The following is a 60,948-nucleotide window of genomic DNA, read 5'->3' as shown; positions in this document are numbered from 1 at the left end:
GAATCTTGCCCTCAGATATCTCACATCTTATTTGAATGTTCATCTTTTTTAACTGTCCTGATCTCTATAATCTGACAGACAGGGATTGCATTTTCATCTCAAAGTTGAAGCTACAACCAGCGCTGATGCCACCTTGGAGCCAAGAGGTAAGTGTAATACAACTTCTTCAACAAGATGTTCATTTGTTGTACTCTTGTTTTCTATTCTTCACCAGTAATCTCTTAGTTTTTTTAAAATAAGGTGTTATTTTCCGCTATATATATATATTTTTTACCCCAATTCAAACATGATTAAAATGATATAAATGGAAATTCCAACGTAATGATGGCATGTTCATTGTAAATCCCTTTACAACAATATAATGCTTGTGGTTCAAGATTCATGGGATGTATTTAACTTAAAAGATATATATACTACAAAACCTGCAGCAATTGAATTTCTAGTCTGTTTTTCTTTGTAACCTTTTTATTTAGATACGAGTTCTAATTACTCGTTTTTTCTTATGCGTGTACCAGAGCATGATGTTCTAAAGGAAACCATGGGCATTCAGTGTGCTTTAATTTTTTAAGCCAGCATCTGTCAGCTATACACAGCAGTGCATTAAACCCTTTAAAGCAATCCCAGCCCTCCCTCCACCTACTTACTCGTTCATTCTTTCTCCTATCTCTTATCAGTACCAACTGTTTTCCAAAGTGCTTTATATAATCTGCCCTGCTCCATCGTATTCAACATCTGACACAGTCAATGTTCTCACTGTTCTCTTGCGGGTTCATTATCTTAATCCTTATCTGTGTGTTTGATCTTGTAAGCAGCATAATCACTCTTTACAACTAATCTTTACATCTGCAAGGTTCCATTCACTTGACTTCAGAGATGAACTATGACTTGCACCAAGAACACTAATTGTACTCTGAATATTCAGAATATAAAGTTTGGTTTAGTTTGGTAGGCTGTTCCTAACTCCTGTAACTTCTCTCACCATTCACTTTTACCCCTTTACTGTACGTGAAATAATGTCTCACTCTAAAGAATCATGACCAACTTCTGCGTGTTTCTTTTGAACTTAATTCATTAATTTAGTTTCCTTATCAGAACACAGTTTTGAATTCCCTTGACTTGTCGTCATTGTATCAACCAAATTGTCAATGTCAATATTGTTCCTTCTTCTGTACAGCAGTGAGAGGGAGTGAGGCAGTTTGAGATGAAAGTGGGAAAAAATGGGAGATTTACAAAGGTTTACCATTGCAGGATAAACATTAGAAATTCATCATTTAGCATTATTACCCTGACCACCTTGTTTAGTGGTGGTCAGGGTTCTGACCAATCATACTCCAAGTCGGTCTTGATCCCAACATCGGTCTTGATGCCACTATTTGAAAGTCTCTGAATCAACAACATTTTGATTCAGTCTTGTCTCAGTCTATTTATTGAAGTTCTTACTGTGATAGAACACCCATCTCTAAAATAACGAATAACTTTAATTGAAGTAGTTTGATTATTACCTCCCAGGCGATTCGAGAGTCTATTGGGGCAAGGCAAAAATTAATCAAGGGGGCCCTACAACCACTGTTATCTAGCTGTGTCCCAGTGATCTTTATCTTTTATTTTTTCACTCCCAGGCAGATATCTCCTCTTCATTTTCCTTCAGTAATTTTCACTGACAAACTTTGGTTTTTATTGGAGAAATACATGCTAAGCAGGGCAATGAAAGTGACTGCTGTCGAATGGGGGCCCATAGGGGAGATTTCCTACTGTCTTTGCGAAATTTACACTTTTGAGCTACTGCTGTGGTTTAAAGTTTGGCATCCCTCAGGGGGCCCTAAGTAGGCTGGGGCCCCAAGCAGTTGCCTGCATTGCCTGTTGACAAGCAGCGCGCCCTGGCCACAACCTTCCTGGTGTCACTTAGACAGTGAGTGACCCGCCTGCTGCACAGTCTTGGTTCTGTCACGGTCTCTAAGCGCTCTGGTTTCTGGTCTCGGTTAGTGTGGTCTTGAATACAAAACAGCTGACAAAAATTATCTTTTAATCTTGGGGTAACAATAATTTTTAGGGCACGGTCACACTGGCAATCTGACCCTGCCGTAGTCAAGCTCATGCCTCACGGTCATACTCAATCAGGACTAAACATGCCTAAGCACGATTACCAAAGTAATACCGCCCATACAAAGTTTTATGTTATTATGAAGCATACTCAGTTTACAAACAGGCGGACTCAAGAGTTTTTTTTTTTAGAGGGATGCATCTGCACATCAGAAAACTCACACCTCTTTGTGGCCTATTTAGAGTAATTTTAGTCAGATATAGCCATAAAACTCTGGATTTCTGTACTCATGCATGAACTGTACTGTGCCAAAGCACACATCTTAAAATAAATAGATTATGAGATTAAGTTCTAACTCTACATCCACAATGATATCAAAATGTATTTATGTTATAATAAAATGCATTTGTATGTATTCAGTACATTATCTGCAGTACAATTATCTAATGCATGGGGCTTAGAAAACACAAGGAAAAACTCAAATTTCTCTAAAATGATTTTTTTGCTTTTTTTCTACGAAATGTGCACAATGATTCAAACACAACCATGCCAGGAAAAGAAAGGCATAATGATTGTTAAATGCTTTCTTTGATTTTTCTGGTCTTTACACAGCATCTATCCCAGTACAAAGCACACCTTAAAAGACTTTTTTGAAGCCAGGGGGGCAATTTATTGCAGTGTAGGCTTTTTGTGTCTGAATTGTTTCGGAAGGCCTGAAGGTGTCATCAGATGTAGCATGCATAACTGAGTTCTGGTGAATTAAAATGTTGCTTTTAAAAAAAATTGAAGTCAAAGGAAGGCATGGGAGGCCCCATTTTATTTCCAGAGGGTTAGTTGGATATAACTAATAGATAGGAACATTAAACTAAATGTACATACTTTATATGCTGCTCAAAAAAATATGAAGACCAAAAAATGCACAGACATGTTCAGTCCGATAAAAAACAATTTAATGCTTTTACATATTCTTGTTTTGCAATGAAGAAGCTATGGGTCAAACATTTCAATAAAGTTAAACCCTGGGCTACTTTTCTTGACTCTTTTCTCTGCTCCCATGTCTTTGAGATCTTGACTTTACTGTAATCGTTTAATGGGAAAAAAAAATACAGTTTTGCCAAAACAAAAACAGAGAATATGGACGTAGAGGAAGTGAAAATGAGACAAGTCCCAAAGGGAGGGAGAGAGAGAGAGAGAGATAATCTCCTGTAACTGGATGGCTGAGAAGTAGGAGCTTTATATGTCAGTCTGACCTGTGTTCTTTAATCCTGCTTTGCCTTTATGAATCTTCACTCTGCAATATTATCTTCAAATTACAACAACCTCCATGGTAATCCCCCCTGCTGTGCCCTATATTACACCTCAGCCTGTGTCTGTCAGACTGATTGAGAGTGATGGAACAAAATTATACTGATGGCTGTGAGACAGTCAAAATGTATATGAAACACAATCTCTCAGAAAGGTGGTTGTACAACAAGTGTTCTTGGATTACAGGACCTGAAACACACAATCCCATTTTATCATCGTCTCTGTTGTTTATTTAATCAGCGCTATAGGACTCTCTAGTGGCCAAACATAGACACTGCATGAACCCACATTTAAAAACCAAGCGTGTTAGTAGTGCAGTCATTGTTTACTATTATTTATTCATGTCATGTCTGCTAGGTCTTGTCAATACACCTTCTGTGTTCCTTGATAAATCAGACTCCATTTATTGTTTTAAAATATCCATTGAACTTGAAAAAGCTGAGAAATTAAAGGGACAAGGAAATCAAAGGACTTCAGTTCAGTTTTTTTGGGGAATCCTTTTAACTGACAACAAATTGACACAAAATAAGCCAACCATATGGTTGGAAGTCATACCTAAACTTTTCTATTTCATACCAAAGCATTACAGAAAAATACAAAATAATTCTCATAATAATAATTCTAATTTATGACACTGAATGGATCCAGCATTGTGCATTAAATTTTTTTAAACATTCAAACACAATGAAAAGGTTGGATCTTGGAAAGAATCTGTAACATGCAATGAATGAAAAAATGAAAAAACACAAGAAGTCTACAGTCTTGCCTTAAGATAACTGCTGGTATGAGCTCATATAGTTTAAAGGTAGGGTGGGTAATTTTCTCCAGATACACTTTTTAAATTTTTGGATAAAATTGTCTTTAGTTCCTGACTGAAATTAATAATTGATGTGCTCTGAAAAAGAAACAAAGAAAATCTGTCATCTTTAGCAGTTAAAACTTTGTAAAATCTTCGACCTATGTCTGCACTCAGATTTTTATTTACAAATCATGCCTCCCTGTCATCCCTGCTCGTTCTCTACCCCATGCATGCACAAGCCCACGCTCAAAGCAAGAGTTGAAATCCACTTCTGGACCAAGCTTGTGCATTTTAGTGAAGGCTCAGAATTGGAGGGAGCACAGAGGGGAGGGGGTAGGTGAAGATGGAGCACGGAAAGAATGTGACTGTAAACATCATGCTGGTTTTCGAAAATTACCAATCCTGACTTTAAATGGCAAAATTCATCTCAGACAAAGTAATTTTAGTTTGAAACCTTTGTCCATAAATTATAGTTTAAATCATCAACAAAATAGAAAATGGCAAAACATTGAATTTTCTGCTTGGAACAACAAGTCTTCAACTACTTTCCCGGCAATCCATCCAATAATAGTTTAAATACTTCAGTTGGCCAAAGTGGCGTGTGAAACCACCTTCATACCCAGTGCTGTTAGCGTGGCAGAAAACAGTGTCAATATATGCTTCTATTTCCACATGATTTCAGTCTCATTACTCTTGAAGTCAAACATATCATATTAAACATATCTATCATGATAAAGGAACATTTGCTTTACACTTAAGCAACACAAAGGCAAAAAGCAAAGAGTCTCAGCAACCTTAAGAGTGCCATCGTGTTTTTTTTTTCTTATTTAATTGATTTAATGTTCCACCTCATTGTACGACCCTTGTCTGGATTTCTCCTTGAGGCCAATAGAGGGAGAAGTTGGCGGGTAGGAGGGTTGAAAGTCCGAAGGACAGGGTGAACATGAATCCTTTGGCATACCGAGATTCACATCTCGACTGCTCTTCCGTCTGATATGAGCTCTTAAACTTCTCCCTGGCACCATCAGTATGCCCGCTCTTTCTTCCACCAGGCCGTCAAACACTGCCCCCAGACTCTGTCGTATTCGCACACAAAAGTTTGGGCAGCTGAAGGCGTACAGAACTGGGTTCAACACTGGATTCAAGAAAGCAAAGGTTGTGGCCAAGGGAAGCCCCACCTCCACCAGGTAAAGATTATTGTGCCAATACAGGGCTGTCACTTCAATCATGCAGAAGATGTGATAGGGAGCCCAGCACAATGCAAATGCTGCTATTACAAATGTCACCATCTTGGTGAAGCTCTGGGACAACTGGCTGGGATTAGTTGATGGGGACAAGGCAGTCGGTGTCAGGGTTGAGGATGGAGGCGTGAGAAATATATTGTTTTTTAATGTTGTAGGTGTGTTTGGTGTTCCAGATTCCCCATTGTTGATTGAAACAATCATTGCCTCTGTGAGCCTGCTGGCACTCTGCTTCCTCCTCCTTCTCCTCATCCTCAGGCTGAGACACATTTGGATGTAGCTCCCAGCAATCACCACCAGAGGGAAGAGGAAGGCCACCAGAATCTTGGAGATAGCAGTTGCTGCCTGTCTCACGTTGCAGTCTCTCTCCAGAGTTACACCAGGGGATGAATACAATGCAAAATTATGATAGCACAGTTTTCTCCCATCCTGTTTCTCTGTCACAGAGCGGAACATGAGGTACGGAAATGTATTAACAGCTGCCCACAACCAGCCCAATGCACACACCTTCCATGCTCCTGCCACTGACCGATGATTCTGGCTCCACACTGGCTTGGCCACGATAAGGCAGCGATCAAGTGAAATTGCCGCTAACAGGAATGCTGACACAAACATGTTTAAGAAAAAGATGGACGCCTGTGTTTTGCAAAGTGGGCCACCAAGCTCCCAGCTATGTGAGGAGCTAAGGTAGAAGGTGAATAAGGGCAGGGTCAGAGTTGCCAAGAAGTCAGACATGGCCAAGTTAAGCACCCAAACAGACGCCACAGTGCGGCGCCGAAGACGGAAGCCCACCACCCAGAGGATGAGGGCATTCTCCAAAATCCCCAGGCATGAAACCAGGCCGTGGATGCAAATCACCACAATATTCGCCTTTGCGTTATTGTTAAGGTTGTGTTCCTTCATGGCCTGTAGCAGAGGGCAGAACAGCTGTCCGCCTGACGCATCTGAGACGGAGGTCACATTTGACATTGTGCTCTGAAAAAACAAAAATAAAAAGTTCAGTGATTGTTGCCACTGGTTGGACTAAAATAGCCTCAAGTTTGATATTTAGCCATGACTATTTTGTGTCACCCAGGACAGCTTAAACCTGCGCTTAATCATTGCTGGGCCTGTGCTTGTTGACTTTTCCCCTTAGGTATATCACCTTTACTGGAAATAAAATCATTTTGCGCAAAATAAACATAGTGTTTTAATCAAGAGCGTAAATTAACTGTCTCAAGATAACACTTGCAATGAATAAAGATTGATTCTCGATTGATGCAGCTAACAGGGCAGCAGTCAAGTAGGGACTTGGGTTGGGGATCGGAGGGTCAAAGGTTCAAGTCCCGGTGCGGAACAAATCTGAGGACTGAAGCACCCCCTACTCGCTGGGCAGCTCCCTCACCTTGACATCACTCAGTTAGTACATATCCATAGTATCCTAGTTGTACATGTGCATGTAGACTGTAGAGCTTGTTTAACAGAGTGTAAAATTGCTTTTCTCCTAGCGGGATTGATAAATGATTTTCTTGTTCTGACCTTGAAAATCTTTTTAAGGATTTTTGTGCATGTGTCAAGCACCAAAAGATGCTACATTCACTTCCCATTTAGTGTCTGCTGAGGTGTTGCACACATTCTTATTATTGTGTAAAAGCGTCAGATGTTGTATGCGTCACTCTCTGCAGTGGCTGATATTTTGTAGTCATGTTTGTAGTTGTCTGGTGGAAATGATTTCCGAGTACAGAGATGGTGCTGATGATAGTGAAGAGGATGATTTTATGACCAACAGACTTGCCGTTGCTTGCAGATGGCTGATACAGTAAATGACTCCCTTTCCTCGTATACAGTGACTAAAGGAAATGAGAACTAATTGTCTGGCTTGTCATCTTTTAGCATCATGATTTAACCTTATACAACTTAATTGACTTGATAATGATAAGAATTAAATCAACATGCCTGACATGATTACTGGTGCTCTTCCTGGACTGCACATTTCATGGGCAATAAAACATGTGTATGTTTTCCTTTTTATTTGTTGTGACAGTCTTGTAGAGTTTTTGAAAATAAATTAACAAAATCAACAAAGACATGGTGCCAGCCAGGCCATTTAATATATAAGTAGTTTACCTTCAGCTTTGCAAGTCTTTAACTTATAAAATGACACATTGATGTGATGACAGGCGTTAGGCGGTGCAAACAGTTAAAGGGGAATCGCTCCACTTACTGTAACTGCTGGATTAGTTGACAAATTAGTTTACACTTCATCCAATTATATCATGTACTTTCACTACATGTACTGTCTTTATTCTGCATTTTCTAGAAAACCCAAAATGACACAACAATTCTCTACATTGTTTCTGATTCAAACATGTCAAAGCCTGTTCATGTGGTCTAACCACATACCAACTCTTTGGCAACTACACATGTTTAGTGAAGCAATGCAGTCTGGGAATGTGTGAGAAGCCTGGAAGATGAGAGCGTGTGGTGTTTAGGAGTAGTTTTATCTTTGTGCCCATCAATCTATCAATCTCTTTTCCTTTGAGATTATCCCGTTGTTCTATTTATTTCAAATGGATGTGCCAGATCATAAACGTTCACAGAAAGGGAAAGTTTTAAAACAAATTCTTTACAAATGTGCTTTAAACCTCTCTTTTTATTCTCTCTCTTTTTTTTCTTCTATTTTAGGCTTTATTTTCATTTAGATAGGAGAGTAGATATAGAAGGAGAGAGAGCAGGAATGACATGCCACAATGGAGCCACAGATCTGATTTGAACCTGGGCCGCCCACTCTGTGGACTGCAGCCTCAGTACGTTGGGCAGGATCTGAGCGCCGGGTCATCAGCTGCCCCGCATCACATCAATGCATGTTTACAATATTTTTTTCCATGTGCCAATTAGAGCTAAATGTGTTTGGTTCTTGGCATTCATATATTGGTACATTAAAAGCTAATCTTCAAAGTCTCTTTGAATGAACTGTTCCCAGCGACTGTTACATACAGCCATGGTGAAACACTTAGTCACACACCTCATCACACCATGTCAGATTAGGCAAACACAGCACCTTGTCTGCACATGAATACAGACATGAGCAAAGTCTATGACATAAGGCTGATACTGAATAAGTGTAAAGTTCATATATGGGCACAAATCTGATGAGATTGTTGCTTCATTCATTTGTTTTTGCAGAGCACATCCTTATGGGAGACCTGCCTTTATTTTATTCTTTGACAACTTAAAAAAATGCAAACTTTGAGGCAGGTGCTTATTTGAAATGATGGGCATGCAGGACAGTTTGTACAAAATAAACACAATGTTTTAAATAATTAGAACACAAATTAATTCAGACCATGATTATTTAGAGAATAAACTTTGAGGTTGTGTCATTTAAATAGTTTTTATATAAGTCAAACATTTTTTTAAAAAAACCAGTGAAGATGCGCCCTGTTAGCCACAATAAAAATGAAAGCGTTTTAGCACTGGCTTTACTTTTAAAACAAAGGTATTTTCGTATATGTGAATTTGAGGCAGATGCTTCTTTGAAATGTTATAGGCATGCTAGACAGTTAAAGATCAAAGCGATATGATTATATTTTTTCCCAGGTATAGGATTTATTGCTGTGCTATGTTAACTATTTGACTGAGTCACAATAACTGAGCATGGAAATCTAAAAACATATGCACTAGATATTTGACCAACTTGTTATTCATTGTTTTGAATAACAAGTTGAATATGATCAAAGCTGTCGGCTGTGCAGGTCAAGAGTAATAGTGATGAGAGATATTTCTTGTCAGTATGAAAACATTCTTTGTAACTGTTGTCAAGGATAGACCTGTAAATTGGTATATGCAACTAGAACTGCCTTCAGTGACGATATGAAACTGATCCATGAATTTACTAAACCTAGAGGAAGTATTACAGCTGCATTTAAAAAGAAACTGTTGCATGAAAAACAACAACATATTGAGACATTAGGATGGACAAAGAATAGACGTTACTGTTTGGAAAAGTACAATAAGAACACCTGAAAAAATGTTATATAAAGGCATGAAATAGATGGTAGAGTTGGATGTAAACATCTGTGGGCCTAAACTAAGGGAGTGAAAATTGCAGACAATCATTATACTGTTCAAAAGAAGAAGTTAATTCAGAACAACTTTGAACACTTACCAAGATGTTAGGTCACATCTGTGAACAATAAAAAAAAAGTCCCAGTCTTTTCTTTAAAAAGAAAACTCTCCGGTCTTCCACTCGGTCTTTCTGTAACAACTTATCATCCCTCCTGTTCTGTCACTTTGGGCAGCTCTCCTGACAGGGAAACGCCCACTGTATTCGTGCAATGCAACACACACACACACACACACACACACACACACACACACACACACACACACACACACACACACACACACGCACCTACACCTACACACAACCTTGCCTGTCTTTCCTGCTGACAAATGGTCTGATGGTAATGATTAATTTTGACAGCAGTGTCATTCTTAATAAATTATCGATCAAATATATAAGATTAAATTAAAACAGAAAGCAAGCTAGCAGAGACTTAGAAATAATCTCAGTCACATGTTGTTGTCTGCCCTATGTGACTGATCATCAAGCCTGCTGGACTTGTAAGGACTAGTTTCACTGACGCTTCATTCTGTGCTATCATTTCCGTGAAGATGCATTACATCGATAAAAAAAACATATTCACATGTTGACACAGCTTTACATTACCTGAAAGAAACACGTTTTATTTTTTTATTTCCATCTGTTGTCTCTAGGCAGGTAACAGAGAAAGACAAATTACAAATAAAATACAATTACAAAGGCACAAGTGACATTACAACAAATATTTTAGCTTCATTTGAAATTTATGCTCAAGAAAAATGGGCAGAATTAGGCCACTTTTTATTTGTAAGGGTTTCTATAAATGCAAAATGAAAGTGCTTTGTGGTTACAAACGTCTCTGCCACCATCTGGTGGTACACACCAGTTAAAACAAGACATTTTCATACCACTGTATTTGTAAAGCTGTCAATCATTTGTTAACTGAAGTTTCTCTCTTAAACTCAAAGGTTTTGTAATCTTACATCCATACACACAGACCCTCCTCAGGTCATGATGACCTTCTGTTTTTTAAGGGACTAAGGGTGTTTGTGAGCCTTCACAGAGATAATGTGAGGGATAAAGAGGGTGTTAACACGACACAACGTCGCAGTTGAATAGCATGTTAGCATGCTACTGTCCCCCCAAACAGGTAAAGCTATGTTTGTCAGCACTTAAAAATAGTAATTAATGTTGTACTGCTTTACCTACACTATTAAATGATACATATGCCAATCAATAGTTCAACTAATGGTCTTGCTGTAAGCAAAAGACAAACACAATTTAGAGAGAATATCAAACCCCAGAACATTTAGGAAGATAATCCAGACACGCTCCCTGGCAAGCTAATAGTGAGTCCTGTATATCCTGGATGCAGGTCAGGATGACAGAAATACGATGGTGATGATGATAGGCAAATATGTGACATGAAAATCTAATTCAGACAACAGTTTCATTATATAATGAAATGTTTAAACAAAGTGAATACTGTATTCCTGTCATCAATATCTTTATGCTGTTCATGATCCTCCAGAGGTGTGGGAAAAACGTTTGCATGACGACTGGTTAAAATCATGTATCCAAAAAAATGTTTGACACAGATGCCCACATTTCATAAACAAGATGGTGTCATATAAGTGTTGTGGCTTATGCTGATAGTGTTGTGTATGCATTCTTTTTGAAACTGCAGCTGACTTCATATCAAAACTAATTCTTCTGAACTGAAATCCTTACTTGCTGATCTTATTTAATGGTTCCCTTTCATTTTTTAAAATGGATGAACAACTGTAATTTATTAAGTTAGCCTGTATTTAGTTTGTAGTTTGGCCTGTTTGACAGAAATGAGGTTAATAGAGTATTAAAACATCCTTTCCCACGAACCTAGCTGTATATGGGAATTTATTTTATTTCATTTGTTTATTTGAGCAGTTGTAATTCTGCTCAAAAGGAGTGGGCTGAAGAAGAAGCTTATCAGTGCCCACCACCAAAATCATTACAAAAAGAATTTACATCAAAACGGTACAAAAGAACAAGGTTACAAAGTGCGACACACAGGAACACAGAGTGGGGAAGAGAAGAAAAAAAATGATAATAATAATACAAAATAATAAATAGAGCAGCATGCACACTTAAACACAATGTACCTGTTTGGGTTTTAACTTTACATGAATGCAAATTGGTTCAACTGCTCCCCCTAGTGGCAACGCTTTTTAATCTCCTCTATACTTGCATCAGATAATCAGATACAGGCTAATTTGAAATAGAAACAGTTCTCTTATTGAGAAAAATGTCTCAGTGAATACCTTATTGTCATAATCAACATCTTGATTTCATTTAATTTCAAACCTTTATTTAAGCCTGAAAAAATCTCTCTGGTTTCCCTCATTTACAATGATGATGAGTTACAAAAAAAAGCACTAAAAAAACAACAAATGATTCTTAGTAAAAACAATCACACACTGCAGTAAAGTGGTTTGAGACAATTGTCATAATTTGTCCAAGAGAAACAGGAGTGTCCATCTTGACAGTGTGCTTTGTAAATGATTCCACATTTTTGGAGCAAAAAAGTTAAATGAGTGTTGTAAATCTAAAAGTGTTTATGCTTTTAGATTCACATCTAACAGCATAAATTGAGTCAAGAGTTGATTTTGGAGTCATGACTCTCCAGGGTTCCACCCCTAACTTACTCGTGACACTTGTGATATCGTAACCTTCTTCACTTTTTTATTAATGTATTAAAGTACATTTCACAATGAGTCCTTACTGTAAGCTGAATCCCGAGGGTGTTCCTCATTACAACGTTTACAGCACAGTTCTGATAACTTGATATTACAAGGAAACTATTGCAGTAAAATGACATAACTGTGTTTCACTGATAATGCCATGATGACAAGGTAGACAGCACACACACGCCCACACACACCTTATTTATGTGCTTTGTCACATATAAACTCCACCCTGCATCATAAAAAGTACTACATATATGGGTCGGTGGGGCTGCACATTGCACTTCTTCAAGACTCCCCAGAAACATCACATCTGAGAAAGAACAAGGTATGATCACAACTATCTTTGTCAAGTTGGCTCAGAGTTCATTATTTCCATTTTTACTGAGAAATCTCTTTGAATAATTAATATAGGACATAACAAATGAAGCTAATAAACAAATGATCAGCTGTCAGAAAACGTTGATAATAAGTTATCAAAAAATCATTATTTTCTCTTCACACTTTTAATGTTTCTCAAAAACAAAACAAAAAAACCCCCCTATATAATTATATTTGGAGTAATTTGTCATATGATTTTATATTGCAACAAATCAGTAACGTAATGTGACCCGACCCTGAATAAGCAGAAGAAGATGGATGGATGGATGCATGAATGGAATTACATGAACAGCTCTGTCATTTCTTCAACCTGCTGGAATAGCTGATGTATTATTAATTTTCTCTCCCTGTAGATCATGACTCCAGTGCTGGTTATAGCTCTGCTGGCTTTGTGCCTATCAGGGCACAGTGTGGCCTTTGTCCCCATTGGAGGTGGGGCATCCACTCATGTCAGCATTACAGGAACGGCTCTATTGCAAACCGTTACAGAAACGTGTAAGGCGGTGGCTGAGGCAGCTGGTCATGAGTTCAAGCCAACGGTAGGACTGTATAAAAAAAGTGAAATGCAGCACAAACATAGGCCAACATACCAGTTTTTTAAGCTACCCTAGTGATGCAGCTTTAGACACAGCAATTATTATGATTATTTTTCTGCTTGATGTTGTTCTCAAGATGCCTTGTATCACCTTGGTGATCCCTTAACTTTTTATCTGTCATGAGGTCAAGCAGAAATTGACCTTCACTTTGGTTTGGAACTTGCAGGATTCCCATGAGCCTCAGCTAACTCTGCTAAGACTTTGAACTGAAAGTTGAATTACAAAATATATCAGCATTAATATTAATATTGATGCATGTTTGTCCTATCAGACCTTTAAACTGATATTTGCTTAAAGAACATCTGTGCCTCACATAGTCGCATGGCTTTAGATTGTTTGATTTCTATTTTAGTGTAACGGATTGCAGACAGCAACACTTGTCAAGTCCTAATCGGAAGATCAGTACATCTTTAAGTATCACAGCCATTAAGTGACTGTGTTTATTAAAACCAGTCATAGCCAGGAGCTGAATGGTGTTGGTGTTGGGGAGCATTCCTACTTTTTTTTTTATACTCTCTAACTCATCAGATTTTTTTGCTTGTTTCTAGAACTGTAACTTTTACCCTTTGACTTCTGACTCCAGGGTTCATCTCCTGAGGAGTTGGTCCAAGCTTGTTTAGGTCCAACTGCGACAGGAGAAGTGTCTGGTGCCAAGTTTCATTCTGCCCTGCAAGAGATCTACACACAGAACGGACTAGTAGATCGTGACTTTGTCAACAGGTGAGAGGATGATAAAAGGGAAAAAATTAAATGATGTGTTGCAATGCCTTAACTGTGATTTTCTCCTAAAACCTTTCAGTGCTCCACACCACTTCAACTCAGAGGCCTTTCTAGAGGGACGCAGGCTAATCACAGAGGGTGTAGCAGCCATAAAGGCTAACATTCGCAATGAGAACTTCCAGGCCTCCAGGGAAACACTGGGCAGAGTGCTTCACACACTGCAGGTAAGGGAAGCAGCTGGACAAAGACAGGCCTCGAAGAAAAGAGACTGAAAGGAGTAAAGACTGTGATGTACAAAGGTTGTAACTGATTGTTTTAATGCTCGATATGGAATCATAACTCGGAAATCATCAATGTTAACGCTTGTGTTTTCATGCACTGTCAGGATTTCTACAGTCACAGCAACTGGGTGGAGCTTGGATACACCGAGCCGTACAGCAATCTTATACGCCCAGATCTTCCTCTAGACAACCTTGCAGGTGTGTTAGTGTTCGTGTTAATGACATACACATTGAAGGATTGTGCAGATAGAATTGTACAATTAGGTTGGCTTGTTATGTAGATGTATTCTGAGTAAAACTTTCCAAGAGAGAGTATCTTCAGATCATAGAGCACATTAAGGACCTACGGTAATTGATAAAAGGACTGAGCGGCTTTCGCGCATGCTGAGCCTGTGCAAATGAGTTTAACTAAAAGATACCACCTGGGGATGTTCTATGTAAACCTTGTAGAGAATCTGGACAACAGTTCCTCCTTTGGGTGACCAAAAAACAGTACACTCTGAACATTTTACTTTGGCATTACTATTATTAATAGAATAAGGGGTTATATTGTGCTGTTGATGTGGCAGTGACTTGACTAGTCAGATAAGGGTTTACTCCATTCACGTTGTTGGAGATGGTATCATAACATGACTGGAAAGCAAGGTTTTTTTTTTCTTTGTATGATTTCCCTTGTTTGCTCCATCAAGGGAATAAAAAAACAATTTTGTTTTAAACTGTGAAAAATAATAGACATTTTTTTCAAGTTTGGCCAGAAGATAAACTTGAAAAAGTGTCCCCTCTCCTCCCTGCTCTTTATACAAGGATGGAGTGAGTCTAGTTGGAAAGAGAGTGCAGCTCCATGCAGAGAATGGATGCGCTGATAGTTTTTTTTGCACATTCACTTTTAACACTGTATAAATGGCACTTTATGGACGTGTTGTAGCTTGAATATCATCATTGTAATGTCTTCTAAATTAGAGATTTTTTGTCTCAATTTGCAATGGTGACAAAGTACTTCCTTCTAATTTGCTGATCAGGGGGGAATTATTTGCAGTTACCCAATCAGATTTCAAATAAGACTCCCTTTAAACTTTGAATATAGAACATAAATTAACTTAAACAGTTAAAGAGATGAAAATTGTCATGGGTTCAGATGAACATTTGTTTTGTTTATCTGTATCTTATGCACATTTCACTTGTGCAGATGTGGACACTGAAACCTGCAGTGACTGTGCTAGTGGAACATGCCCCAATCCCATCCTCCCTAACATCCTGAAGGACAAGAAACTCACATCCGGCTATATGGGAATCTTCTCTGCTGCCAAGCCAAAAGGTATCAGATATATTCTCAAAACCCTTTTAGAAACAAAGGCTGATGTACACTTTAAAAGGTGTAAAAAAAAAAAAAAAAAAAAACAACAAATCCCAAAGAGGACAGTTTTTTTGTATTCATATTTTTTTATATATGAAATCCTGATGAATTGTCATACGGCAATATTAAAAAACATGTTTGTCCTATCAGAACTACAAGACAAACATGCCTCTCTTCTTCAAGATAATTCTGTTAATGCAGAAAAGGACAGTGAGGCTCAAAACAAGGCACAACAATAAATGCCTCCTCTGTCCTGTGCCAGGTAAATGCAGCCATGGAGGTGCAGGTGACCTGACTGCAACAGCAGTTCCTCGTGGAGGCATCAGCAAAGACGAACGTCGCTCAGACAATGTGGCTCTCCACACTGCAGCCGTGAATGTAGCAACTGCTGCCAGTCTCCAGCTTCTGCAGGACATCCGGTTTGCTGCTGGGGACAACGACTTTTTGAGGTACATGAATCAGAATGGATTAATGAGGTGGCTAAGGCTCAGTTGGTAGAGTTGGCCATCTCTAAACCAAAAGGTTAAAGTTCAATCCCCAGCCACATGTCAGATGTGTCCCTGGACATGACATTGCTCTGGCTGCTTTTTCAGCGGCGTATGACGTATAATGATAATTATTTAGACTTAGGGGAATTACATAAAATATTTACCCAACAGTATATTCTCTTCTCCTCTTTATTTTTGCTCACAGAATGATGGGGATCGCCCGCTCTTCTGTTGTGTGCTTCGTCATTGACACAACTGGTAGTATGAGAGATGACATCAATGAAGCCACGGCGGTTGTTTATCAAATTATTGACAGCAAAAAAGGAACACAGGATGAGCCGTCCGAATACATTCTGGTGCCATTCAATGATCCAAGTAAGAAGATTTCTACCTGACCAAGAAAAAAAAAGAAATAATTGTTTGAACTATGGATTTTGATGATGCTATGGCTTATATAAATGTAATGCTAAACTGTAAAGTTTTATATTTAGCAACTACATGGCATGCAGACAGTCTGCATTAAATATCAGTGGCTCTGTTGGTTAAAAAGTAATTTACAGAACGACACATTTCGTACAAAATACCAAAAACAACATGTCATTATTGACCTGCTGTTGGCCTCATTTGTGTTCTTTGTATTTAGAATTTGGACCTATGACCAGAACAACAGACGCTGAAATCATGAAAAGAGAAATTTCAAAGCTCAAAGCAACTGGAGGTGGTGATGACCCTGAGATGTGTCTGTCTGGACTTCAGGTACAAGATCTTTAACAGGGTCAGATTGTAAGGGTGTTTGTTTGTATGGGAAAGTTTTCCAGATGTTTTTCAAAATCTCAAAAACTATAGCGCTTCAAGATAGACTATCAATGTTCTTTATCTTCTCTTACCAGTTGGCTCTCACTGGGGCCCCTGCCTCCTCCCACATTTATGTTTTCACTGATGCTACTGCCAAAGACATTCATCTCAAGGACACTATAGTTGCACTAATCAGGACTACTAAGTCAACGGTAAATATTGACACCCATAATGCCCTATCTTCCCTCAGTCTATTGACGGGACTTTAAAATTACAGGTTCACATGAAATGATCTTGACAGGTATCGTTCTTCATGACTGGGACTACTAAAAGGCGCCGTCGTTCTCTTCGAGCTGCCTCTTTTGAAGACTACAAGGACCTGGCTTTGGCTTCTGGAGGCCAGGCTATCCAAGTTTCTAAAAATCAGTTGCCTCAGGCCACAGACATCATCCTTGATACTTCCACTTCAGCTCTGGTGGGCTTTGCAGTTCTGAAAACACATTCAACAGCACCTATGAGATGTTCTGCTTAGAACAGTCTGAAAAAAAAATGCACTTCACAGTTTTTGCTCTTCCTAATCTCCCTAAGGTGACAGTTCTTCAGCGAGCAAGGAATCCTGGGAAACAAGAGACTTTCTCTTTTACATTGGATGAATCTCTGAAAAATATCACCATCTACATAACAGGAACATCCATTACTTTCACACTGACTAACCCTGCAGGTAACAAAAAGTTTCAAATGGTAATGTTTACAACATGTTTAGCATCTCTTCCTCATGCTATAAATGTCAGTGGATTACACATTTTATGAGTAATAATGCACCATAACATATTCCAGGTGTTAGCCAAGGCCATAATGAGGCCAACGGTAAACTGGGGACCATACAGACCGTGGGTAACTTGAGAAGAATTCGTCTTAATGCTGACAAACTGACAGGAGCCTGGCAAATCCACATCAACTCCAACAAACCATATACACTTACAGTCACAGGTCAGACACTTTACATTTATCTTCATCAAATATCTTTTCTGTTAAAATATGCTCTTGAATTTATACCTATAATTTGCAGATTAAATTACGTATTGTCACTTTATAGGGGGTCTGTGCATGCTAAGGAATTACCAAAAGATCAATAATAATGTCATTTCTATCTCCATATGAGCCTACTTTTTAGCTTAGCATAGCATAGCATGACCTGAAAGATTGTAGTGGAAGTAGACGATCTACCTTGGCTCACGGCAGAGACCTGAGCTGAAGATGTGTGTAATGAGATTTCTTCAAATGCAGGAAAGATAGCCGTTTCCCCCTCCTTCCTGTCTTTGTGCTAAACTAAGCTTATCTAATGCTTGATTCTTAGTATGTAAGGGCACTGCTTATGTTCTGTTTTAACGTGATCCAAAAAGTACAGACTCATTCTTGAAAGGTTAAATTCTTACTGGAAAAATATGCCCCCTTTGGCCTACTGGTTCTACCCCATGATAGTTATGTATACTTCTATCAGCAGCACATTCCCTATTTTTTCAACACTTAACATTGATGCATTCTTTAAATTATTTGACACGTCTCATTTCACAGCTGTTGGTCTAACCTTATTTTGTTATCATTCAGGAAAATCTGACAAAATTCTCGTGTCTCTTTTTAACTGTACTTGTATCTCCAGGTCAGAGCACTATCACCTTCATCTATGACTTTGTGGAAAGTTTCAAGGGACCTCACCCAGGCTATGCAGTACTCAGTGGGCGCCCACAAGCAGGTACACAACAAAACAATGTCTCCAAACTTTGTGATTTGATTGACGCTCATTGGCCTCATACACATTAATGCAATGACTAGCAATTTTTTTAGACAACATGCTCTGCACCAAATAGTAAAAGGACAATAATAGCACGCTACATGGTGAGCAGAATAGATCATTTAGTAGATATTCTGTCAGATATAAACTATCCCCCTGGTATGCCAAAAACAGAGCTTTAAGTAGTGTTCACATTGAGGTGGGATGGACACACAAATCTGAATACACCACCATTTTGCTTTGTTTATGCTAATTGCATACCACCACATATCACAACTCTTAGGCACTACTTTTGTGGCCCTGTACAAAGGTATTATCTAGAGGCCCATTGCAATGACTATTCACAGGCGCCTTAGTGGTCCTTATCACACAACCACTGCAAATGGCAAACAGATAGTTTACTCTAGGATTATGATGAATGAGAAGCACATTGTGTAATTTAACATTGTTTGGCATGTGTAAACAGCTAATGTTTTGCAAAGGCAAGTACATGCATTTTAAAGTTTTCACTTTTATTGTTAGGCTTTTGATGTCTTTATTTATATTAGAGACAGGACATAAATAACATGCATGAAAAGAGCCGCAGGTCGGAATTGAACCCAGACCACCTACTTGGTGTACTACAGCCTCTGTACTCTGGGGCTTGCAGACTAACCACTAGGCTGACGATGCCCTGAGGATATGCCCTTTAAAATTTATCAAAAAGAAAACTACTTAAAAAAAGGATTCAGACAGGAAGCAAAACTATGCTCTAGGACAGTGATGTCAAAACTTTTTTTCTTGTGGGCCAAAATTGTCACGTTAAAATCGCTCGTGGGCTCAGGTTTTTATTTTTTTAAATAATTTTGTTAGGAACTGTTTGTATTTAGACCTCGACAAAAATAAGGTAAATACACAATAACTAATTACAGAGAGAAACTATTTTGTTCTAATTTTTTGTAAAAATATTACGATTTTGTCGATCAGAATCAAAAGGTTAGCAAAAGAAAAGAACATCAAATACAGTACTTTTTTTTCGTCCTTCTTTATCTGTTTTTTTTTTTTAATCTCAGAATGAAGTCTGTAGCGTGGTTAATGTTTTTGTAAAAGCTTTCTGTATTTAGCTCAGGTTATTAAATGCTTAAACAAGAGTCTGCTTGTTTGCAGAAAAAATGCAAAGGTTCATTTTCATAGTTAATAAATAAAGTGGAAAATCTTAATAAGGCTGTGAGCCAAAATTCTTTCTTCGATTAAAGTCGGGGGCCGCAAAAAGTCCACTCAAGGGCCACAAATGGCCCCTGGGCCGCACTTTGGACACCCCTGCTGTACAGGACAATGATGTAAGACAATTAAGAATCTATATTGTTACAAAGAGAGTTGGTGGAAAGATTCTTAATACTTATCTACTGCATTATCAGTGAATCTCTTTTAACTTCCTGCTTCTTCATCCTTCTAACTTCATTTTTCAATTCTGGAAAACTCAGGCCAGCCAGCTTCCCTGATGCTCTCAATAATGGGTAGGAAAGGTCCATCCTCGTTTTCTGTTGGTGCTGTTAACCTGGTAACTGTGTCTAGCCCTGAGACTGTAAGTAATGGCACAACAACTGACATGGGCAACGGCAACATCTTGGTGACTGTTGTTGCAGTCCCTGAGGGGGAGTTTGTGATCAGTCTGAAAGGAATTGACAAGGTGTCAAACAGTGAATTTCAGAGGCAGTCAACCACCCAAATGTCTGTCTCCAGAGTGAATATACAGGTTGGTACATTCATCTCCTTTTTACAACTTGTGTCCAATTAAGGTTTTGTTTCCTTTAAAGTCTCAGTAAAGTTTATGGACACAATGGCAATAAAGTTTCCATTGTCTTGAGGTATAACAATATGTTTTGTTTCCTTCTTCTTCTCTTCCATATACCCCAAGGCTATGGTAGATAGCAGTGTGGAACCAGGAAAAGCCTTAGAGGTACCCTTCAGTGTCCGAACCCAGGGTCCTGGTGGTAATTACACCATTACAGCTAAAAATGACAGAGACATCCCCATGACCTACCCAGCCAGGTGAGGGGAAGCAGCTTAAAACAATTCCTTTGAGCAGAACCTTATCAACAGTAACTGCTGATAAGGTGACTTTCTGTACGCAAAGTTTCCCTTGCCTTAGGGCAATATGACATCAGGGTGGAGTAACAACTCAAGTACATTCCCACCCAACAGTTGTCGGTATGGGTCAGACTCAAGGTGTTGCCTACTTAGTTACTTTCCATAACTACGCTGACTGTTTTCTGTGATTGAACAGCTTTGGAGAAGAGAACATAAGCAGGGTTTGAACTTATTTTTCTTTTTAATGTTTACTCTGTCATTTTAAGTAAATTTTTCAAAGCCGAGACAACCAAAAAGAAAAAATCTAAATGAATTGATGCCATCTTTGCTTTCTCGGTTTACCCCACATTTAAATTGTGGTTGTTAATAGATCAAAAAACCGTGCCATGTGGTCTCAGAACACATTTGAGGAAGAAATGTTCTTGTTCTAATTGCTAAATTCACTCAACTGGACGCAAGATGTGGCTGATGTCATAAAGCCTGACACTGCCTCAAATCTGCCAAATGATCTGAAAGCTGTATAAACTGGAATACATAATCTATGAATTACTTGACTATAAGTATGAATACATATTTCCTGTAATCATTGTGTTGTTTATTGTCCCTAACAGCCTCACATTGACTACTGGACAATATGGCAATGGAACCTTGACCATTAAACCACCTGTCAGCTTGCCTTCAGGCACTGATGTCACTGTTACATTGGAAGCCAAATCACTAAGTGGTGCTGACTCCAATTACGCAGTGTTGAAAATATCTGTAGTCACCGAGGTAACAAGACACACTCTGAACTACAGACTTATGATTATATTGTCTAAAGTCCTTTAAAATGACTCTAAAAAGGATCCACAACAGAGCAATGTTTCCAGATTAAAATTTTTAATACATAATTTACCCAAATGACTCATGCATTAATTTTGTCTTTCTTTTTCTGCTCTAGATTACAGATTTTGTTCCACCTCTGTGTCAAGTGGTTAGTGTGCTGGCTGATAATTGCACTCATGATGAGTCTGAGTGTGGACTCTTCCAATGGGAGTTTTTGGCCAACCTAACAGATGGAAATGGCACTGGAATAGATAGAATTGCTCTGCAACAGGGCAATGGAAACTTAACCTACACTACCTTGAGTAATCCTCTCGTTGAGACACACTACACAAGCTCCTGCTGTTCTCAGATTGTTGAGTTTACAGCAGTAGACAAAGTTGGCAATGTGGGCAAGTGCTACCATTCAATTGAACGTTCTGCTGGCCCTCCTGCCTTATCCCTTTCTCTGCCACTTTGGTTGTGCCTTCTGTTATCTGTGCTCCTCACAAGGCCTTGAACGGCCTAGGCAACTACATTAAAGTGTGAGAGTGATTAGTCATACAGTCAGTATTTAAAATAATCATTTAGTTCTATTTCATTGTCAAATTCTATTAATGTTATACACATCATTGACATTTCACAAGAGGCAAGAAAATCCTTTTAAGATATTAAAAGGGCTTAAATCTATATTTTGCATTACTTTATTTGCGTACTGTTAAAGTTGATTAATCTATGCTGAACATTTAGCAGCATGCAGGTAAGTTGAGTTGGCTGGCTACCAGTAGCCTAGTAAGCCTGTGAGTCTGAAAGGAAATCTTCCATTCTGTAATTAAACTACTTAATTGTCAGTCAAGAACAGACAACAATCTTGAATAGGAATGTGTTCCTTTGGTTTTAAAATAGTACGTAAGTATGTTTTTGGGTAATACAAGTTTAGTTTTTGAACACCATCACTTGAATCATTTGTCATCAGTTGTCCTAGAATAGCAGTATGTCCTACAGTGTTTTGTGACTTATCTGGAATTACTTCTTTTTTCAACAAGAATACAACACAGAAAACCACATTACAACTTAAAACACACAAACATTTCACCAGGTTTTCTGCCGTCTTAAACAGTCATTCTATATTTAAGATAATTTCAAATATATAGGCCTACCATATTTAGATATTTTTTGATGAGTATCCTTGGAGCATCAATATAAAGCCTTTGCAGGGTGAGGAAATACATTTCTAGTACACAATTATTTTAATATAACGTGATCTGTAACTATCAGATCTTTATTAATCAACTTACTGCAGTAAGAGCTTAAGTGTTTTTTTAGTAAACCATTAACTTCAGGGCTTTGCTTTCCACTGGTCTTCAACCATTTTGCTAATTGTAATAACACATCAGCATAAATGCCCATAATGTGTCAATGTAAATCTGTCATGATAGATTTTCAGAATTGAAAGGACCAGGTACGGTGAATGTGCATGAAAACAAATCAATGCTAATTCAACATTTGCAAAAAAAAATCTGAAATGAGGTTAAACACTGTATCCAGTTATTAGTTAGAAAATTGAGAATAAGCTTAATATCTCTAAAATGTAAATCTGTTGTTAATGTCTTCTGTGACACAGCAACATTTCTGGGACAATGATAAACCAAAGGCTGAATTTCAGTTTAGGTCTGATTTTATTGTACATTGGTAATTTACAAACACAGGTCTTGTTGAAGTGTGGTTTAATGACTTCCTGCTTGTTCGTCTTAGACTCTCTATCAGGATAAAAATCTAAATCAAAGATGTCGTCTTCTGTGTTTATTGAAAGCCACCTACATTAAAGCAGACTTCATGTGATCTATTAAAAAGACAATGCAGAGAAAAATGTGAAAACTGCTAATTTAAAACATCTAATGAAACATTAACTCTTGTGATTTTTTTTAAACAATGTCTGAGAAAATAAAAATCTACATTAAGTTAACAATTCTGTTGTCTGATATATAAACTGGCATTAACCGATAAATAAGAATTCTGAATTAAGTTGACATTGTTTCTGTATCTTCTTGTCGTCCTGTAACAGCAGTCAAAATAATGAACATTTTTTTAACAAATATCACAACACTTGGTGCAATTGCAATATTTTAGTCTTTTTTTTTTGCGTCAAACAAGTAGTAGAAAATGTAAGTAGCCAAACAGCAGTCTTTATTAAGGACCCATGTCAAGAATGAATGTTTCTTCAACATTATAGAAGCCTGGTTGGGTTTCAACAGTGTGTTTGGTTACAAAAACCTGCATTTTGTCATCTTATCACCAATATTTAACAACGTGAATAAATAAGGAAAGCAGCGTCCATTAGTTTAACATTTGTTCTAGAAAAAAAAAAAAAAAGGAGAACAAAATGATGTTTTCCCTCTCCATCTAAAACAGCAAAAGAAAAATCCACTTTCCATACACAATAAGGGTTAAAGAGGCCATCCTTTTACAAAAGGGGTTACTGCACTCGTGGTTGGTTTCAGGAGAACCAATCTGGTTCCACATAAAGAATGGTGTGAGGGAGACTCAGCTAGCGAGGTGCTGTCAAAACCTAAAAAGGGCAAACAGCACCTTTGAAGCTCTAACATTAAAACTTTCCTCTTTTATTCTATAAAATCTGAACATACAAACATTTACCTTTCAATGAATCAGCAGAAATGTATGTCTAGTCTTTTTGCTAAGCTAAAAGACTCCTCTCTTTATATTGCGCATACAGACATGGCATTAACATTTAAGATCCCATTTAAATGTTCCCAAGATCTACTCTGTAATGACTTTAAACTATGAACAAAAATGAAACAATCATGTCATCCGCTAACAACAACTTCTTGTAACACTATTTACTTTTCCTTCAAAGTAAAGTGGCATCAAAAAAAGAACCCCAGGATCCGTGTCAAACAAGTTTAAAAATAAAAGACTTTACAATTTTTATATAAGAAACTGTTTTCCGTGCAACAAGAGGACTGCCCATCTCTCATTGGATTTTATGGACATTCTTCACATGCTTTTTCAGGTGGCCTGACTGTATGAAGCTCTTTGGGCAGTGCGGACAGTTGTGTGGTTTCTCTCCTGTGTGAGTATACTTGTGCCTTTTCATGTTATTGTTGTCTAAAAATCCTTTTCCACAGAATGGACACCAATATCTCTTCTCCCCATTATGCCACCTCAAATGCATATTTAGTTCTGTCCTCCTCGCAAATTTTTTATCACAGAGGTTGCAATGGAATGGTTTCTCTCCTGTGTGAATCCGAATGTGGGCTTCCACATCTCGCTTTGAGAAAAATCCATGGTTGCAGACCTGGCAGACAAAGGGCTTGATCCGGCCGTGCACTACCTGGAGGTGCTTGGTAAGGCCAAAACTGTAGACAAAACCCTTCCCGCATTGCTGGCAGATATGGATCCTCCCATTGCGGTGCACTCGTCCATGCCGCTTTAGACCCTTTGAGTCTGGGAAGCGCTTTCCACAAAGCTTGCAGGAGAAAGGACGGCGACCAGCGTGGAGACTGACGTGGCTCTCCAGAGCAGCATTACTGCTGAGGACACGTCCACACTCCCCACACTGGTTTTTCAACAGACGCCAACCGATGATTGATAAAGGCTGTAATGGTGATACAACAGGTGGCCCTCTGACAGGGATGGGATAGACGGAAACACTGGGGGGGTAAACTAATACATCACTCTGGGATTCTTGTGTGTTGGGTGATTGCGGTGGCCTCTTTCCCTCTCCTGAAGGGGTATTACTGGTTGGCAGAACAGGAGGAATCCACAAACCTTTTGCTGTACATTTCTTCACATTCTCCACGCTACAGGTGTTGTCTGCGAACTGGCTTGTTTTGGCTTTATTTAGTAGATTTGATTGATTATTTATTTTAGCTAATGTTTTGTCTTTTGCATTATTCTTAGAATCATCCACTCTTAGGTCATTCTTTCGACCAGGACTTTGAACTAGTTTGGGTTTCTTGGCAGGTGTGGATTCCCCGGTCTTACTAGAACTAAAACCCTCAGCCAATTTAGGTCTTCCAACATTCTGGAGATTAGTTCTGCTTTTAGCGTTTCTAGAAGAAGCACCATCCTTGGTAGGTACTTCAGGGCTAGAACCAATTTTACCTAAACCAGATGTCCCAGGACCAGAAGAAAATGATCTAGTCCTTTTCGGTGTTTCAGTATAAATAGGACATCCAACTGTTTTTTTACTTTTGGGGATAGGGCTATCTTCAGTTGAACTAGAACTGTGACGATGCACACAAGTGGTATTTTTCTTCTTCGAACTAGCAATATTTTTATTTGCATTAGACCTTCTAGGATTAACTGGCGTTATTTTTGTCTTCTTAGGGGTCGAAAGTTGTTTACTTAAACGAGACCTCCTAGGACTAACTGAAAGGCTTTTGGTCTCTTCAGGGATAGCACTTGGTTTAGTTGAATTAGACCTCCTAGGATTGATAGGAGTGCATCTGGTCTTTTTAGGAGTAGCACTTTCTGTAGTTGAGATAGATGTCTGAGGAGTCACAGAAGTGGTCTTTGGATGCTTTGAGCCAGCACAATCTCTTCCTGAACTTGAGCTGTTGGGATCCACAGGTATGGATTCTCCAGTGGCTTTGTGCCTTCTTGAAAGTCCCCTAAGGGATCTCTTGGATCCCGCAGTGCCTTTACATACATGAGATCTCCTTGTAGTGATAGGACAGGGATCTCTGGTTGCCTGTTCAGGAGTTGTTACATCCAAAACTGTTCCTTCGTCTTCAGGACTAAAAGGAATGGGTTCAAACGTTGTGCTCATATCATCAGAACTGTCCATTTTCAATGTAGGCTCGTTAAAGCTTCCAGTGAGAGTCTCTGTTTGTGTACATGAATCCTGGTTTGTCTTTGAGTTTATAGCTTCAAAGTGAGTTTTGAGGTGATGTTTGAGTTTGGACACAAGGACCTTTTTCTGTAACTGTTTGTCAATGGTCCTAGTTGTAGGCCAAGTACTGTTGGTATCAACAGACTCTTTGGTGGGAGGCTATGACAAAAGAAAAGAGGAAAAAAGAGTCAACAAAAAAGGCAAAAAGAGTAGTCACAATTAGTTTAAGGGATTCCGGTGCATTTGAAAAACAGTGCCAACATTTATGTTTACAAATATCGTGCAAATTATAAATGCCACTATAACATACTACAATCAATTTGATCTGTTAATGGTACCCATTGCAAGCACAATGTATAGTAACCACTACAAAAACATAAAAATGTAACCCCCATAACAACCATATAGCTAAGAATAGATAGAGAATTGGGAAGTACTATCTTACCTGTTTTGGGTCTTGCAGGATTGGTGACACAGCTAATTGGGCCAGGAACTGTGTTTTAGTCATAAGTAAATGAGGGTCAGATGGGTCCTTGGATTTTATGGACTTCAGAGAAATGACAGCCGGTGACTGTTGTCCTGTAGCAGGGTCACTGGGTGATGTACAGTCCTGTACTATCATGCTTTTTATTTCTTTTTGAAACATTGAAGTTGTCTGTTTTGGGGACTTGTCAGATATGTCAGATGAAGGTTCAGTAGACCTGGATGATGTAGATGATTCATCCAAACCAAAGGCTCTCCCAGAGTGTAATGGTAACTCCCTTTGAATCTCTTCTCCAGAGGTTTTAGGAGAAACAGAGATTTCTTCAGAATTAGAAGAAATGTCAGAGGATGACACTTGTATCTCTGATGGCTGAGTTGATAATGGTGTCTCTTCTGTGGCACCTTCTTCGAAAACAGATTTTGTTTCAACTGATTTATCTCTTGGGTTCCTTGATAGTAAAAGTGGCTTTTCTGTTGCCACTGGAAATGGAAGCCTGTTCAATCTGACGACAGGAGAGAGCTTTTGTTCAAGAGGACATGGTAGCACTAAAGACTTAGCTAAAGTGGAAGGGGTTTCTGACGGTTCATTTGTTGCATTTGTTGTATCAGAAATGGAAGCAGTTTGTTTAGAAGATTCCAGGTTGTCAGAAGTATTAGTCTGCTTTGTAGACGAGTCCATATCAGGGACGGTGTGCATTACACCAGAAATGCTGAGATCCTGCGGCACTGCCATCAGCTGTGGCGATTCCTGCTTGCTTGTAAGAGCCATGTTCTGTGACTGTTTCCTGAGTGCCATAGCTGACGACTGTCTTGAAATTACAATTGTTATTTTAGGTTGTAAAAGACACCTTGACTGTAAGTCTGCTGGGGGAGGAGTCAACTGGGGCGTGTCGACAGGAAGCGGCACAGGAGGTTTGTCTGAAGGAGTCAAGTTCGGTTGTTCAATTTTAATTTGTTGCTTTATTTTAGCAGCGTTGGCTCGTGAGACCATATGCTGTTGTTTCACTATGACAACCTTTTTGTGGGCCAGAGCTTTAGCAGTTGTAGTAGTTTGAAGATCAACCGGTTGTGTCCCTGTCTCAGCTGGTGCCTCATCCACAGTTTGCAAGGTTTTGCTTTGGTTTGCAGCCATTGTTTGTGGGGAATCAAATGCCTTTTCCTCTGCTGACTGATTCATGGCTTCAACTAATAGCATTGCATCCTGAAGAGTTACAGAGCTGCAGCGCCGTCTTGACTGAACTGATGGTGCTTGTGGTGACTTGGCTGTTGGAGCCGTTTGTGTTTTAATGGAAGAAGAAACTTCAGTGGATGGAGCCTTTAGTGTCCCATCGTCCATACATCTTTTTTTTATTTCTTTCTCCTGTTCAGAAGATGGTGGAAGTATTTGTTTTACCGACTGTTGCAAATGCTTTGCTTTCTTTGGAGGCCTTCCTCTTTTTCGTCGTACTGGTAAGTCAGGCTGTAAACTAGCCACTTCCTCAGCCACAACATTTTTCAATTCTTCTGCTTTGTTGGTTGGTGCGGGTGAGATGTGTTGAGGAGGCTCTTGTTCAGAGGACTGGTTGTGGACTTCTTCTAAACTTGCAACCCTTCCTAAATGGGGCAGTTTTAGGGACACTCCAGTCTCTTCATTACTTTGAGGGGATGATATTTCTGCAGTTGGACATTCCTTGTTGACGGACCCTCCATTTTCAGTTACACAAGCAGAGACCAATGGTGAACCTAAGCACAACAGTAATAGTTAAATCAACAGGGTAATTTGAAAATAAAATATTGCTGGAGCAGTGACAAATAAACCTTACCACCTTTTATAAGCTTCACTCAATATTTTAACTCCTGGAACTTTTGATTCCTTACTTGTATTTTTTCTGAAGGACGCAACAGGATCAACTTCCTTTTGCTTGATATCAAACTGCTGAGGAAAATCACCACAGACCTGTAGGTGACAAAAACCTGTTCAAGTAAAAAAAAAACAAAAAAAAAAAACACCAACGTGGATTTGATTCTGCTTTAGATACTTGCGCACCTCCAGCTGTTTCTCAGGTAAAGAGGCAATCAGAGAATCTCTCTTTTCACGATTCTCGTAGTTGTGCTCCTGCCAAACGTGCCGCATTACAACATTACCACATTGTTGCTCTTGATTTTGCATTGATGATGGTCTCAACGGTTCACACTGCTCCACCAACACCATATGGAGAGGAACAAGATCTGTAAAACAAATGCACAGAGAAATAATAAAAAGCTGTTATTTTAAGACTAAGGTCTTAAACGCCCATGGCCTTAAAAGTTGTTTGTTTCCACTCATGGTTAACAGTAAAACAGTTAAAAACAAAAAGTAGTTACCAGGTCACATATCTTTCTCTGTCTGTCAACCCCCTCTCAAATATCACAGAATGAAGCATGGAATAGACCAGATGAACAAAACTTGGACCCAACAGATCGCTAATGAAGTTTGTAATCGCAGCAACCAACTAATTCTCCACAAAATGCACTGCTGCTTTCAATGTGTACACTGATTACCCTTAGAGACAATGCAAGTACAATGACTTCAAGTAATCAAAATACTTTTTTGTCTGTTGACAACGACACTATGTTGCACTTATAAAGAGAAAAACTGCATGATTATTATGGCAGTAAATGTGTATTTTATAAAGCAAGGCCACTGATATTATATGTATGCATTACAGTAGTGAAAGATGTAGGTGATGGGACAGTCAAGTGGTCCATGTTGTGAACCCCATTAGCATAGAATCGGCAACGGCACAAGATGCTAAACTAAATGGCATATATTCTAGAGTTAGGTGGTATCTAAATTATAATGCCGTTAATTTTCTGTGACAAAATAAACATCACATGGTAGGACGTGAGATGAGTCGGCTAAATTATTACACAATACAGTCAGCACGCTCATGACTGGATTTGTTAAATCAAACACTAGCATAGTGAAAAAGATTATGAATGAAGAGCCAATATTTAAATAAAACATAAAGGGTTGAGCTTCATCCTCAACTCTCCTTTTCCCCGTTTCAATTTCAACTAAAATACAACAAATGTCTTCTAGGAATAACTGTCTCAAAATGTATGCTCTAGGGGGCGTATGCAGGCAAGGGGTGCACATTTCTTTCTTAGATGCAAATCAGGATTTTTTTCTCCCTGAGAATTGAGATTACAATTCACTCAAGACGATATTTATATTTTTCAACTTTTAAAGCCTTGTTTTCACTAAGCAGTTCAGTTCGGTTTATCTCGGTACAGCATGCATTTTGTTGCGTTTCCATAGACTAAAGCTGGGAAAGATCCCCAATTTACCGACCTGTACCGTCCTACTTTTTGGGACCCTTCCGATGGGGTGCCAAGAATATCGTTGGGACCCATGGTGAAACACTGCCTCAAGGCAATAGATTGGGAGTGCACTCAACATGCAAATCTTTTCTATTCCCCCTCTCTCTCCGCTTACAAATTTATTACTCCTCCACACTCCATCTCCTGTTTGAACGCGTGTCACTGTCCTCTTTCCTCCTATTCTGATCACCCTTGCTCTGCTTCTGTTTTATCTACCCTCCTTAACTCTGTATGGTCTGCTGGCCCTACTGATGTAGGCCTGATTGATATGGAAACCCTTGATATCCCTCATAAACCAGATGTAAAGTCCAGTCCGGTACGGATCAGTCCAGTACCGATCCCTTTGCGTTTCAATAGCCACCCATGCTCCATTTGGTAGGCGCTGTGTAAGCCGGATGACGATAGCCGCTATGTAAATAACGTCATATGATAGCATCTAACCGCTAACTAATAAATTCAACAAAGGAAACGCTACACAAACAAAGCCAACGCTGGAAGACATCCAGCGGTTCATCCATTCTGTCCCTGACGTGTGACTCTTTATTACAAGAACTCAATCCAGCTTTGTTTCAGAGAAGGATGTGTGCCGTGAGGAGAAACACAGACGTAAACAATCAGCTGTGTATTACAGCCAGTGGTTTAAACACAGCAGCAACTATCTGTGAACACCAACACTCATGTTTATGTTTAAGCTTACTCCATCTAGTATGAAATAATGTGTTGCTCATTGCTATTGTTGTGTTAACTGGTTGATAATTAAACAGGTCAAACGCTCCATCCCAAGTGTTATTCCGGGATGTACAGAACATGGATTTTGTTTAGTCCCAGTTATGAAGGATTGCTTTTGCTTTTTACTACGTTTGTAATAGGATTTAAAAGGGTTGGGTAATTTAGTCCATAGTTATGACTGTGGTTGGTTGTTGTTTTCTTTTTCACATTGTGCTCTTATGCTTCTCTCCACTCGCACACTACAATCTCTAGGGCGTTGCTCTCAGCAGGCAAATTGAACAAACCTTCTGAGTCTCTTCTGTCCCTTCTCTACGAAAACCAACACGCACAAGGTGACTTAAAAACCCCCGAAATATGTCATTCCAAATAGTTGAGTCAAAATGAAAGTCTTAAGTTTGCAAGCCTATTAGCCTAGACTAAGGCAGGTCTGACTTATGTGAAGTACTCTTTTACTCTTTATTTTTATATTGTTGAGATGTTTTGATGTTTGCTTTTTTCTCTTTTCTGATCCTTTTTGTCTGCTTTTATAAAGTGCTATATAAATATAAAGTTATTATTACAATATAAAGGAGGGCTGCCACTCAGGTGCATTAACGGGACGGACTGCTGATCTCACTCTGTCTATCGTGTGGCCAACAATTTTATAAATAAATAAAACATACATTTGTATAAAAATAAAAAAAAGTTTCGAAATATAGTCAACTTGGACGGCTACAATGCATCTGCGTGGGAAACAGGAGTGGGTAAGAGTCAACACCCACAAATGAAACCACATGCCTGTGAGAATCTAAATGCTGATTTTTTTTTCCCCTCGATGAATCATCTATCCCTTATTCAGAGACTTTATCGTGTAGAAAAACTACACCCTGCTAATGACAATAGGAGCGTTTGGTACCTTTAAAATACATTATTCTGTCCATGGTGACATGGTTGGAGTCAAGACAGCGTGGTACGGTTTCCCTCCTATTTAGCATCACAGGCTAACGTAGGCTAGCTTTTATAAAACCGACACGTGAACAGGAGGGGTTCAACTGTATTCAACTAGACCTGAACGCTTAGCATACCGTGTATTAATCACCAAACACTATCAAAATGTAAAATTGGTTGATGTGAACTCACCACATTGAACAGCTGTGTCCCGTTTGTCAGATCCGTCGCGTTGCTCCGGAACAGACTCTCTCTCTCTCATGTTTGTTGTCTGGCTCGTCGCCTTCTCAAACTGGCTACATCTTCGTTTGAGGTCCTCATTCTCCGTCTTCATTTTGGATATTTCTGCCTTCAGGTCGTCGACCATAGTTTCGAAAAGTTTTGTAGTCTCCGCGATAGCACCCTTCAGCATGCTCTCCATGACCGACGAGTACTTCGTTTGAAAGTCGTCCGCAGACATGTTGGAGTCGTTTTAGCTCCCTCCTTTTATCTATCAAGTGTTGTAGCTACGAATCCACGGTGATAATATAAGGGCTGAAAATGACACAAACACAGTGATCGGATTCAGTCCAACATGGCTCCTTCCCTCCAACGAGGTCTGCCGTGTGTGACGCAAACACAGGATGGACTACGACGACATCAACTGATCCGAGCTGAAAACTGTTAAAGAAAATATTCTGGTGTTAATTCAAGAAATTAATAACCACAAGTGAAGAGTCGATGACCGACACTTAGTGATAAGACGCGTTATTCTTCAACAACCCAGCTCAGACAGAAATGGCCTTCTTTTTCTTCTTCTACCTTGACGGCGAATAGCAAACCACAGAATTGCTATCGCCCCCTGCTGTACCGGTGTGTGTGACCTGGGCCTTATGTCCGTCTGGTTCATAAAAGTGTCCCTTCTCCCGACCTGTATTTTAAATCCCGGAAGTGCGGTTGTTTACGATAGGAAATGCGAAGGCTCATCTAAAATCCATTTTTTTGACGTTGCAGCTCAGCGTCTGAATACGGTTTGATACTAGATTAATATTCAACTTACCATATCCATATATGTTGAATGGGAATGTAGTGTTGAAATAAGTACTTATGACGTGGTCGGGTACGTAACGTCACTCTGATACCACACTGGTGTACAAAAAGCTAGCTAACGTTGATAATGGAGCCCTCTGCACTGTGTTATTAATATATCTGTTTAACGTCATACAGCCTACCCGACACCACTCACTGGATCAATATTAGCTGTGTGGGATAAATGCCATTCATGTAAAGTGTAAATCGACTGATACCCTCGCCAGTTTTACAGAAAGAAACACAAACTGTCCTGACTTTCGTCACACACGTTTTGCATGATGGCAGAGAATGTAGCTTCGTTTCAGTCTCAACTTTCGGGGGTGATGGAAACAGTCTTCAAAGCTGCGATGTACGAGATCAGCCGGCTGGTGGAGGACAGTTTTGTGGAGGAGGTGACCCGGTGCAGGGATCAGGTTGAGTCCCTCAAGAGACGACTGAAGTGGTCGGAGAGTCGACGTAAGGAACGAGAGGGAGACCTGAGGGCGAGATGTGCTGACTGCCGAAGAGTCGAGGCTTCTCTGGAGGAAGAGCCAAGAGCCACAGGTGAGTCTAACGTCTTTGAACACTTCTTTCACCAACATGTCATATTCATAATGGATTGAAATTGACCTGTGTAATACGGTAGTAATGATATTATTAATAATAATAATTAATAATAACTTTATTTGTATAGCACCTTTAAAAACAATGGTTTACCAAGTGCTTTACAGATAAAAAATAATACACCAACATTCAGAAAAAGAAGGAACAGAGGTTAGCACATAACAGAAATACAAGAGATACAACAGGCAGGTATGAGGCAGTATACGAATACACGTTATACAAATCGAGGCAGTGTCTGTCTGTCTGTGTCTGTCTAATACGTTTATGGAAAATTAGTTTAAAATCAACCAGGAGAATTAAAAGAAATACAAATAAAACGGAGGGAGGGTGGGACGACATCACATCACAGGCTGTAAGTTTAGCTGTAAACGTATTGACCTGTTTACAGCGAAAGAGAACTGTGACAGTAAAGTTGCAGGTAAAAAAAAAAAATCAGAGTAAATTTAGAAGAGCTGCAGACGAGGCTTTTTCAGTCCATCTCTGTGGGACATTCATTCACATAATACACAAGTACTTTGACTTTTATGAAAACAAACTTTGATTACGGTGTCCTAAAGGGTGCTCCACCAATAAAGTTGGTTTTGCCTCGCAAAATCCTTCAAGGAAATATTATTAATGGTGCTCTCCGGGTAAAAAAGAAACATTTTCCTGTCCTCTACAGAAAAGTGTCTTAAACAAGAGAACGTGCTGCAAGAGGTGTCCAATGGCTCAACAGGCAATGATGGTGAGATACCATGTCAAGAATCAGAAGAGGCACACGATGCAATGAAGACAACACAGGTAGAAGAGACCTTATGGCACTTCTTTAAATGACAGAAAATGATTTCAGATGTTGGTTGAAAGGGGTCAGTTCCATTGTTACACTCTCCCCATGACTGAAATATTGTAGCATTGACTAAGCCTTGCTCTTTGATCTATTGAGAAGTTTGAATTTTTAACATTTTGTCTTTTTTTTTGTCTGTCAGTCTCCAGATGAAAAGCTTGATAGACTGCTCAAGGAGGAATCTCTTCAAATCTCACCAGAAACGAATGAGTCGCAAGAGAAATGGGGAGTCAGTGTGGAGGGTCAGTCTGGTCTTCTGCAGATACAATCACAAACACAGGAATTTATAGCTGTCCTGATTTTCCGTCCTTTCAGTGTAAAGATAATAGACTTCACAGTGTTGGTTTATTGTAAAATTATACATCACAAGATGCACACTCAGAACTGGCTTAAATGTCTTTTTAATTTCGTGTCAAATATTTTGTTTTGTCATTGCTGCATAGCCGTTCAAATCAAAATGTTTACATGTTTGCCCTCTCCCAAACAGAGGCATCAGGTCAGCCGGGGCCCAGTAAACGTTTCATCGACCACAAGATCCCAAAGTGCCATGAGAACTGGGAAGCTGGCTTTGAACAGAGGCCAGATTCAGACCAAGGCGGACACTCAGGTGACCCATGTGAATCCGTTTTTCAGAGCAGGTATGGAATGGAAGACTTGGGTGGTTTTGACAAGACTGGCTATGGAGACACAGATATGATAGATATGGATAACCTGGATGGGTTACATGGATCACCGTCCCACCTGGGTGATGATATGAGTTACATTGGGAACTATGAGGGGTGTGTGGAAGCACCAGAGGCAGCTGAGAATCAAGTTTACCAAGCAGGCGCTTCTCGGAATAGAAGGGGCCTGGTTGGTCCTTCTGCAGTTTCACCCTCGAGGACTAACAATGAAGTGAGTGGAGAGTTCAGCTGTTTGTTGATCAATGAAGAAGGGTATCTACAGGACCCAAGTATCTTGTACCCCGAACAGGTGTCTGGCGATCCAGGTGGAAGGATGAGCCTCCGGGGCCATGGTATTAGTGTTAATCCGTCCTTAGATAGCGCCGAAGATATGTACGGGCCGTCAGATGGCTACAATGATACCTTTATCCTGGCGGAGAGAATGCAACATCAGCAAGGAGGGAGAAGAGGCAGGAGACTCAGCTGTAATCAATGCTCAATGTCTTTCCCTGATTCTTCCTCGTTAAAAACCCACAAGCAGTCACACAAGAGCACCGGACAAGTACCACCATACTCCTGCACACAGTGCGGTAAGACCTTCACCCAAGCCTGTAACCTCAAAGTCCACCAGAGGATTCACTCGGGGCAGGGTCTCCACCTCTGCAGCCACTGTGGAAAAGGTTTCCCTTCTTTCTCTGATCTGAAGACACACAAGTGTGTCCAAACAGGTGAAAAACCCTACTGCTGCAACGTTTGCGGGAACAAGTTCAGTCGGCTCTGGAATCTGAAGTTGCACAGGAGAATTCACACGCAGGAAAAACCTCATCGGTGCACCATGTGCGATAAGAGCTTCACCCGGGCTGACATATTAAAGGTTCACCAGCGTACCCACACTGGAGAACGACCATACTGCTGTGCTGTTTGTGGCCTTAGCTTCAAACGCCTAGATCATCTGAAATCCCATCAACGCAAACACATGACAGATCTTTAAAATCTAAACTTTTGGACAGAGTTTCAAGGAGTAAATGACTATAAGAATTAAAGATATATACTTTTTTTTCAACATCAAAAATACCCACTGTTTTGTATTTTTTCTTTTCTCTTACTCAAATCTCTTGTTTTCAGAATGAACATAACTTGCGTTTATCATTTTTGCATCAGATATTACTGCACACATTTATTGCTGCCTAGCTTGTCACTGACTAATGACTTGTATAACTTTTTTACCTGTGAATTAACACTTTGTTAGTGAACTACCTAAAAAATAATTGATCTTTCTCCTGGAGGTTATTATTAAATAAATTGTCATTAAACATGCAATGGATTAACTTTGATTTCTTTACTTAAGGAACCAACCTGTATCGTCCAACTAACTGTTCTTCAACAACCCAACTCACAAGTAAACATCACAGTTGTCAAGGATATGTTCAAGATCTCTCCAAAACATGAGTCAAATGTATCATTCTGGATTTGTTAGCCTCTAGGACCAAGGTGTTCAACAAGGACCGACTTGTGTTTCTCCTGACAGTTCTTTATATTTTGTCTGGGTATTCCAGGTGTCTACAAACATGCAAAAATGTATGTAAACAAGGTAGACTTGTACTGTAAATGTCAGTCCAAACAAGTGAAAGTGATCCCAAGTCACTGTTCTTGAATTGTGTACAACTTTTAAATATAAAGCATTGGTTAAAATGTTGTTTTGCTATTGATCAAAGCTAATTGAATGAAGTACAGTTACATAAGTATACTGGCGCGACAGTGCCTGATCTGACAACGTTTCAAATCAATCCAAATCAGTAAAAGTTACAAGGGCTGGGAGTCTTTGGGTGTCCCCAGATTCGATTTAATACTTGGGTCAAGATTTGACAATGATACCTTTATCCTGGCGGAGAGAATGCAACATCAGCAGGGAGGGAGAAGAGACAGGAGACTCAGCTGTAATCAATGCTCAATGTCCTTCCCTGATTCTTCCTCAGAATTCAGAATCTATTTTTGATTCAAAATGATTCTCCAAAAGTTGATGGATCCATGGCTTCAAAGTCTTTTTTGAATTAGTAAATACTTCAGGATCTATTCCAGCCATCTGTGAGACAGACTGAATTTCTTGCTGCTCTGTATGGTATTCTACTGTAAGAAAGAGCTAGCCTTAGCACTTAGCAGGGAGGGACTGATTAGCCCCCCACCCCCCCCAAAAAAACAAATACAAATAAATGTATTTTTTTGGAAGGATTTTTCTCCCTACTTCTAAACGCTTCCACATTAATATGTGTTAAAATTGTTAACCTCATTCTGTTATGTGTTTCAATGGATGAATGCAGGTGAGGAAGAGCTATTGGCACCACTATCTGTTGTACAGTTCAATCTCATTTCTGTCTGGAGCAAGGAGCTTCAGGGAAAATTCACAGTTTGGAGCAACCTATGGGTTTCACTTTATTGAAACGCGTTTTTTTATTCCTCAAGCCGAGACACGGCCACCGTAGAAGACCGCGAATGACGTCACAAGTGACAACAGGGAACGCTAGCGGTTAAGCGGTTAAGCTAGTTGGCTAAAAGAAAAAAAACGAGTGCGGGGTTTTCTTATTTAGAAAAACAGAGGTGACTCGAATGTTACTCAAGCGACGATAAGTAAATGAAGATGTAAGGCTGAACTATGGTTTATACAGGCCTTGTCGAGAGTTAATGTTATGTTACCTGTAAGCTAAAGTGTCACATTAACTGGTTAGTGGAAACTTCACAGTGGCATGAAGAACATTTCAGTAGGTAGATCCTTAATAATACGACCAAAATAATATAGTTTGTGATATTACATATATGTTTTCATTGCGTTTACTTTTAATACATGCAAAAAAAATGGATTCACAGACAGCTGTCGTGATAATGTTGACTCTAAATGAACTTCAGTAGCATTAGCTTCAAGGTCTTCTCCATCACTTGGATTTTTTTCTCACACTCTCGGAGCACCGAATGTCATAATGTTGGAGCTGGACACCCTCATTGCCACCTTCCAGACCCAGCTGTCGGATGTGATGGAGACTGTGGTGAAGACAGCCATGTTTGAGGTCACCAGGTTGGTGGAGGACGGCTTCTTGGAGGAGGTGAAGCGCAGGAACCGGGAGGTGGAGTCCCTGAGGCTGCAGCTGCGATGGTTCAAGAGACAAGTGAAACACGGAGGAGAAGAAGGAAGCAACAAGGAGCAGTGTGCCAGTGAAAATGTGGACCTGTCCTGTGAGACCACAGAAGAGCAACGGGATGGTGAGGAGGACACTACTTATTGAGGCCTAAAGTTAACATGTTGTGATATACTAATTTAGTACTTTCTTTTTCAGTTCTTATCGTTGGATGTGATGTGAAGAAAGAGGCTGAGTCTGTGGAAAGATGGAAAAGAAGCCACAGACCAGAAGTCATACCAGTGACTACACAGGCAACAGATAATCTTCTTGTTTCTCCAATCTTGGAGTCACAGGTTGGTCTCTAGACTCACCGAGTTGTTTTTATTCCTGCAAATAGCATCTGGCAAATATATTGAGAGCACATTGTTGGACTTGTGTTTTGGTGTTGTCTCTGTGCTGTTCAGACATCAGAAGCAGAAGATGTGCTGCCAGTGGTGGAGGTGAAGGAAGAGGACGGAAACATGCCGTCTTGTTCTTCTGTGGATTTAGGAAGGTGGAGTGGCGCTAGTGAAGGTGGGTACTGTGCTGTGTCGCCTTTATCCATGGTTTTCTTTGTAAATATACATTTTGAAACACTATGAAAAAAGTTACTTGATACTGCTTACTGATCACTTGTTGGACTGTAAAAGACAGATTGTGTCCTCATGTAAGAATATCTTCCCATTTATCTGGGTGATTGAATAAGCTCGCATTTAAAGAGACACCCACCAAAACGGAGCGTTCTGAGAACTGGTTTCTACAGGGTCACAAACCTCCTCTGGTGCTTGATTCATGTTACATTTTGACCAAAACGCAGCACACACGTTTCATTTTGAGCACAGGGGACTGTTTGAAAAGGTGTCAACGTGGGATAATATGTCCCCTTTAAGTAAAATCTTGGGGGGAAAAAACATTTATGTATTAATAAACTGTTACCTTTCTTTCTGTAGGTAAAGTTGTGCCTGAATCCAACATCTTCATCGAGACGACGGAGGCACCACCGAGACATACTTCAGAAAAGAGCGAGGCCTTATCGAGGAATCCCGTTAAGAATGATCTGCAGGTGTCGACCGCTTATGATTCTCCTGAAGAGCAGGAGGAAACGGGCATAGCTGATGTGGTGGACTGTGGCTGGAATGCTCTCGCTGTCACCACTGCTGAACTGATGAAGAAACAAATACATGCAGCAGATAAAGACTGTAAGGCAGCCAAAAGCACGGGAGCTTCAACAGAGACGGAACATGAGCTGCCTGACTCAATTGCGGCAGATGTTAATGTTCTCATCGCCACTGGTGGAGATCAGATGTTATCCTTGGCGTCCCCCAAGGCAGCACTGCAGAACAGTGACGTGTTAGGTGTGACGATAAAGCAGGAAGTTACTGTCGGTTTAGGTGAGTGTGTGGAAAGTGAGTTAAAGGAAAAAACAGTAGCATCATTCTCATCTCATACCAACCAGCACAGGGCGAGTCCCTTCGCAGCCAAGTATAATCGCATATCTTATAAAGCCAGAGTGCAGGAAATCACCAAGCTCCACTCCAAAGTGGGTACAGGTCTTCGACTGCAAAGTGCGATACATCAACTCAATCGACCAATGAAAAAGCCCCATCACACACTCTCTAACAGCACCACAGCAGCACCGTCTGCAGCTCACTCTCAGGTTGTCAACTTTAAATCCATCAACAGATTGCCCTCCACATCTAAAGCGGCCCCTCCCGCCTCACACTCAGTCCAGCGAGTCCACCTGGGCGATAAACAAGCCGTGGCACAGAACGGAAGCGCTGCCTCATGGGTTGGCATCAAATCTCAACATCAGTCCTCAAACGCTCATTACTTACCCCACGCTGACTCGCACCCTGTTGTCGGCTCCAGGCAGCTCCAGCGCTGTGGCCAGTGCGGGAAATGCTTCCCGCACCCCAGCAACCTGAAGGCCCACTTGCAGACTCACACAGGCGAGCGGCCTTTTTGCTGCTCCCTCTGTGGTCGCAGCTTCACCAAGCTGAGCAACCTCAAGGCCCACCGACGGGTCCACACAGGAGAGAGACCGTACTGCTGCATGGCTTGCGGGAAACGCTTCACCCAGAAATGTAACCTGAAACGCCATCAAAGGATTCATCTGGATGTATGAATATAGGCAGCCAATAAGAAATCAACAAACTATTGGGTTTGATTTTTGAGATGATATGGAGTTTGATTTGTTAGACGACCGGTGCGCTGCATTACAAGAATTCTTTGTGTAGGGTATGTGTTGAAGTGACTGTCCAATTCTTCTGTGCATTCCAGAAAAGTCTATTTAGTCCTGTACAAAGCTGTTGCGGTTTAGATTATGGATGAATGGATGGCTGAATGTATCGGGCCTCATTCACCAATATCTTCCTGAGAATTTATTTTTTTTGGTATGATTCGTCTTAAGTTCTTAAGATTTCAACACTTCAGATTTCCCAACATGTTCTTAAATGACTGAATTGTTTGCAGCTGTGTCCTTATCTCCTTGTGTTCGTATGTTCAAAGTGCACGCTTGTTCCCAATTAGCATAACCTCCCAGCTTCCCTGCAGACGCAGAAAACGTCCAAACAAATGAGGTTGTGGAGATGTCTATTGAAGGACTGAAGATGGCACTGTTAGGATTCCTAACAGAGAAAAAGGTTTATCAGTTCTTAAGTGGAGGTAGTACTGCAGGAGGTCAGCAGCAAACACGCTGTTTTATTCAGCAGTCTGAGTCACGGTTACTCGTTCAAAAAGTAGTCTGAAGCCCAAGACTGATTTTGAGTACTACAACACACACAAAATACAGAAGTATGGGATTACGAACAAACATAATGTGGATTGAAGTGTCATGTATGTTATTAATCTTAGAATACCTCTTAGATTTGTATGATTTTAAAAATGTGTTTTCACCTTTTATTAATTATGAAACAAAAAATAACGTTGCACATCTTCTGAGCCGGTCAGCACTCAAATGTGTGTCAGAGAACCTCTGTTCTTACATAAGAACAAATCCCACAGCAATCATGGGTGAATCCCAGAGTCTTCTTTAAAAAGTCTTTTTCCTGTGTAGGATTTAAGAAGAAATGTGTTCTGAAGGAACGGTTGGTGAATGAGGCCCGGTGTTCAAGGATGAACAGCTATGTGTTGTGAAATGTATTCTGCACACAGCAGTGTTGTTACTTTTGATGAATAAAAACCTATTTATTCTGTGATTACTCACATTATTGGGAACATCGCTCTCCTATAAGCATGGTGGAGATTCTACATTGTGTGACTAAAGATCACTGCTCTGCTGTTAGAGAAACACAGACGCAGAGTTTAACTTTTTGAACTATAACTATCATCGACAGAGAAAGAGTCCTTGAGGTGTCTTTGGAAAAGTTCATCGATGCAGTACTGAAACTTTTAAGATCCTTTCATCTGAAGTCATGGGTCAGAAGAAAATCACTGCAGGCATTATTTCAAGTCACAGTTTCAAATATGACATTTTATTTTAGCTTTTTATTGGATGTTATGAAACTTAATCTGTCTGGTTTGGTTTTCTTATGTCTCCATTTCAATATTTCATCCTGTATGTGTATGTCTTATAAATAAAGCTCACTGCTAACCAGAACATTATGAATTACAAAAAATTGACCCTTTTAAACTTAAATTCCATATTTGTTGCTGCTTGTTTCTTTGAAATAATGAAGAACCAATTACATGTTGGATGACTGGATACTAGTTCCTTATGTTGTCTTTTCTTTTATTCCCAAGCTTCTCCCATAACTCCTTTCTGTGATAAATACCTTAGATGACCACTAGGTGTCACCCTATCGTCTAAGTGTATAATTACCAGAACCTCAGTTTTTCTGATGACTTCAAGTCCACCGTTTTTTGTGGATAACGTCATAATTAAATAGTGGAGTTCTCTTGGAAAAAAAAAATGGACTGACTATTCATTGATATCCGTCTTTGTGTCTTAATGTGTGTGTGTGTGTTTTTGTGTATTAGACAGTGTCCGTGTGTGCACAGCATATCTCCAGTTGAGGATTATACTTGATTTGTAGTATGTAGCAGTACTGAGTAGCAGCCCTGCACAGGTGGTAAAAGTGATAAGGTTTTAATCTTATTTACAGATGAGGTAAAAGCATGTAGGCTAAACCCTTTGGCTGTGTGTGTGAGAATGTGTGCGTGTGTGTTGAAGATGGAACACAGATTAAAGCAGTGCTTCTGTTCAAGACGGTATCTTTCTTTTGATAATAAAACCAAACAATGCGATAAGTTATCTATGAAGAGCGTTTTAAAAAAAAAAAACTAGCAGAATTTGCACTATGCATACAAGATACTGGTGTTTGTGTGAGGACATTTTGAAACCAGGCGGTTGGTTCTAAGATTAGTGTGTGGGAGTCCACAGCATGCATAGGCTAAACATATTCCTACATCTTCAGAAGCATACTCCTTGTGTCTGTTGGTTTCAACTGATGAGCTTAAATATGCACTGCCATATGAATCAAACACCTGTGTATCCTCAGAATGTCCTCTAATTGGACAGCTGTGATGTGAGCAATTCTTTTTTTTCTGGAGATGTTTAATTACCTAAAAAAAAACAACCTGCAAAACATTTTATTTCCCATTCCTCTTCATTCACTTCATTTGGTAATAAGGTTCCTCCTACATGCTCTTTTTCTGGCCCTTCCGCGTAAGCCAGGTGGTTTTATGAAGATTAACAGACTCTGCTTAAAGAGCAGTCTATTTTTTCAGTTATGTCTAAAAGTTTCTTCAAGCTAAGTTGCAGTTCAGTTTAAATTAGTTTTTGAAAAGGTCATTCAAAGAATCGATTTCCATGGGACACTTGAAGATCATTTTTAAACCTTGCACTAATTGGTTATACGATATAGGACATGCTGTGTAAGGATCTCAAAGGGGATTTAAGCCAGCAGCTGGGATTCTTTATGAAAGTATTCCTATGTTTAGTTGTCAGGGACCATGTACAATAATAACATTAATCTCACAAAGAAAAGAGGATTTGTAGCACTTTATAGCAGTTTGATCATTTCCATCTGCAGTCCCCAGGCAGGTCAACACAGAATACAACATATACAATACAGTGAAACATATAAATTCACATCTAAATATCATACAGATATGCTTAGACCTAAGAATCCACACATACGCTAGATTTAAAATAATGTTTGCGTCATCATAATTGAAATACTGAACACTAAGAGGAAACACATGCAGGAAAATTATAACTAATGTCAGCATGATTGCTTATTTACAATCCATAACAGATGGAAATCAGTGTATATACTTTTAGGTCATTGGAGATATTGTTTCATTCATTTATAGCTCTGCATGAGAACAAGGACTCACCGAATGCAGATCCTTTCAAAAGCCCCGTTTCCACCGAGCGGTGCGGTTCGTCTCGGTGCGGCTCGCATTTTGCGGCATTTCAATAGACTAATCACGGGAAACATTTCCAAATAACCAATCCGTACCATCCTACTTTTTGGGACCCTTCTGATGGGGTGCCAAGAATCAAGCCGACCCTAGAAGGTGGAGCTAAACACTGCAGTCCATTGATTAGTCGAAAGAATCACTTCCCGTCTGCCAACAGCAAACACAACCCCACCATGTTTAAATACACAGTCGATTGTTTAGTCATTGTGTATTTCTCCTTGCGGCACACAGCATTCTCTGAAACAAAGCTTGATAAGAGTTTGTTTTGTAATAAAGAGCCACATGCCAGTGATAAAGTAGATAAGCTGCTGGATGTCTTCCATCATTGGTTTTGTTTGCGTTGCTTTTTTCTCCCCTGTTGAACTTACTAGCGGGTTAGCGATTAACTGCTATCATGTGACACTATTACGTAGCTGACGCAGCTATCGGCATCCAGCTTACATGGCGCCTACCAAATAGGGCACGGTTGGCTGTGGAAACGCAAATGGTTCAGGCTTTACAAAACCAAACTGTACAGACCCATACTGGAACGCTGTGTGGAAACGGGGCTTGACAGAGCAGAGAGGAAGTGAGGGATACAATTTGGCAGCAGCAGCATGATTGGTTGAAAGAGGTTGTGGTAATATGTGGTTGGATAAATCCTTAAGAGGAAACACCCCTAATCATCTGATCATCAAGTGAGGACAGAGAGGAAGACATTAATAGAGAGAGAGAGAGAGAGAGAGAGAGAGAGAGAGAGAGAGAGAGAGAGAGAGAGAGAGAGAGAGAGAGAGAGAGAGAGAGAGAGAGAGAGAGAGAGAGAGAGAGAGAGAAAGAACAACCACACCCCTGTTCAAACAACACCTCCCAGCTTCCCTTTGTGCTTTCTCACCTGATTCTAAATGTGGACAAGACCAAAGAGATGGTGATCGACTTCAGAAGGAAGAGGACAGAGCCACAACTGCTGTGTATCCTGGGAGAGGATGTGACTGTGGTGGAGGAGTACAAGTACCTGGGCATCAAGATAGACAACAGGCTGAACTGGAAGGCCAACACTCAGACTGTGTACAAAAAGGGGATGAGCAGAGTCTACTTTCTGAGGAAGCTGAGATTCTTCAACGTGTGCAGCAAGATCTTGGAGATCTTCTATCAGTCTGTTGTAGCCAGTGCACTGTACTCTGCTGTAGTTTGTTGGGGGAGCAGCGCTGGAGCCGGAAACATTAAAAGACTGAACAAGCTCATTGATCAAGAAGACCTGCTCTCTGACAGGCAGCGCGCTGGACTCTTTTGTAGGGGTGAGAGAGAGGAGGACTCCATTATGGATAATCCTGATCACCCTCTGCACCACCAACCTGACAGTCAGCGGAGCATCTTCTCCAATAGGCTGGTCCAACTCCGCTGCCACAAGGATAGATACAGGAAATCTTTCCTACCAAAAGCCGTAACACTGTAAACAGCTCACCTTCAAATTCTTGCACCAAAGCTGTGGAATGCGCTTCCTCCAAACCTGAGATCGGTAGACTCCTGTGAAATTTTTATGAGGCAGTTAAAAACACTTTTATTGAGACAGGCTTTTGATTGACCAGTTGCTGTTTTATTCTACTCTTTTATCTATTTTACATATTATATTTATTATATTTTATATTTGTTTTGCTGTTTCTGTTTTTAACTGTTAATCCCCTTCTATTGTTGTAAAGCACTATAAATAAACATTACTTACTTACCTCTTGTGAGCAGAGAAGTGTCATCATGATCATCTCTATCTCTTCATACTGGAACTCTATTTACTCATCGTTATAGTCAATAGTTTCGGCTGCTAACTTGTCTACATTCCTGCACTTGAATATAGGGACCATTGAAGTCCACTTCATATGTCTTGTCTATTCATCATTATTGTCAATAGCTTCAGCTAATAACTTGGCTATTATCACTATTGCACTTTATGTATCACTGATTTTTGCTTTCCATGAATACTGCACACTTACAACACGTTTTGCACTTCTCCTCAAGCAAAGTAATCTTTACATTCAGTTAAACATGATAATTGATGAATGATAATTTGGAATGACAAGTGACAAGTTGGAATGTTTAAGTTAAATCCTGGTGTATATATTATTCTTATTCTTAGCTTATATATTTTGTAAAATTTTAGTGCTTTTTTCTACTTTGTATTCTAGATTATCGTGTTTCATTACTCTGTCTGTCTGTCTGTCTGTCTGTCTGTCTGTCTGTCTGTCTGTCTGTCTGTCTGTCTGTCTGTCTGTCTGTCTGTCTGTCTGTCTGTCTGTCTGTCTGTCTGTCTGTCTGAATAACGTGCACATACAGAGCAGAACAGAGAATATCTCTCTATCTAATGAATTTTGGTACAAAAATGGTAATGTTTTATATTAAGCCCCCCTTTTCACAAGCACCTCTGGTGTTTTCCATCACGACTGAGACCTTTTCTGGCTTTGTCTTCAGATCTCCACCTGCTCTTCATATAATTAAAAATGGTAACGATTCAGTACTGCTTATTGGTGTTTATCCGATGTCTTTCATCACAAAGACAGTTCACTTCTTCCTGAGCTGGGAGAGACAGTGAAATGACAAGAAGGAAGCTAGAGGTTATTAAAGGAATATGCCACACCTAATTGGAAAAGAGAGAGTATTAAAGTTAATTTCCTTCACAAATTCCTCTTGGCATGAAAATTGTCGTCCCCTTTATCCCATTTGTAAAAATTTACTGGGCAATCAACAGTATTTACAGACCTGACTCAAATTCCAACTTGAACTGATAGCTACACTATAAAAGAAACATCTTTTTTTCTCTTCTGTGACGAATCACTTCAATATTAAATTCAGTGCTTAACAGGCCATGGAGGGCACTGTGGAAGATTTATTCCAAGTGTTGCAAGGCTGGTGTGCCTTATTCATAGCACCTTCATATTTCATAAAAGCAGCCCAGGCAGAAGAAATTGAAGTTTGATGTGTTCTTCATTCTAACTTTTATTCCCATTTGTTGTAAGCTCAATAAATCCATTAAGGAGGACTTAAGTCCTTGGGTTTCACCTTTCTTTTGGATGTGAATGAATAAGTGCAGCTATAGTCCACAGCACTTTTTTGGGTGTTCTATGATATAATATGAAAAGGGACTTTATTACAAACATCTAAGATAACCTTCCTCGCATACCCCTCTGCTTTATGAAATGTTTAGGACATGTTTGAGCGAGGTGGTAAGATCAGAACTGTTGTTGTATGATGCTGTCTTTTAGATGTGATTTCTGAGCCACATGGTTTCTTAGGAAGCTTCTTTTCATCCTTTACATGGTCTTTGTGGATTAGAATGAATAAATTGGATGTTAAAATGAACAATGTATCTTTGACCTGTCATTGGGTATACAGTTTAAAACATTCTACAGCATTTATTCAACCTTCATCTGGTTATTGAAATGTGGATGAAGCACAAATTAGACTATGTTTTGTCAAAGTTTTAAAGACGCATGTGCAGAAAAAGACACAAGTCTAGAGGTTTAAAAAGGCTGTACAAATACACACTAAAGGGGTAACGTTTCTCCTTAGGCCTATCATGTTTTAATACTAACATTAGCAGCGTATAGACCAATCTGAGGAAAAAGCAGAAGTTGGCAAGCCACCATTGCTGCGGTGGCTTCTCCCTTCTACATCTACTTCTCTACTTCTACGAGTTTGAATGACAGCTGTCCTAAAAAGTTGAAAATTGAAAAAAGTTAAAATGTGTCTACTTTTCAGAGAATTATATACATTACTTCAACTTTTACAGCAACGTTAAGAACTTCAGGAACAAACCTGTGGATTTTTACACTTTACCAACAGTTGGGAAAACTTTTTAAAAAATCTGGGAGTGGTCAACACACACTGTATGAGAGCGGACACTTTGCAATCTCACACACAAACACACACACACACACACACACACACCTACACACACCTACACAAACACACACTGTATGAGAGCGGACACTTTGCAATCTCACACACAAACACACACTGTATGAGGCGGGCACTTTACAATCACACACACACACACACACACACCTACACACACCTACACAAACACACACTGTATGAGGCGGGCACTTTACAATCACACACACACACACACACACTGTATGAGAGCAGACACTTTACAATCACACGCACTGTATGAGAGTGGACACCTTACACACATTCACTCTCTGTGGATTGAGGCAAGTTTTTGTCCTCTCTGAGTGATCTGTAGGTGGTGTTTAGTCGTCCATCACCTGTAAATTAAGGACATAAATCTTACATATTATATTTCTAATTCCTTTTTTGCTTCACTCAAACTCTTTTTGCCATTATCAATAGAAACCTATTCACATCTCTCATCCCCCTGTGTGCACGTGTGTGGAGAAGCCTTTCTGCCCAGACATTTCCACTCTGAACACTCATTGACAAAGACAGAAGATATTGTACCATTAATTATTAGTGCCTTACAAGTTGTTTTGTACATCATTCCACAAAGATCATTGTGTCATGGATAAGGACAGCATCAAGTAAGGTCTGATTTTTTTTAAGATGGATTTCTTTTTACAAATTTGAAGGCATGTACTTATTTTTTTAATTTCTCTTTATTCTTAAAAAGATAAATCGAACTTCATATTTAGTCCAATGATGATTCTTGGCTTCATTGCCAATCAAAAATGTCAGGGGCACTGAGGGAAAAGTAAAACTCTCCTTTCACTCTTTGTGCATTATGTACTTGGTTAAATTCTAAGCAGACTATTCAAGGCAGATTTAATTAGCTGAATAATTTTTACCTTACCTTTCTTTTAGCTTATCTTCCAATCTCTCAGAGCATTTCTTGGAGAACTCTGAGAAGATCGCACTGGTTGCTCGGTGTTTCTTCTTGTGCTCCTCGCCGCGTAAATATCGAACAGTTTATGGCCATAATAGTGCCAAATTTAAAAGGAACACAAAAAGGGCTCATTCACTTGGAGCTGTTCTAAGCTCTATTGGATTTCTGCTTCACTGTGACAAAAAGACACCTCCATTTGATATTTTCCCGCCGAAAGTTAACTGCACCAAAACTTCACCCAACAAAGTGGCTTAAAATCCTTGTTTTGGTTTTATAACTTCACTTTCGGATTTTATCTTAACAAATCCGAAACACTTACTTAACACTACATTTTCTCTGTATAATTTGAGTACAGCTGCACTGTCGTTCATTTGCTGCTCTGTGTGCCTTTGAATTGCCCCTGGGGACAAATAAAGTGTTTTGAATTGAATTGAGTAAATTACAAAAGTCTTTGGTGACAGAATGGAAACTAAAAGTTACTGTAAGTCAATTTAGCAAAGTACAGTATGAAAGGGGCTTGTAATTTGTTTGACAGTTAAATAATCACAGGTGGATTTGACCATTTTCTGATGCCAAATGATCCGTTTTTGTCCTAAATTATTATATGAACTATGACTATATGAAGGTTGTAAAGGATTTGAGAGATCAGTTGGACTGACAACACACTTTGCAATAGAAGGACTTAAATGAGATAAACTGTTTGCCTATTTAACTGAATTCGTTTACACTTTAGCATTAAACTTGAAATCATTCCAACACATTTTTAAATCAATCGGATCAAATGGGATCAAACTGTCATTCAACTTGTGTGCTCCTTCCATATAAGAACATTTTAACCTGTTAGCTCATCCATTTTAAAACATCTCAGCCTATACCTCTGTTTACGTACGGTAATTTTTGCCTTGTTCCATCTTTCCTTTTGATTGAGAACAGTGAGACTAAAAAGTGCATTTCTATCCATATATCTATAGCATTGCAACAGGAACAATTTTAGGGTTCAATATCTTGTCCTAGGACACTTCAACGTCGGTCGGAGCTGGGGATTGGACCTTTTATATTGAGTTAATAATTGGTATTATAAATAACTTTAAAAAAACTCTGTTTTGAGCCCACAGTTTGTAATCCATGCCTGCTGATTAGTAAAGTGTGGGCACATGGTTTTGGAACGGATTGGTAAACTGTGGACATGCATGTGTCTTACGAGAATAAAGAATGGAACCTTTCCATGGCAAACACATCCATCAAGTGCACACAAGTAAATGAAAAGCACAAATACAATGTTACACAGTTAAAGCTGTGAAAAGTCAAAATATGGCATTGAAACTAATCCAGAGAAATTGGATTTGCTTGGCAGATCCAGTCAAAGTCAAAATGGTCCATGTCTTACTCTGAGCTGAAGGATATGCAAACAACACAAGTACATATTTACACATGGCCCCTTTTCCCTTGTGACACCAGATGAAAAGGAAACTTGAAAAAATTCAATTAATTTATTAATTTCATTGAGTTGCAACACACAATTAAAAACTCTTTCTATGGTTCTTCCAGCCTAGCACAGAATTACTCATGTTCGGCTGGTACGACAGAAGCACTTTAAAGATCAAGAACATTGAAAAGTGCCATTCTGACTTGTCATTTCCCCCTCTTTTAGCTGAAGGCACACACCCACCCACTCTTCCAAAAAGACTGCAGCTTGTGTCGCCACTGTCATCAGGCTGCAATTTTATTATTCTGTTTAACTACTCTCTCTACTTGTCAAAAAACTGAAAAAGCCGCTTGTGTGTCTGAATATACACAAAGTGTGTCAGTGCAAATCCTTACTTTTTTCTCCTTTTGTGGTAAAGGTGTCTATACAAGTCTTTCTGTACCTGTATGTTCAAATGTACAAACACAACTCACTTTTGAATATGCATTAATATTGTCTTTGAAAAAATTAAATCACAACGCATCATTATTGTGGTTGCTGTACAACTCAGTGTCACATCACAAGAATATAAACCAGAATCTAAATCAAACTGACATTTAAAAAGAATTGTACCAGCTCACACTCCTGAACAGTCATCACTTTGAAGAGAGCAGAGATGAAGGTCATTTTAAAGTTTATATTATTGAAACTACACATGACAAGTGTGGCTTTTAACAGTTTGGCGTGAAAAGAATAGGGCAAAAAAAAGATCAGAAAAATCAGGTTAGTCCTGGTGCCATCTTCAAAGAAAACCAATCAATCAACCAATTGTAAAAGTTTTTTACAATAGGATACTACAGCTCAAATTCTTATTTTTGAGTCAGTGTTTACACATCGTGCCTCTTGTAGTTCAGCCACACAGTATACTCAAACCCGAGGTCACCAACATTACACAAATGTCGATTTTGTGAAAGTAAAAAAGCTGATGGTGAAGCCTTGTTCTGCCACTGTTCCTGACTTTCATTATCAATAGGGCTATAGTGTATGTTCATATACGGTATGTCTTGGACATAAATACCAATAGATGTGGCAAAAAGTAATCATGCATCAATGTTGGGTGCTCATTCAAGTGAAAATAAGCATTCAAACTGTAAGGGTGCACTCACTAGACAATCCGTACCGTGCCCAAGCACACTTCACCCTGAAAGTTGAGTTTATTTGACTAATTTGAGTTCCCATTTCCATGCTCAAGCAATGTATACTTCCTTGGCTTTAGCATGGTTGGAAGAGGTGTGCTTCACAAAACTTTTACAGCTCTTCCATTATCGATAAATTCTGGAGTGTTCTGATTTTATGTAATTAAAATGACTCAACATAAGCCACAAAGTCAGTCAAGTTGTAGTATAGTTCTTCTCCAATGTGTGGATGGACTCAGCCACGTGTCCCTTTTTATTATTATTATTTTTTAATCCTCCTGTCTCGTTAACTAAGCATGCTTCATGATCATTAAAAGCCATTCATGATGCATGGGATTTATTGCGTTGTATGTAGGCTACAAGACGTAACCGTGCTTAGGCCAGGAGGAGTTTGAGTGCAGGCCAGCGGGGCAATGGGGAGGGGGGACAATCATGCTTCAGAACGATAAGGGACAACCAGGCCTAGTGTGAGTGGTCCATAAGAAATAAACTGTTTCGACAACTTCTCATTACAATCAGGTTTGGGCAATCCTTACATTCAGATTGACACTTTCCTGGCTCATCTGCACAGCTCATTTGACAATCAGTCAAATGCAGCCCTAAACAATACATACACATGAGTCAGATTCAGTGAAGGAAGCTCCCCCTGCCATTGGAGTAGTTTCCATTTCATTAAGCCATAAACATAGCTATTACATATGCGTCAATGGTGACTTTTAAAGATGCAACCTTTGTCTCCATTTGGAGCGAGTAGTTTTAAATTACCACCACACCATGTTCTCTGTTCAGCCGCCAAGGCAATGCACTTGTTGAGTTTTGTTGAGTTTTTGACATCAGTATCATTCCTGATCATGGTATCCTCTATCTGTAAACCATAATTGAAGTGGATCTGGTTAACCCCTTAGAAGGGGTAATTAAGATATGAACCATAGAAATGGCTCACAACACAAAATTGCAATGATGGTCGGATGAATGGCTGGCTCTAAGAGGCATGCTTACCACAAGTGTCTTTAAGGAGACGTAACCATCGAGAGCTCCAAGGTGGTTCTCCTCAAGGACCTGTGTGTCTTACTTCGGGACGAGGACTCAGGATGCCATCAACAGACTGCAGGACCTGTGTGCTGAGGGATCGCTCACAGGAGTGATTGACGACAGAGGGTTTTAACTACTTATCACAGCTTAATTCTCAGGGTGAGACATCCCTGCAAACTTCATGCTGCTCTGCTCCAGCTGCGCTATCTGATGAAAACTTAACACATTTTCTAGAATGCTTAGTTAACATCTCAATGCATTTGTTACACGAGTTTGAGGTGGATTTAATGAACCAATTTTGAGCTGTTGTTTTGATAAACTATAAAATTGCCATAGCCAGTAGACAACGCTACAATAACTACCAAATATGAACCTCTGATTGATTGTGTTTAGGACAGAACCTTTATCATAAAGTACATGTACAAGTTTTGGTTGAATTGGGGCATCAAGTTTAAACCTTGTAATTTTTATCTTTCATCAAAATGAATCAGTGAGGAGATATTACTCCCGGAACATCTGGTAATAATTCACTGACAAGAATAAGCTCTCCTCCCATCCTGCCTTGCCTCCAATTGCTGAGATAGAAAATAAGAAATTAGAGATTTTCTTCAACTGAATGACCCCTGTAAATGAAATTGTATGCTTGAAATCCTTGAGAGCGAGCATTAACAGGAGTGGTGTCAAACGTGTGGATATGAACAACAACCTGATTCTGATAGTAGCTTTGAAATCTGGCTTCATTCAGTAGGGGTCAGTGTTGCTCCATTGAAATGTGTGAGACCACCAGCCATTATCGCCTGTGAGTTGCTTGAGCTGTGTGTGCGTATCTGGGTGTGTGTGTGCATGTGCCTTGGTGGTAATTGGAGAAAATCTTGTCAACATATATGGACTTGACTCGACAACCCCCCCCCCCCCCCCCCCCAACACATACGGACACAAAAACACACTTGACTCTCGCCATGATTTCTGGATTTCCACATCTACCAAGCAGATTTTCATTCACTTGCTGCCTCCTCTGACTTCCTCTTCTAACTTATTGGTCTTTTTCTGCTCTGTGAAGTGTTCTACCCTCTGGCCACACACACGCACACGGAGGGGGGAGACAGAGTGTGGGTGAGAGTGGAGGGTGATGATAGCTATGGTTTGTGTTCTTCCTTTCTTTCTCTTGGTAAAGTGAGCCACCTAAAGCAAAAGGACACACTTGCACACACACTCTTCGGCTTTTTTTCTCTTGCTCTCGAGGGAAAAGAGCAGATGGAATGAATCCCTGCAAGGGCCAACAAGCGGTAAGAGTGACTGAAGAAATGTCAAACACCCATTTCCCTGTGAACTTTTTCTACATGGAATAGAAGTGAGTCATTTTATCATGAATTTCTCCCTATGTGTTTTTTTTTTCTCAGGTGTATTTGTATGTGTGTGCAGTATTCTGCATGATCAGTGTCAACCAGGGTGATTTGGATTGCTTTGGCTGCATGATTATCATCTACTCTGTGACTAGAGGTACTCTTTCTTTTTTCCTCTCTCTCTCTCTCTCTCTCTCTCTCTCTCTCTCTCTCTCTCTCTCTCTCTCTCTCTCTCTCTCTCTCTCTCTCTCTCTCTCTCTCTCTCAAAATAATATTAGATGCCTTGTTGTGGAAGCCAAAAAGGACAAAATCCAAGACTACATTTCCTCTTCCTGGCTAAGCCTGCTGCCACTATCTGGACAAACTATTGATGGTCCCTGAGCCAGCAGACAGAGGTCTGTCCCTCAATGCACTGACGGAGGCTGATAGAGAGGAAGACAGGAGCTGCAGATGGAGAAAGAGTCAGATCGGATTAGCTGAGTTGCAGTTATTCCATTACTTCTCAGACCCACAAGTGTCAATGTGCACAAACACACACACTTTTGGTCAGTGGCTGTAAATGTTCCCTGCACCAACACAGAAGGGGAAAAAAAAGAGGAAGCAAAGATAGTGAAGAAGTGATTGAGCAGCTGTGCCTGTTATTCCATTTTGAACACTGTTTCTGGAAGCTCAGGGGGCACTGGAATTAAAAGTATCCAGGGATGTCCTCTGATGATTCTGTCTTTTGAGTTGCTTAGCTGCATAATATTTAATAACCTCTGAGTAAACACTGGGAGGAATTTCTCAATAAATAATTGAAAGGAAATTTATAAATAATTTTCCCTCTTAATCTACTCCAGTGCACTGCTGCCAGGTCCCTGAAGTGATGCTCATCCCCCAGGACAGGCTGCAGTTCTACCTTGTTCCCTCATGGGGGCGCTCTGGTTATACTACAAAATACCTTCTCAGTAAATTAAATGAAAAATAAATATATAAAAGAGTTATTTGCAAAAAAATAGTACATGCTTCTAAAAAAACAGGCCCTAACCCTCTATTAAAATCCAGTTTTTGAGAAGACTGCTTTTGTTATCGATGTGGTCTCAGATTTCTGAGCGTTTCCAGGAAATGTGAGAGGTTTTGTACTCTGAGGAAAGCTGCACAAATCTATAACCAGGTCCCGAGTCCATACAAAATGTCCGGAGGTATATTGAGGCATGCTGTTTGACTTTGGACTTGGATTGAGATGTTCAAAATTTGCTCTCATCTAAAAATCCCAATTAATACTCCTGCTATTGTGCTTTATTTTCCTGCATCCCTTCCCTTTTTTCTAACTCTATCTCTCTTTCCTTTTTCTCCAGTTTCCCTCATTCCCTCCCAGCTTCAATGTTAGCAACCTCATACAATTAACAAGTGTTTGCTAATGAGAATGAGTGGGGCTCATTATTCATTACATCATTAACATTTAATTGCTCTGTGCTAATACTAATAACCATCTCACAAGGTTTAATCGGTTCTCACTTTCTGGAGTGACTACAATGTCAGTATTGTTAGACATGAGGTCTCCGGTGACTCAGAGGTTAGGTTGGTTCTCATGATGACTTTTTAAGGCTAAAATCAAACGACTTGAACAATCAATAACAAAGCTTCAAAAGACATTTGTTCTCACTTTAAGCATCTCCAGCCAGCACCTTTTCCCTTCATCACTCTCTATCCATTACAAAAATCTTTTTTAAGTTTCCAATTTACTTTTCTTCTTTTGCTTTCTACCTGTAGAGTACATAAGTACATATATATATTATATATATATATATATATATATATATATATATATATATATATATATACAGTGACCCACTTTTGGGTCCTTCCCCACCACTTGAGAACCATTTATATAGGAGATGCTATAGGAGATGCTGATGCTGAAAGGCAGCTCTTTCCACCATCATTCATCACCTGAGAAAAATGATAAATACTCTGATATGAATGTGAATGGAAGAAGGGAAAAATGGAAGAAAAGGGAGAATAGGAGAGGCACTAAAAAGAGAGAGAGAGATGCAGGCAGGTGAGAGGGAAAATGAGAGGGTGTGAGCAGCCACCCAGCAGTCAACAACTCCTCTTCATCCATCATATGGCTCAGCCCAATGGCTGCTATTACTTCATCAGAATTTGCTCTTTGTACACCTTTGTGCATGCACACATACTCAAAGGCATTTTTTGTATGTGTGTACAGAATGAATGCATATGTGCATTGTGTGTGTGTATGCTCACCTGACTAATCGTTGTTGTTTTTTTGTTTATTTTTTTTTTCGCGATAAACTTCAGTGCAGTGATTAAAAGGCAGTACAGCATTCTGTTTGTTGGTATTCACCTCAGCAGACACACAGTATTGTTCTGCCATCGTTTTCCCCTGTGTAGGGAAGGACAATACATTAACTCATGTTACAGTCATTAAGACAGATTCAATATTTACTGTGAAAAATAATCTTTCTTAAATGACACAATTTAAATACATATTTGATGCATGTAGAAAACCAAACCTGCATGGAGAAGACCAAACTTGCAATCAATCCCCAACACATTCGTGTTGATATTATCTTATCCCAGAGCTCAATCTGAGAAACAACAATGCATCAGATGAACTATAATACTGAATAAAAAGAAAGATGTTTGGTCTGATTCACATTTCAAATGAGATGAAAAACAAGAACTTTCATCACGGAAACTCGGGTCCATATTGGGGTGAAACAAATTGTACATGCAAGCTTACTTCAGTAAGGAATGGACAACTTTTCAACTAAACTGTGAAACTGTTTTACCGTTTACTGTAAAAAAAGAACTTGTAACATCAAATTCTATTTACCTTTGTTTTATATCTTGCATTAAATTTGTACTTATTTAACCCAAAACATGATCTATCTCTAAACATCACCAATAGATTGTGTCTCTGAGGGCTTGTTCACTTTGCGAAACTGAGCAGTGCTTGTCATGCAGTTTAGGAACAACTCACTTTTCTTTTTGTCATGATAGTTTGCAACCTGCCCGTTCTGCCACAGTGCCAAAAACCAGAAAAATTGGAGGGTTCGCTTGTTGTTGCTGCGAGCTAGGTGAGGTTCTCTACAGAAACAGACAGTGAAAATGATGTGTATAGTCATGTTGACATTATACGTCAAAAAATCTTTCACTGTAGTTTTCATCAGCATTTTCATCTTTAAAATATATCACACCAATACTCTTTATTAGTTGCTCAGTGCCTCTGAACACTGCTTTGCTTTGTCGGCTATGTCTCACCTCCACTCTGTCACTTCTGCTTACTCCTCTTGCTGTTGTTTCCTTCGACACCATAATGCTAATTGTGCTTAAAGAGCAAGATCTAATTGTGCAGAAAGAAATCTGGGGAGGAGGAATTATCCCAAGCTTTCACAACTCATTTATATGTAATTCAGCAAATTGCTAAAACCAGTTGCTAATGTTTTACCACCCCCTGCATCCCCCGCCCCCTCTCCCCTCATACAGTAGGTGACAGTCATTTAAAGGGTTGATCAACACAAGCCTTGATGCTTAGTTTTCTGGTTGTCTGGATGTGACAGAGGGTTTCATTTGAGGCTGCTTGGCTTCAATAGTGTGAAATCTGTACCTCTTCCACAAGCCTTGCAGTTGATATTTAGTCTGAGTGCCCTCTTGGAAGTCTTCTGTACTTCACTATATTTGCTTCCTCTCCTCCACCCCTCTCAGAGAGTCAACAAAACGCTACGTGGCCAAACTTCCCATATCACTCTGCTGCCTCCCCACCTCCTCCTCCCCCTCATCTTCCACTTCTGAAGAAAGGGCAAATGAATGATGCTCACTGTATCGACACAAAACTTTTCCCGTGCTCTCCCCTCCATACCTCTCCTCCCTCTTTGCTAATGAGCAATGCTAGCTCTATTGACCTACTTGTGGACTTAAAGGAAATCCAATCACAAATGCCTCAGGTCGCTTTCTTCCCACTTTGGGAGATTAAAAGATTCAATTCTCCCTCCCTATCCACACTCATCATCATCATTTCTCCTTCCTCTCCTTTCGTCTGTCTGCTCTGCCGCCAGCCCTGCCTCTGAACCCCCACCCCACACCACTGACTGTCACTCTTTCCTTCCCTTTTCTTACTCCCTAACTAAGTTTTGAGGCCCTTTTACAAACTTGCTCTTTGTCTTTCCTTTTCAGACACGAGGAGAGTGGAGTACAGGAAAGCAGCCGTGCAGATAATTATCAGCCGGAGACAAGGGTGTTATTGGAACACAATGGAGCTGGCGGACAGAGTCTGATCTAGTCTGCTGTAGAAGGACAATGAATCATTGGGCGCAACACATCGGCAATGTCTACAAATATACACAGAAATGCACAAAACTACACACGGCATCAAATGTGCTGTGCTCATAAAATGACATGCAAAATTCTTGTTCCAACAAACACAACTACAAACATTTCTAAACTTTATCAAATTTTTGGAAATATTACTTTTTAACCACCATTATCCCAATTCCTCAAAACACATGCACACACACCACCGACCCCACGCTGTGCCTTAAATGGCAACAGGGTGCTGAGCCACTGTTTGCTTTGCCTATTGCCTGGCTGTTTGTTTGGCTTCATGCATACTGCGCAATAATAGAACACAGTGACCTGGGCTCCAAAGGGGGCCAGCTAACAATCAGACTGTGCGGTAAAAAACACAGGCTCTCTGTGGGGCACAGGCAATATTCAGATCATACATGAAACCTATTTGCATGTGCAGCGAGAGACCAGAGGAAATGCATACTGGCTGTTATCAGGTTCTGATTTGTCATCTTTTTGGATCCGTGTGAAACCACTGACTTTAAAGAAATATCGCTCCCTGTCTCACTGGATGTGACACACAAAGGTTTCATGTTACATAATATCAGTGGAAAATAATGAACCATTAAACATAGCCGTTAAAACTGTTATTTAGACCTCAGTCGAATTGCTGTCCAAACTGGCAGCCCTTTTTGAAAAGACAAGGACATCACCTAATAGCTGTACATCGAAACACATCTGTTTGAAATGACAGGCTAATCTAAAGCTAGCATTTAGAATTTTAATACATTTTTTACTTTTAATACATGTCTGTCTGTTTAATATGAAGTTGAAGTCAGGAGCAGATACGCTTGGCACAGCATGAAGACTGGGAGCAAGAAGAGACGGCTAGCATGGCTCTAGTCCAAAGTTAAAAACATCCATGCCAATCTAAAGCTCACTAATTAAAATTCTTAAAAAATAAGTCTTAAAAAGTCATGTCGTAATTTTACAGGGTGAGGAGGTAATGTGCCTGAAAAACAAAAAGAAACTCCAATGGATTCTTCTGCCTAGTACTTAATATAACCAGAAATACTAAGCAGAGCTTTGATCAGCACTGCTAGCAGCCTTCATATTAGTTAGGCTAACCTCTGGCTGCCATGTGAAATTCAGAAGACACAGATTGTATGGACTTTTTCATCTAATAGTCGGTGAGAGAGTTGATGAACATATTTCCAAAGATTAAGCTTTAAAAAAACATGTTCCTTGTTAAAGCTCAAAGCTGAATTAGAAATGAGCTACTGAACAACCAAAGGAATGTAAATCAAACAGGTATCTCTTAAGTTGACCCAGACAGTTCTTAGTGTCTAAGATGTTCCTCGTTAAATTTTCTGGTCTTGCTATAATAGACAGTCCTATGCAGACTGCCAGTTCAAGGCCTGATATTTAGACCCCTGAGACGTCTCGCCTTCATTATGAGTGTCACAGAAGGGAATAAGTGATCCCACCTTAGAGGTAGAAGGAGGAGTTGAGCCAGCAAGGGGAGAATAGCACTTTCTTAGGGCTTTTCACACTTGCAGAAAACTCCTGATATATATATATATATATATATAAATATATATATGGAAAGTTTGTCTTTTGAAGCTATCACCTTCACCTAAACTCTACAACATTGGTTGTGAGAAAACAAATAACAGGATCAAGGGCCATAACTGGCATATTGTTTTGTATCTTTGCAATGCTAAATGATGTTTTTTTTATAGCTTATTAGATTCAATTAAAAAAACAAACAAGAGATAGACTATCTTGGCAAAACAAAGTCAGGCTATTAAAGCTATGATAAGCTGAATTATATCCTTAAGGTAATATTTTCATGTATCTGTCCTCATTATGTTCACAATTATTTTAAAGTCTAAAGTTCTAAGCCCATTCTGCCAAGGGAAAACAGACAGTGTAAAGAGCAGCCTGTTACTTCAGAGGTTGAAGTGAGTCAGAGCTGGAAGTGAGAAAAAGAAAAATCAGAGAGAAAGGCAGATGTGAGAAATGAGAGAAGAAGGGCAAGGCTTTTCTGACTTTTTTGTTTTATACTGATGCTGATGTTTTGCTTCTCCACCTTCATCCATCTGCTCATGCAAGACAGCTGCAATACTGAATGAACCCAAAATCGCACTCACCTGTAAGCAAGACGAGTAAGACCACAATAATGGGAGAGAAAAAAAGAAGAAGAAACAGAAGAAAACTAAGCCAATCCAAAGATTTTCAGAAACCGACATCACAGCTTGAAAAGGAAAAAGGAGAGTCTATAAATAAATGGGCAACACTCTACATTATTTAGATCAATTAAGCTCTAACAAGTTATCTGCTTTGACAAAACGTACACAGGTATTTGTACAGGAAGATGCTCTCAAAGGGCTGAAAAGAGACAAACACAGTGAGTTATTTTCCCCTTTCCTAACCCTCTCACATAGTTCAGACTTTCACTGGGCCCACTTATTTTTATATTCTGGACTCAAAAGTGAATTCCATCAGCTGCATGCGTCAGTCCAAGAGCTTCACATCTCACCCTTTTTGACAAGACTTCAGTCATTGTAAAATTAGCGGCAGGAGACCGAAAAATAAATGAGATTCATGTGAAACATCCCACCACCTCTCTGCTCTTTGCCACTCTCTCTGAGCTAAAGCAAAACACATGTGCTAATTCTGTCCCTGTCCATTTTCTTAATCATCCAGTATTTTTTCTACCATTGGATGTTCAGACGGAGCCGACTAAGTGCATTTGTTCCCCAATTGAACAGTTTATTCTCTGCTGCTGCCTGTTTGTTTTTTTTTTTCCCCTTTTCTCTACCTCTTTCCTTTGCCTTCTGTTTTGTTGCCTGATTGATCCCTGCATCCCTCATCTACAGTAAGTGCAAAAATGTTCTTCGTTGGAGCGTGTTTGTGTCTAACTTTGTGTGCACGTGTGTTTCTTTTGGTACTTTTCTGTAAAAGTAGACATAATGGTTTGACCAAAGGTCCACATTTGGGAGTTGTTCTATTTTTTGCTAGTAAACAAAAATCAATATCAGCAAGTGCCTGAAATGCATTTTGTTCTAATGGCCCCTGTCTCACTCACTTGTTTTTGTAAATGTGTGAAAGAGATGATTTAAGGTCTTTGAGCCTAGAGCATCGTGTCGAATCATGTCCGACAGTACCATCAGCATCGATTCAAGTGCACTCAACGTCCATTTTAGTAGGTACACCTTGTGGGGCCCCAGTACAACTAATTTCCCCCAGAGAACAGCCTGGAATCTACCAGGAAATATTCAATAAGATGCTGGTAACAGGTCACAAACAGTTCCTGCTTTTGAT

General features: G+C 39.6%; 4 protein-coding genes across 4 annotated transcripts; 2 read left to right on the top strand and 2 right to left on the bottom strand.

The window, feature by feature from the left end:
- Positions 1–4,981: 4,981 nt before the first annotated feature.
- On the bottom strand, positions 4,982–9,630 carry LOC306820331 (prostaglandin D2 receptor 2; the record flags this gene model as incomplete). The annotated part of the gene is made up of 2 exons (XM_079338150.1): positions 9,534–9,630; positions 4,982–6,361 (listed from the first exon to the last, which is right to left on the bottom strand). The coding sequence occupies exon 2, from the start codon at positions 6,353–6,355 to the stop codon at positions 4,982–4,984; it is 1,374 nt and encodes a 457-aa protein (XP_079194276.1). The 5' UTR covers positions 6,356–6,361; positions 9,534–9,630.
- A 2,790-nt stretch (positions 9,631–12,420) lies between these two features.
- Positions 12,421–22,056, top strand: vwa11 (von Willebrand factor A domain containing 11). The gene is made up of 18 exons (XM_079337954.1): positions 12,421–12,521; positions 12,928–13,113; positions 13,754–13,890; positions 13,970–14,114; positions 14,276–14,369; positions 15,358–15,486; positions 15,788–15,974; positions 16,219–16,388; positions 16,657–16,769; positions 16,904–17,020; positions 17,110–17,283; positions 17,397–17,529; positions 17,646–17,798; positions 18,469–18,561; positions 20,064–20,335; positions 20,498–20,631; positions 21,282–21,441; positions 21,611–22,056. The coding sequence occupies exons 2-18, from the start codon at positions 12,931–12,933 to the stop codon at positions 21,989–21,991; spliced, it is 2,775 nt and encodes a 924-aa protein (XP_079194080.1). The 5' UTR covers positions 12,421–12,521; positions 12,928–12,930; the 3' UTR covers positions 21,992–22,056.
- Positions 22,057–23,131: 1,075 nt separating this feature from the next.
- Positions 23,132–32,667, bottom strand: LOC306820314 (uncharacterized protein). The gene is made up of 5 exons (XM_079338134.1): positions 32,000–32,667; positions 28,836–29,017; positions 28,667–28,745; positions 26,772–28,531; positions 23,132–26,485 (listed from the first exon to the last, which is right to left on the bottom strand). The coding sequence occupies exons 1-5, from the start codon at positions 32,265–32,267 to the stop codon at positions 24,464–24,466; spliced, it is 4,311 nt and encodes a 1,436-aa protein (XP_079194260.1). The 5' UTR covers positions 32,268–32,667; the 3' UTR covers positions 23,132–24,463.
- Positions 32,668–32,725: 58 nt separating this feature from the next.
- LOC306820330 (uncharacterized protein) lies at positions 32,726–41,312 on the top strand. The gene is made up of 9 exons (XM_079338149.1): positions 32,726–33,421; positions 34,143–34,261; positions 34,447–34,546; positions 34,792–35,952; positions 37,862–38,218; positions 38,293–38,429; positions 38,541–38,649; positions 39,066–40,615; positions 41,197–41,312. The coding sequence occupies exons 1-8, from the start codon at positions 33,154–33,156 to the stop codon at positions 40,238–40,240; spliced, it is 3,426 nt and encodes a 1,141-aa protein (XP_079194275.1). The 5' UTR covers positions 32,726–33,153; the 3' UTR covers positions 40,241–40,615; positions 41,197–41,312.
- The last annotated feature ends 19,636 nt before the right edge of the window (positions 41,313–60,948 follow it).

Source organism: Symphodus melops (assembly GCF_947650265.1).
Source record: "Symphodus melops genome assembly, chromosome: 2".
Classification (NCBI taxonomy): Eukaryota; Metazoa; Chordata; class Actinopteri; order Labriformes; family Labridae; genus Symphodus; species Symphodus melops.
The sequence above is the reverse complement of the archived record's forward strand: the minus strand, read 5'-3'. Positions and strand labels throughout refer to the sequence as shown.

Excerpts from the sequence above, each read along its gene's own strand:
- LOC306820314 (XM_079338134.1), bottom strand. The coding sequence starts at position 32,267 with ATGTCTGCGGACGACTTTCAAACGAAGTACTCGTCGGTCATGGAGAGC. Across the intron at positions 29,018-31,999 it reads GGACACAGCTGTTCAATGTG|ATCTTGTTCCTCTCCATATG; the intron begins GTGAGTTCACAT and ends TTTGTTTTACAG. Across the intron at positions 26,486-26,771 it reads TCCTGCAAGACCCAAAACAG|CCTCCCACCAAAGAGTCTGT; the intron begins GTAAGATAGTAC and ends CTTTTGTCATAG.
- vwa11 (XM_079337954.1), top strand. The coding sequence starts at position 12,931 with ATGACTCCAGTGCTGGTTATAGCTCTGCTGGCTTTGTGCCTATCAGGG. Across the intron at positions 14,115-14,275 it reads GAGTGCTTCACACACTGCAG|GATTTCTACAGTCACAGCAA; the intron begins GTAAGGGAAGCA and ends ATGCACTGTCAG. Across the intron at positions 17,284-17,396 it reads ATACTTCCACTTCAGCTCTG|GTGACAGTTCTTCAGCGAGC; the intron begins GTGGGCTTTGCA and ends AATCTCCCTAAG.
- LOC306820330 (XM_079338149.1), top strand. The coding sequence starts at position 33,154 with ATGATGGCAGAGAATGTAGCTTCGTTTCAGTCTCAACTTTCGGGGGTG. Across the intron at positions 35,953-37,861 it reads ACGCAAACACATGACAGATC|CTTCAGTAGCATTAGCTTCA; the intron begins TTTAAAATCTAA and ends ACTCTAAATGAA. Across the intron at positions 38,430-38,540 it reads CTCCAATCTTGGAGTCACAG|ACATCAGAAGCAGAAGATGT; the intron begins GTTGGTCTCTAG and ends TGTGCTGTTCAG.